The sequence below is a fragment of the Nyctereutes procyonoides genome, unplaced genomic scaffold (assembly GCF_905146905.1).
Source record: "Nyctereutes procyonoides isolate TBG_1078 unplaced genomic scaffold, NYPRO_anot_genome, whole genome shotgun sequence".
In the NCBI taxonomy this organism is placed as follows: Eukaryota; Metazoa; Chordata; class Mammalia; order Carnivora; family Canidae; genus Nyctereutes; species Nyctereutes procyonoides.
The window spans coordinates 6975385-7047473 of record NW_026575130.1 but is presented as its reverse complement, the minus strand read 5'-3'; positions in this window follow the sequence as shown (position 1 = coordinate 7047473).

Sequence of the window (72089 nt, the reverse complement as noted above, 5' to 3'; positions counted from 1 at the left end):
TGTGGAGACCATGCTACTGAAGAGGCACTTGTACCACCTCACCCATGTAAATTGGACCCATGGTTCTGGTCTATCTCCAAAGAATAAGAAAGTTTTTATAACCAGATGGGGCTCTAAACAAAGCAATTGGCCATGGATGCTGGGTTATTGACCTTCATGGTGGTCTGCTATGATATGAAAAGACCCAGGACATGAAGTTAAAGCAACCGAGATTGTTTGAGAAGTGAAATGAAGACGTTTCGATATTATCAGAGATCCAGGCATATTCACCAGATTTTGTGATTCTGTACCTCTTCCAGCTATACCCTAGAGATCTGGTTATAAAACTGAGGTCCTTTCATGCTCTGAGCCAGTTGCTATTCAAAAAGAGAAGTAGCAGCAATTTCAAAGTGCACTGTAATTCTAAAACATCTGTGCCTAAAGGATACATTTCCTGACAATATATATTTTTTAACCATATATATCACCCTATGATTTTGGGCAATGCTCGGAAATTACCAGTCCCTTCAAGGTTCAAACACTACAGGTATTTAAAACTACTATAATTACTTCTATGGTTAAACATGACAGATATGACTTCCTTCATTAAAAATACAAGGGAATATACTAGAGATGTTCTTTTCTACAAAACACTTTGTAGGAAATTTGCACACATTGGCAAAAGGCTTCCATGTAGTTAAATGGCAAGAAGAAGAAATTCAATTGCAGACATTTATTTTATGAGATTAGGGATTACATTGAAGGAAAAAAACTCAATAGAGCCAAGAAAATAATTAAATCTTTTGTTATAACACCCATCTAAACATTTGTATTCTATGTCAGATTGGAAATGTACCTTGGAACCTGACTCTGGTTCATGCACAATGTTCTCAGGGACAATTCGGAGTCATCCAAAGGTACTCAGACTGTTAAGTGTCAAGATCATTTTATCTGGCTGAACAATAGGTTCTGGATGTGCCAGATTAATCAGCAATGTGAGAATATAAATGGGAAATAAGGAGACAATGTAGATGTCAGGTCATTCTGGACCATTAGCTCCCCAGGACATGCTCGGGACTGCTTAACTGTCATTTTAGGACAATACCCTCCCATCTGCATGATGAAGAGTCTGGAAACAGCACTCCTTAGCAGAGTAAAAAAAGTAAGAAAATAGAGGTTGTGGTTTTCAAATGCATATATATCCAAAAATAAAGAAGAGAACACAAGGGAATTATAAGTGAAACTAAATATATCTCATCTATGACATATTCTAGCATGAGTTGAAAGTAATGTTATCTGATGATAACTTTACTCAAGAACATAGAATATGAAAAGTTTTAACATATGTAAAAATAAGTTGAAACTAGCAGGTATCTAATAGTTTGATTTAAAATATTGAAGATGGAGAAGTAAGGCACCTAAAAGAATTTCAGTCATTTGTAGACCTAACCTATTTATCTTTTTAAATGTATATCTGCAGTTAGTAATTTCTGAGATGAGTAACTTGCAAATATCTATATTATTATTAAATAATGTTTGATATATACACAATATTTTTAAAATATAAGCATATTTTTCCTTCATAATATAGCTACACTTGTAGAAAATTATGATATATCTTCATGAGACTTGTCTTTTACCTTTGAATATTATACACATTTATACACATATATGCATATACATAAAATACATATGAACAGAATTATTTAAGTTACTTATCTAATATGAATTGCCATATTAGAGAAAATAATTTTAATTTGAATTACTTATACTTACATAATGAATGAGTTTTATATACAGCATACATCAAAATCTTTATGAAAATAATGTCACATACAAGTTAGGTAGTAAGATATATAACCAATCATAACCATCAATATACGTATACTATCTTGACAAAATAGAACAATGCAAATATTCCTTAGTAATCACGCTAACTTGGTTAAAAACAGCCTCTCCCAAACGTTGTTTTTAGAGAAATTGTAAGATTTTTCTACAAATGACCAAATGTTTTAACAAGATTTAGAAACACTTGTGTTTTCTTCTGCAAGGAGATTCTTTATTCTAGAAAACAAACAGATAATAACATATTTATTAATATGAAGAATTAACATCCTGGTTCATTATTTTGTAACAAAGAAAAACCATACATTATTTTGTAGTGAAGGGAAAATAAAATGTTATGACTACAATCTATTTTTAAAGCAATATTATAGTCATCTCACTGTTAAACATAATAACACAATTTTAAATTCAATTGAGCTCGATTTTCCTGTTAATTAAGAAGACCTTAAGAATCTTTAAAACCAATGAGAAAAAAAGGGAGTCACTGCCTCTCTCAAATGAAAATGAATTATGTAAACATAGATTACATAGTGTGGGGGAATATAGGAAGGCTATTTCTGCCTTTTCTCAGCTTGCCAGGTCTGCATCTTCTCTATCATCAGCTATATGCACAAAGCACCTTACAAATCATAATAAGATAACAGACAAAATGTCATTTATGATTCATAATTATGTGTTTTACTTTCTGTCTGATATCCTTCCTCAGTCAAATGTGTGTGTTTGTGTGTATGTACATATATGTGTAAATATATATGCACATGTACAGGCATATACACTGCAAATACATGTATTATACATATATAGAATGTGACGGAAAGCTAATTGTATCGGTCACTAAACTTATATTAATGTACATTGTCAAAAGTATTAGGAATGTTCATGCATGTGTGTGCGTGCGCACAAGAGCATATGTATGCACCGTTTGGAGAAGTAGTAAGCAAGAGCATAGCTTTTGATTTGATCTGTATGGTGAAAGGATTTTATAGGAAAAATTTTACATGTAAAATTACACCCAACACCTTAGTCTGATGCTAGGTGTCATGAATAACAAAAACAACAAAAGATTTTTGGCTAGCTATTTAAATCCTATATTCATTTATACATGCATGCATGCATACTTATATACATACATACACATTTGCTAATTTAAGGAAGAAAGAAGTTAAAATGAGTCTGAACTAGTTTCACCATCTGCAAGTCACTAGTGAGTAACAGAATGTTTTCATCAGTCATTATGAGTCAGATCCAATGATTAAAAACCCCAGAGCTTCTCAAGGGTATAATTTCCTAGTTCTCCACCTGCACACTTCCCAGTAGACCTCATCACCCTTGACTCTAACTAAATTCTGGAAAAGCAAGTTAATTCTAATTGAGAAGTAGAGTTAAGCAATATATGCAAAAGGAAATTATGTTGATAACCAGATAAAAGTAGCACAGGATTTTGACAAAAATATCAGCAGGGAATGCTTTCTTGGCTTTGTCCTATATCATCTATTATTAGCTGACTGAAAAAAATGTTATAGTAAAAAAGTAAAAATATCTTCTTGAGATTTTACATCAAATATCATCAATAGACCAACAGACATGTTCCAGTGGCCTGAGAAGCTTAATTTTACTTCGGAGTCAATAAACCCCCAAATGATTTGGACCAATCACACATCCCTAGCTATTTAAACCCTTGAGCATTTCAAAGGAAATGTAATCTATATGATCTGATTCATTTACACTTTCCTTATCAAAATGGTATTTGTAGGAGTTATTTGATGTTACAAAAGACTTCTTTATAAAAATACTTGAAGCTGTGCTTTTTAGAAAGAATGCTGTTGAAATGGCAGATTAAGCTACTCCCCTACACCTTTAAATGTTTACAATTAGCTCAAAACTCAGAATATTTCTAGTTTCTAAGGGTACTGAATTTTCATCAAAGCATTCTATCTTTCTCAATCATGGCCAGATCACAGAGCTTTCTTTCTTGGTGCTTGTAATTCCAAGATGCCTCCATAATTACAAACAGTGCACTGTAGTTGTTCTGAGACAAAACAGCCCTCTCTGATTAAGGAACTTATAAAACAATGGGTTGAAACTGTCTTCTTAGACTTTATTTCCTCTTCAATAAGTTGTGCTAGCATCAGAAATAAATGGAATAAAATGTGGACATGCTGGAAATTTTCAAAACAAATATGGAAAAAAAAAAACTAAAATTTTGCTGAAAACCAACCCGGAAACAAATCCCAGCAATTGATTCTATTCAAGATTCTATCATAGGGCTTTATTTCGTTGTTATTGTTTAATTAGAATTTGGTATTATTGTCTACTTTAACTGTATTTATAACATGCAGTGATAACTATAAATCTGTAGTTTCTTTGAAAACCTTAATTTAGAATAGGATCTTATTACCAAATAGTATTTTATTTTATGATCATTTGAGAGTGCCAAGTTTTACATAGTTTGAGGTTATATAACATTGTGGAATAAATGAGTCATTGGAGGAAACATACATCGCATGAACAGAATGGAATTGAGAAATATTCCGAAGTTTTTGATACAATCCAAATCCTGTCTAATTGAGATTTATGGTTAGTCTATGTCCTGATGCAACTAAGGTAACATTAATAAGTGAGAAATTACATAAAATCTCAGTTAACAATCATTGAGCCACAAAAAGTAAAGTGGAGACAGTTGGATAACAAAATGGTGCCAGACTACTTGGGATTGAATCCTAGCTCTTGCCTCTGAATTGGTGGATGACTTTGTGCAAACCATTTAAACTCTCTGTCCATCTGTTTCCATATCTATAAAAATGGAGATAACAATATTTATATCTCAGGATTTGTGAAGACTACTTGAGTCTTTAAAGTACTTAGAACTTCAGCAATATAAAAGTTAGCTCTCCTAATATTTATCCAAAAAAAATCAGTTTGACATTTGAGAATTGTGTTGTTTTTTTTTAACCACAAGCTGAAGCTTTCCCTGTGCCTTCTTTAGTGCCCACTCTCCCTTGCACCCCATGCCTTCTTGTATGTATATCCCAAAATGATAGAGTAATATGGAATGGCTTTTTTAATTTCAAAAAGATGTCCTATTTGCTTACTACTCCTTGTAGAGTTTTATCATCTAAACTTGAATATAAAAAATATAACAAATAAATGAAGCCAGTTTTATGGTATTATCTCTCTGTGTCTTGTTAAGTTGGCTGTGGAATGTCTAATTCTATCACTGGCCACAGATCTGCACTTTACACCAGTGTGTTTTGTTTTGTTTTGTTTTTTCCATTGAGGTGTTCAGCAGTTCCTTCCAGCATTGCATAATCAAATCTAATCTTCATCTTTTCCAGCTTTGATCCACCATATAGGCATCTTAATTATTTTCAATTTGATATGACTTTTTGCCCTTTGGGCTTATTCATTTCTTTTCTTCGTTTCCTCCAAAATATCCTGGTATTTCTCTTCTTCCTCTGTGCTCTAGACCTTCTCTTTACTGGGATTAAATAAATATGCTTTTCATTCTTTCTCTGCCTTCCAATTCTCTCTTCCAAATTAGTCTGCACGCCACTACCAGACTCACCTCCTTCTAACACTGTCTTCCTTCTGTTACCACAACTCTTTCTAGTCTGCAACAACATTAGGCCTCAAGTCTTTAGACTGATTTCACTCTCCATTTGCTGACTCTGGTGGACCCAATCTGTTTATGCCTTTTGCAATGCAGCAGATTTCTTCCGACAATGGAACACATCCTGACCATTCCTACATTTCTGTTTCTGTTTTTTTATCTTCTCCTATCATAAACCCCTCTCCTTTGCTTTCACACATTTGTATATCTTACATATTTGTTAAGGTTATAATATCAAGTTTTACTCTCTCCAGAGATTGTTTTGGTCTATTGGGATAGCACTGATCATTCCCTCATAGGAGTTACTATGGCTCTTTTCTCATAAGTACCTAAGAATTTAACATTTCACTTGTGTTACTTACTTCACTCACAAATCCCAAACTAATCATATAATCATATACTTCTTGCTGTCTGAGACAATCTATGTATTGTCCATCAAAGCTCTAGGCAGGTAACTGACAAGCAGAAAGCATTTATTAGAGAATTACTGATTAGCAATTAAAATGGTACAGAAATTTAGAAATAACTTTATAAATGCTGGCTTTTAAATTTCACCCTGTGAACTAAAAGCAGTCAGTTACCTCCCCCCCCCCCAACATGCCCTTCACCCAGTCTTACTGGGCCCCTCTCACTGGCCATTACTGTCCTTCTTGTTCCAGTTGATTTTCTCTACCGCCAGCTCAGGGTTTCTGAATCGGTGATTCCATGTTAGTTCTCCTACATGAGACCAATGGATTCCTCCCCCTTTCTTTTCTTTGATTATCATAGTAGACACATAAAAATAATACAAGTTACAGTTGTGAGAATTAAACACCAAATTTGTTTATCTACATGGTTATTCTGACATCAAGAAGAGTTCAAACTGTCATCAAGAGGAAACATCAATTAGAATGGCTGATCTCAAGGGAAAATGAATGTTTTGGTGTCCCACTAATATTCAAAATTCTCTACAGTTTTATAGTGTTCTAAGAGTGTAACTTATCGCATAGTTACCTTCGTTGTTAAATATATATTTGGTTTATAGATATAAAAAAGAATCATCAAAATATTTTTCACACCTCAAAGTAAGTTGACTTATGATTGACATGTAATTTTTGATATAATATGTACATTGCTGGAATTCAAAGTTGTCCTGAAACTTCTTTATCCTTCTAAGTTTATCTACCATTTCAGCCTAAACAAAAGTCTTTTATGCAGTCTGGTCTCCCCACTGGCCTTGAACTATTTCCCCATCTGGAATGTCTTTTAACTAAGGAATATTTATCCCGGTTTAGATTTACAGTTCTATTCTATCCCCCTCTAGCCTCTTCCTGTCTATTGATTTTCTGTCTTTAATTTCTAGAAAACCTTTGATATAAGCTAGAATTAAATGGAAGCCTGATTTTTAGTTAATGTTTCAAACATATGCCTGTTTTATCTGCCCCTAGAATGTAGTATTTAGGGCCCATATATTAATTCTTATAAAAATTATCATAAATAAATAATAAATAAATAAAATTATCATTATTATCAACTCACTCCCTGGAATGAGCACAGTATGTAACTGATACTGAAGAGCTCATTTTGAGTAATAAGACAATGAATAATTTTACCTGTTTTAATAACTACCATAAAGGCCATTTAATATTATGTATGATTTATTAAAGACTTATACCTCAATGTTGATAATTAGTCCTAGTATATGTTCACCATATGCTATTTTAAGTCTAATGACAACATAGATAAGAATAATAATGGTCATAAATAAGAAGAGGAACTAACTTTTAATAAAAGTTTAGTGTGTTCCTGGTACTCTTCTTTAACTCTTTTATGGATTAAATCACAAAAATCCTCATAAGACAGGCATTGCTACTGTTTCAGTTTTACAGATGAGAAAACTAAAGCTAAGAGAACCTAATTAATTTGCTACAGATCCTTTGAAACTAGAGATCAACAGTAGAGTCACAATAAACACTAAACATCTGCCATGGATCAAGAATTCTAAGTGACATATTTTATTTTTCTTTCAAACCCACTAGTAAGCATTATCACATTTTATTTATACATGAGAATATATAGTTTCTATGACTTGCAAATACTCTTCTGATTAGTTTATCTATAATACAATTTCTAGTATTGTTTTGTTCATCTGTTTTGTTTGGGAGTCAAGTCATACTTTTGTTTGTCAGTACATTTAACTATATAAAACCAGCTGAAATGAAAATCTTCTAAGGGTAGGATAAGCCAATAGGCAAATTTAGCCCATGCTTAGGCCCACCAGAAAAACAAGGGCTTCTGAGAACATTTTTACATTTGTTATTTCAAAAGAGCTATGGAGTGGGTATAATGGAAAATGTGTATAGAACATTCTTATAATTAGTCTATGTTTTAGTATTTTTATACCCACATGAACTTCCTCAATTCTCTAAGTTATATCCCTACTCTTCGCTCTATGACTTTTCATATTCTCTCATTTAAAGGGCAGAATATATTTTCCTGTTTCTTGGCTTCAGGTTGGGCTTCGAGATTTGCTTTGGTCAATCAAATAAGACAGAGTTGAAGTATCCCAGCTCTGCACCTAGGCCTTAAGAGTTTTTTCATGCTTCATCTCTCTTTCTGAGATCCCTGCCTTCAACTTAAAAAGAACATGCCTGGGCTAGCTTAATGGTTCCTGAAATAGGATAAGAAATAGATGGAACCTAGTCAAACTACTCATAGAAGGCCAGGCTAGATCATCTGAGTTCCAGCTGACCCCCAGAGCAAGGCCAGCTGAGATTAGCAGAACCATCCAGCTGACTGCCAGCTATCTGGATAAGCACCTAAATAAATATTGAGTATTGTAGATAGTTGAGATTTTGCAATATTTGCTGCACAGAATAATTATGGTCAATAATATTGTTTTTACTGGATATTACAAATGAGATATGGATGTAGCACCATACTTTTTTATTGGTTAGGGCTATATGAAATTGTAATCTGATGCCAATCAGATTGGTCTCCAGTGTTAAATGGGAAGGCTTTTTAAAATGTTTGCTCTAGGGATCTCTGGGTGGCGCAGCGGTTTGGCGCCTGCCTTTGGCCCAGGGCGCGATCTTGGAGACCCGGGATCGAATCCCACATCGGGCTCCCGGTGCATGGAGCCTGCTTCTCCCTCTGCCTGTGTCTCTGCCCCTCTCTCTCATTCTGTGTGACTATCATAAATAATAAATAAAAATTTTAAAAAAATTGTTTGCTCTAATGTATGTTTTGTTTATGTTTGTTTCATTTTGAGGAGGAAAAGATAAATATTTTTCTGATACCTCACTGACAAAATTAGACGAGTGAATTGAGATAAAGATTGACATATGTGACAGGTATTGAGAGTCACCTGTCTTTCTATATAGTCTTTAGCTTAGATGTGTTCCTGTGAAGGCTTCCTGTCTCCTCAAATCTGAGTTAATTATTCTCTTTATTTTTTTTAAGATTGTATTTATTCATGAGAAACACACACAGAGAGAGAGGAAGAGTCGTAAGCAGAGGGAGGGACTCCTTCCCCCTGCAGGGAGCCTGATGAGGGACTCAATCCCAAGACCCAGGGATCATGCCCTGAACCAAAGGCAGATGCTCAACCACAGCCACCCAGGCACCCCTAATTGTCCTCTTTAAAAAACGGAAGAAAGAAAAAGATGTATTTATTTCTGAGAGAGACAGAGGGGCTGGGTAGGGGCAGAGGGAGAGGGAGAAAGAGAATCTCAAGCAGATTCCCTGCTGAACATGAAGCCATGGGGTGGGGGGCAGGGTGCTTAATAACACAATCCTGAGATCATAATTTGAACCAAATCAAGAGTCAATAACTTAACCAACTGAGCTACCCAGATGCTCCTGAGTTAATTGTTCTAAGTAATTACAGAGTACTCTTTTTTCCCCAATATAGGCTTTAACTTTTTCACTTGCCTTTACTAGTCTAAGATACTATGTCTATGAGGAGAAGAACACATTTTCATTGTTTACTATTGTATCTCCAACACTACATATAGTTCCGGTCACATAGCTATCTATCAATAAATATCTTTTAATATGAAGACATTGATTTGTATTTTAAAATATCTTTGCTAATAAGTATTAACTGATTTCAGATATTTTAATTTCAGGTTATGACTAAAAATTGTTTTCTTTCTAAAGTTGTTATCTTCTAATAAGAAGATAAGAGTAAATAGACTGAGGGTAACAAAGTTCCAAAATCTAGACATTTAGACAATGAAAAGGTAAAAGCCTCTTTTATATTTTTAGACATTTCCTTAGACAAAACCATGTTTAATCATTTCTATTTTTTTCTTCTTTGATGGTTATTTAATTCAAAAAGTATGCCTCTACTTAATTTCCAAAAATATCCATTTAAATAGTGTCAATTGTTCCACCTTCATTGAAAAATGATTTTAATTGCCTTAACCACCATATCCCTTCTCCTAAAAAATGTAGAAAGATAATCTTTATTTTTTAATTTTTTAAATAATATATTCAAACCTCTACTTCTTGATTTATCACTTCAGATAATATTTATTGACTCTCTAATATGTAAGATGTAAGTGTTAGGCTGCAGCAGGCCTAGAAAGTAAAAGTTTCTTTGGTATTAAAGCAGAAAATCAGAGCCTCTGAGATAAAGGTCCTCAAAATAAAGTGGATTTCAATTAGCAACTGGTGTAATTAAGGAGCTCTCTGTTCACATTGATAAAGTATAGCTAAATGCTGCTTGTTATATGCAGGATAAGAGAAAACCAAATATAAATGAGGGGGGAGAAGAATTTTATAATAACAGTATAGACCAAATGTAAGCCCAACTAAGATCTTATATGACTTAGTAATCAATTAATTACATTTCCTATTCAATGGGCTTAATCAAATAAACTTAGCTCCGACATAAATAACATTTTATACTGTTATATTTTAAACTCTTTTTTAAATCACTAGAACCACAGATTTTTTCAAGTTTTTTTTATTTATGATAGTCACAGAGAGAGAGAGAGAGAGGCAGAGACACAGGCAGAGGGAGAAGCAGGCTCCATGCACCGGAAGCCCAATGTGGGATTTGATCCTGGGTCTCCAGGATCGCGCCCTGGGCCAAAGGCAGGCGCCAAACCGCTGCGCCACCCAGGGATCCTGATTTTTTCAAGTTTTTATTTAAATTCCAGTTAGTTAACAGATAGTGTAATATTAGTTTCAGGTGTACTATATGGTGATTCAATACTTCCACAAATCACATGGTGCTCATCACAAGTGCCCTCCTTAATCCCCATCACCTATTTAACCCATCCCCCCCCCTTTGGTAACCATTGGTTTGTGCTCTATAGTTAAGAGCCTGTTTCTTGCAGAACCACAGATTTTTAAGATAAGAAAAGTGATTCTAGTTATAACAAGAGATGGAATTACACTAAAAGATAATGGTATGACAGAAGGAAGTGAGAAGGAACAAGGAAAGGTAGAAGAGGATCAATGATAGAAATATTTAATAAAGAGAAGCTTTAGAAGAGTCATTAAGTTAAAATAAGATTAATAACTATGTTTTAACACTTCTGAATTAAGAAAATTTCCTTAAAAATCATTTAATTTGATCATTAACAGATCTGACTTTCCTATTTCTAAATTATTTCCATTTGTGAAAATTAGTGATTTTTGCATAGAGAATTTTCATAGTTTTATGCCACATCAAGCAATGAATTTTTGGCGGGAAATTGCATTCCTTATGTTACATTAGGGATTCCAACTTAAAGATACCCTACATGTCATTTCACAATACCAATACTACCAGTATTATTCATATGTTCACTTTGTATGTATTCATATATATGTATACATGAGTATATGTACAAATATTACCATGTAGTCTCAATTCAATGAAATATATAGCATAGAACAACTACAATTTGAAATAAATTGAGGTCCTTCCCCAACCATTATTTTAAAAATAAATTAGGTTAAGATGTCATTTTCAATTTTATAACTATAAAATTTTAATAATTTGCAATTACTAGTATTTGGTAACTGATACTACAAATGAAGTGAAAGTAAATAACCAAAGATTCCATAAAACCATCATTGTGCACTGATGTTCACATTTGTCCTATCATGAGGCTGGATGGCTGGGACCACCCAACTACATATTGTGCACATGCAATTTGTAAGACAGGAACAGGTGCCTGTGGACCTGATACAGTTTCAGTGTATTCAAAACTTTGTAAAACCGTTTTTATAAAAAACTTCCATTTTTGTAAATAGCACGATTTCCAGGAGCATACATTTCTTTTATGAGGATTAATGTTTGGAAATTAATACATGTCATGAGTCATTCCATAAAAATTAGTTCTAAATTTGGATTTTAAACAGCACAGTATACTGAAAAGTATAATAGCTGATGTGAGAGCCCTAGGTTTCTGTACTTTATGATTTCTAGAAGTCAGTGATTTTACTCTAAAACAAGCCATTGATTAGATAGTCTCTAAGGCCTCTAGAAAAATAAAACACCACATTGTTTTTAAAGAATAGGAAGGCAGATGAAGGATATCATCTGGTCTGGTCTTATTTCTCTTTGAAGGTCCAAGGAAGATAATTATTCCTTTTTTAATATTTTCTTTATTCCCTTTGACCTTAAAGGAATTAAAAATTAACTTCTCTCTCAAAAGAAGTCTGAACATGTTAATATTAAATGAATTTCAAACATTGTTTCAAATGATAAGTTATATGATTTGGATTAATAACAATTAGGAACCGTAAGTGTAGAAAGTTATTCCATAAGATACAGATTTTATATATTCCACTTTTCTTTATAGTAGTCATAAAATAATGATATCTTTTTGTTTTTATGGGCACTGTTGACTTTAATATTGGCTTGATCACATTTATGAGTATTTATCATCATTCTTTAGGCAAGTACCTCTCAAACAATGTAAGTTCAAATAGAGAATTGATAAAATCAGATAATATTTTATTTTAAAAATCTTCTATCATAACAGTTTAAATAACTGAATCTCAAAAGATAAAATTATTTTCAGTCACACAGCATGAGAATTGTTTTCTTCTAATTCCAACTTTAGTACATGTAATATTAGAAAGCACATTGAAGTTCCATGATCCCAAGAGAAACAGTTTCCAGGAATTTTTCGATAATCTCTTCCTTTTTATGCTGGAAAACAAAAGCCATACATCTGAAAAAAAAGCTCAAATTTTGAGAGTCCCAGTGCAAATGAAATTTTTGTTGATTTTTTTTTCATTTGTGAATATTTCATCTTATAGAAATTGATTGCCACAAGAATAGATTTGAAACAAGAATAAAGTCCATTGGATTTTTCTATAACAGCTTTGTTGGGAGGTATATAATTCATACAGTATAAAATTCACTGTTTTATTTATTTTTTTAAAGATTTTATTTATTTATTCATGAGAGACACACAGAGAGAGGCAGAGACATAGGCAGAGGGAGAAGCAGTCTCCATACAGGGAGCCTGATGTGGGACTCCATCCCGAGACTCCAGGATCACACCCTGAGCCAAAGGCAGATGCTCAACTGCTGAGCCACTCAGTTATCCCTAAAATTCCCTGTTTTAAAGTACAGAATTCTGTTGTCTGATTGGATTTTAACAGTTCCTGGTAAACTGTGATATTACACCCAGATCATAAAATGTTGCAATATAAACAAAAACAAAAAGGAAAACAGAACACTAGATGATGAATATGTGCAGTATGGAGATTCTTAAATACTGAAAAATGTTGTAGAGGAAATGGGCTGTTTGATATAAAGGGGTTAAATATCTCAAAGCCATAAAGAAAATAAGAAGATGCTTGAGACATAATTATAAGAGACAAACAACTTTGTGTAAAGAAAAAAATCCCAATTTTGTAAATTTATATTTTTAATCTGAGATATATTTTTATTAGCAATATATATCTCTAAGCTTTAAAAATATAAATGGTTTTAGATTTTTTTCTTCTTGTCTATATTAATCTAGTGTTTTTTAGTAATGAAGAAAAAAACACTTAAAGTGTGCAATTTATCTTCACTCTTTCATTAAAAAAAAGCAAAAAATAGTTACTTGACTTTCTTTTTTCTCTCTACTCTTCAAGGCTACACTTTTCAAAAAAAAAATAAAACAGTTATATAGTACATAAAAATTTTGTTTTGCTCAGAAAGGTGACCCGGCTACTGTTGCCTTTAGAAAGAAATTCAGAAGACATATCCTTCATTATCTAATGCCACCTTCTGTTTGCAAATTTATCATCTCCCAATTGTTCTTCTAGTGACTCAGCTCTTGGCTCTAATCAATTCCATGATCACCCTCTGAACAAACCAAATACGATCTTTAATGAAAATGTTTGTTCAGAAGTCCTCCTAACTACTGTCCCCAAACCATTTATTCAGGTTCTATCCTCACTTTTGCCTCAAGAACAAATTTTATCTCCTCCTTCCCTCTCTGAGTACATCCAATAGTATCTTCTCTTTTCTCAGCCTCTGTAGTACTTGTGCCTGGAACTCTTATTTTAGCACTAAATTGTGTATAACCTTTCACTGTTATAGTCTCCAGATTTACTGTGTGTGTTATTTCTTTCACTAGACTATAAACAATTACAAGGTTTGAATTCATCACTAAAAGGTGTGTGTTAACATAGAAATGCCTAGTAAGGACTTGCTGATTTAACTAATGAATATTAAAAGAAAGCATGAATTAATAACTTTTAGATGTATCATAACGGGTACTCCAGGAGAAAAGAGAAAGTTATACTTGGAAAGGAAAGAACCATGTGGCCAGAAGATTTGCTTCAGGAGACGATTAGAGCTTTGGACAACCAAATGTTTCCACCTACTAAATAAACAACAAGAACCAGACAAACAACAAATAACAAATATTGTCACATTTGACAATAAGAACTAGATATAAAACAAAACAAAACAAAACAAAAACAACAGAAAAAAATGAAAAACCCAAACCCAAAAACAACCACATCTGCCAGCAAGAGTCCAAGGACTAAATTTCAAATCATTTTATCCCCCTTGTAATATCTCCCTTATAATAGGTAGGAGTTGGGTGGAATAGAAGACAGGGACCAGGGCGGTTAAGTACTCTTAACCAGAACTGAAGCAGAGCTTAGTTCTCAGTTGTCCTTTAAGCAAATGTAAGACAATCAATTAGTAAAGATCAATTAAATCCTGAATAAAGGTGCTACAAAAAGGCTATGATGGTGAAGGAGGTTGGATAATAAAGGTCAGATCCCTAGTCACCAGGATATGTGGGGCTGAAGCCGCAGACTCTACTATAGAGAACTTATATATGATACAGAAATCCACTTATGGGGGCCAAGGCAGCAAGTTCAAAATACTGAAAAAAGAAATCTAATATTCTCCCAAACTAGAGACTAAATTTATTCTAAAGGTTAGGTGGAAGATCAGCATGCAGTTGGGGAAGAAGCAGAGCTGGTTGCCATGACAGGAGTACGCAAATATGAAACCTATTAGAAGAAGCTTCCATCTGCCAAATTTTAAATGCACAAATCCATCTTGTTTCTGTATTCTGTAGTGAATGTTTTTTTTTCTCTCTCTCTCTCTCTTTTTCTCTCTCTTCTGTCTCACTCCCTGGTATCTGAATCTGAGTAGAATGATGCAGTGACAGAAACAGTTGGAATGGATTCACTCTGAAGGAAGTATAATGAAAGATTTTTCTAGTCTTTCCCTAGATTGTGAGATTTTTCCACATACCCATTTTTCCTAAAGTAGACTATGTGTTACTGCTGATTCTGTAACCTATTCATACCCTTTTTTGTGTATGAGCTGAGAGTATCTTATTTTATTATTTTTTTAATTTTAATGTTTTATTTGATTATAATTGATACACAATGTTACATTAGTTTCAGGTGTACTGCATAGTGTCTCAACAATTCTATGTGTCATGCTATGATCACCACAAGGGTAGCTACTGTCACCACATCATGCTGTGTGTTATTGACTGTATTCTCTACGTTGTAATTTTTATTTCATGACTTATTTGTTCCATAACTGGAAGCCTGTATCTCCCTCTGCCAGTGACCCATTTTCCCTATCCTTTCACCTTGCCTCCCTCTGGAAACCAACAGTTCATTCTCTGTCTGATTCAACTTTTTGTTTATCCATTCGTCATGTTTTATTCTGTTTTAGATTCCACAAATGAGTGAAATCATATGGTATTTGTCTTTCTCAGTCTGACTTACTTCACTTAGCATAATAGCCTCTAGGTCTATCTGCGCTGTCACAAATGGCAAAATTTCACCCTTTTATGGCTGCATATTATTCTGGTGTGTGTGGGGAGGTGGGGGTGTGTGTATGTGACATATTTATCCATTCGTCTATGCATATCCTTTTTTTTAAGATTTTATTTATTTATTCATGAGAGAGAAGCAGAGACACAGGGAGAGGAAGAAGCAGGCTCCCCGCAGGGAACCTGATGCAGGACTCAATCCCAGGAACCTTGGATCACGACCTGAGCCCAAGGCAGGTGCTCAACTGCTGAGCCACCCAGGTGACCCTATGCATATCCTTTTAATACATTCCTTTTTGTGAAGGTAACTAGAACTGGACAGATTTGAACCAATATCAATAACTGTTACCTAGTTTTAACACACAATGTCAAATAATGCCCGTTTGTATCAGAGTTTAGAATTGTGCACACTGAAGCATATATGACGAGAAAATAGCACTAATTCTGCCAAATACAATGTATGATTTTGCATAGAAGGAAATCAGCAAACATCAACTCTATGTATCAGTTATTCTTAAACAGTGCTGTATTTCTTTCATCAATAAGCTTTCTTTTTATGTCTGAATAAAAGGCACTTGCCACCTAGTGAGACTCTGTTAAATGTTCATTGAATGAGTGTGTTTTTTCTAGGAATACTTCACTTGAATCCAACCACAATTTATATTTCTGAGAATGTGCTTTAGCAGGCACCACTTACCCATCAAAGTGTTAAGGATATTATAATCAAAGGAAAATAGTAACCATTTAAAAAAATTCTTCTTTATAGCATACATTTTTATGGAGATATAGCCTTCCAGTATTAGAATGCATAAATCATGGAAATAAAATGTACAGCATAAGGAACGTAGCAAAAGTTAACCATTTTTTCAAAAGGAAATTTATAAATGCTGAAAATATTTTAAAAACTGATTCTTAAAAAGATTGGACTGTCAGAAATTTTGACCCTATGTGTGTGTGTGTACACATTTACATAGAAGTTGTGTATATATGGAGAAGTGTACACCTCAGTGTGTGAGGCATATATATGTGTGTGCTCACCTGAAAAGTGCTACAAAGTATCAGGATACGGGTCTTACACACTGGGGTGCACACCTCCAGTGTACACACTCACTCTCCTGCCTTCAGTTCCTCTGTTTAAGAACAGGGCAGCACTCTGGATGATATTAATTGCCATGCCCAGGGAAAAAGGCAATTTATCAGATAACTGGGTCCCAAGCCATACAGGGCCTTAGAGATTAAAATGATCACCTTGAATTGCACTCAGAAGCTAAAAGGCAATCAGCACAGATGGCGGAGCACAGGTGTAACATGCTTCATGTAGCCAATCTAGTTAAGCAAGCAGACCACAGCATTTCCAGGGTCTGAAGCTTCCGAGTGGTCTCTTAAGTGGTGTTCCACACAAAGCTTGGAGCTTGAATTGAATACAAATTTTTCACGTGTTTGAGGATTTCTCCTGGAAGAAATGATTTTTAGGGAGAAAATAAATGAAAGCCCTATGAAATCGGCCCCAAAGAATTTGCTAAAATCAAAGGGTACTAGTAAAATAAAACATGCTATTAAAATGGTAAGAGAAAGTTTTAAAATGTTATGTCCAACACATCCATAAGTTCTTATAACATTCGCACTCCCTTCCCAAACTGGAAAACCACTGGAGACATTAAGCGCACTGGCTTCGTCCACCTGGAGTTCATCCTCACTTTTTAATGTAGGAAATACTATTTACTATCGCAATTGAAGTCAGAGCTAAACAAACTCATTTAATAATGGAAGCATGTGGAAAAGCTTCCACGGGGCATAGGGTCCTTCTAATATCCAGGGGTCAGTGTAAGAAGCACATTGGATAAACACAAGAGAATGGCTCGTGGTTTAAGTATCAGGTTCGACATTTTGAGACTCCTTTGGACATTTGGTTTAAATCCCCTTGTGGTTACTGCAGTCTTTCAGTAGTAGATAAACTCAATTTGTGCAATGAACTGTGCTTTTCCTTTTATGATCTGCTGTTATCTGCCTCTCTGTTCTACTTTGGTGGTACAAGAGAGTCCCATATGTATCTGTATCTGTAGTTTAAGAACGGCAATGGGAGGAGATGCCAGGGTCCTTACCAATCTACCTTTGATTTGAAACCTGTAAATAGGAGAAAGTGCACCACAGGGCAGTTTTCTATTTCTAGAAAATTGAAGTAAGAAGTTATATTTTAAATATTCAAAACCATCAACACAAGTTCTCTTACGAAATGTGACACATTTCAAAGTACTGATTAATTTTAAAGGCATGTAGATATTAAGCATTTCTAGAAAATCCAAACTGCAATTTATTATACAGTTAACAAAAGCAAGAGCAAAGTACTTACTATTAAATGAAACTTCATACAGTCCTTAACTGATCAAAAGGGTCATCAGAATTTGTAAAACGCAGGAGAAAGATACAAAATTAACAGGTTAACAGAGAAAGTGCTAGAAGCTTGAACACGTAAATCTTTGCCAAGATAAGTGTTTAAAGTAGTTATTAACAGTCCTGAAAGACACTTTCATGAAATGTTAAATATGGAGTCACAAATGTAAGCCAAATTACTGTCACACATGATAATTTCCAAGTTACTTAGAAATTACTAAGGAAGAGTCATTTTGTGAATCACCTTTCTCAGTAACACATTTGCATAGCTCTTCATTGTATTCAAGTTTTACAACTTGATTAATTAAACCTAGTAATTAGAATCCTTTTTTTAAAGATTTTATTTATTATGAGAGAGAGAGAGAGAGAGAGAGAGAGAAAGCATGAGCGAGGATAGGGAAAAAGGGAGAAACAGACTCCCCTGAGAAGGGAGCCAATGGGGTGCTTGATTCCAGGACCCCAGAATTGTGACCTGAGCTGAAGACAGACACTTAACCGACTGAGCCACCCAGGCACCCCTAGCATCGTGAAGTATAGTTTAAATCAAAACAAAGTCTTCTGATGCTTGTTCACTCTCTACCATTGCACTATTAAATTGGTCTTTGATTTCTTACCAGCTTTAGAGCCTAAGTGTACTCTTTCCTTAACTTCTATTTATCTAGAAGATTTATGTATTTGTCTAGAAGACTTGAACTATTTCATAATGCTATCTCAACAAATGCTTGAAGTTAGAAAAAAAATCCACGTAGGCTTTGTCTCATTGACTAATAAAAGCCGGCAGAAATAAATGAAAATATTATAGTCTCTGACTTCTTCAATAATCTTTAGTAAGGAAAAAACTATGAACATTGCAAAACTACATTTATAGTGGGATACATAGTTTTATAGTGTTTGTAGCTACTCAGTCACTAGATGTCAACTTTTACTAATATAATGCTATATAGGTTACTACAGTAAAGTTAATAAGAGTAGACATATTCTAATACACTGATTCTCAGTATATGAAATTTTTAAAACTTCCTGGTCACATTTTTAACATTTATTTTGAGAGTTTCAGGAAGATCAAGCCCATTCACCTCTTCTTTATCTTCCTATGTCTAGGATCAATAATCAGGTGCTATAAAAAAAAGTCTAGAGCAGTGCTGTCCAATAGCACTTGCTGCAATGCCAAAAATGTTCTATAATTTGTACCATTCAAAATGGCATTTGTAAGTGATGTGTGGCTATTGAGCACTTGAAATATGGCTAGTGGGACTGAGCAACTGAGCTTTTATTTTGTCTAATTTCACTTTGCTTAAATTTTTAAAGTCTTGTCAGACTCATAGCTTGCCTATGTAAAAAACTTTTTATTAAAACACATTTCACGGCCATTTATATACTGTCTATAGCTGCATTTTTGCTGTACGTTTAGCTTGTGCTAAACAGTAGATTTAAATAATTTCTACAGAAATTGTATGACCCACAATGTAATAGATATTTATTACCTGGACCTGTACAGAAAAAGTTTTCACATATTTCTCTAGAAGAGTCTCTGATTTTGGACTGGACAGAAGCTTCTTGATAACTGTCTGAGTTTTATGATCTTTCCAAAATGGCAGGGAATCTCTAGCACAATCTTCCCTAACTTCAGAGTTTATAGAAATATGTCTATAGAAATATGTTCCAGGCTTATTTTGTCTTATAACCTATGATGTACAACCACCCTGAGGTTTTCCAGGGAGAAAGGGAAAGGCTTGGGTAATTAGAGAGCACTGACATACTGAGAAAATAAAAGACATCTTTTACCCTACTGTGCATCTCTATTGAGCACATAGGAAGTGCCACATAATTTACTTTTTGAATGAATGTGAATACATGATGTACATGGATGAATCAAAGAAATGAATCTCATTATACTAAAAAATATTACTAAGTCTTGGGGCACCTGAGTGTCTCAGTAGATTGAGTATCAGCCTCTGGGTTTTCACTCAGGTCATAATCTCATGAGTTGTGAGATGGAGCCCCATCTGGGCTCCAGGCTCACAGTAGAGTCTACTTGAAGATTCTCTCTCTCTCTGTCCTTCCCCTTACTTGTGCTCAGACTCTATCTCTCAAACAATAAATAAATCTTTAAAAAATATATTAATAGGGATCCCTGGGTGGCGCAGCGGTTTGGCGCCTGCCTTTGGCCCAGGGCGCGATCCTGGAGACCCGGGATCGAGTCCCACGTCGGGCTCCCGGTGCATGGAGCCTGCTTCTTCCTCTGCCTGTGTCTCTGCCTCTCTCTCTCTCTCATTCTGTGTGACTATCATAAATAAATAAAAATTTAAAAAAAATATATATTAATAGGTCTATAGTTGTGCTTTATCCTACTACTGAAAATAAATCTAGTAATCATATTTACTATGGAGAGGAAAGAAATCATGAGAAGTTTTATGTGTAACCACTGCATTATCAAAACTAAATTCAGTTTATTTTCTTTTTTAAAAAGATTATATTTATTCACCTGAGAGAAAGAGAAAGAAAGAAGGAAAGCATGAGCAGGGAGAGGAGCAGGAGGAGAAATAGGCTCCCCACTTAGCAGGGAGCCCACTGCGGGTCTCCATCCCAGGACCCCAGGATCATGACCTGAGCTGAAGGCAGATGCTTAACCAGCTGAGCCACCCAGTGCCCCAGATTATTTTCTTCTTTAAAATAATTTGTAGGGCAGCCTGGGTGGCTCAGTGGTTTAGCGCCGCCTTCAGCCCAGGACCTGATCCTGGGGACCTGGGTTCGAGTCCCACGTCAGGCTCCCTGCATGAAGCCTGCTTCTCCCTCTGCCTGTGTCTCTGCCTCTCTCTCTCTCTGTGTGTGTGACTATCATAAATTAAAAAAAAATAAGGAAAAATAAATAAATAAAATAAAATAATTTGTAATCAAAAAGTATAAAACTCTTGAAAAAAAAGCTTATATTGCTAACATTTATAATCAAATGTTCTACATGAAATTATCTTCCTGGTTAAACAAATTTGAGCAACAGGTGCCATTAAAATGCCTTAAAAAATCTTGGGGGCACCTGGGTGGCTCAGTGGTTGAGCATCTGCCTTTGGCTCAGGTCATGAACCCAGGGGTCCTGGGATCAAGTCCCACATCAGACTCTCAGCAGGAAGCCTGCTTCTCCTTCTGCCCATGTCTCTGCCTCTCTCTCCATGTCTCTCATGAGTAAATAAATAAATAATCTTTTTAAAAAATCTTTTCTTTTTCTTTGCTGAATTTTGATTGGTTTATCCTCCCTGATCCACACATAACCATTTCATATAGTTTATTATTTTCATTTCTTCTAGAAGTTAGTAAATGGTATACCTGAAATATGGTTCTAATCATATACAGGATTTTTTTTTTTAAGTAACGCAATTGAAAAAAAGAGGCCTTGGCAGCTTTAGCAATAATCAATCAGTTTGCTTCTTATAGATGCATACTCAAATCCAACAATATACTTCATTGGTAAAAAAATGCAAATCAAATGTTCTGCTTGATGAAAAGTTCTCAGTTAAGCTTTGGTCATCATCATCTGATAATGGGACAATATATTTTAGGTGGACTTTTAAGTCTTACTTCCCTCCACAACATAATGCTCTGCGCTTTTGAGACTTGACTTATTCTCTCTAACATATTGGGAAAACTCCCCCTTTCTTCACCTGGCATGGTTTTCTTTAAGCCATCTGAAACCTGACTGCAGCTTCCAGGTTCTCCCACAGCATTCAGCAGTACATCTGTCACTGAACTTCTTTACCACATTGAAATTATCTCTTCATGTGTCTCTCTCCAACCAGATTTCAAGCTTCTTGAAGGCAAAGATTTAATTCTAATGGATACTTATTAAATATTAAATAGAATCTGTTCAACATGTAGACAAAAGTTTGTTAAAAATTACTGATGATGAAAAAAAATTACTGATGATGAAAATCCATTTTCAGTAGGCAGGTGTTCAAATTTTTCTCTATGATAACTGGAATTCATGTGAATGATAATAGAGAGGCAGAAGTGATATATTTCCAAAACTGAAATTTTTAATGAATTTTTTAAGAGGCCCTAAAGTCATGATCTAGTGTTTTAAAGTACATGTATTCTGCCTCACTGTACTTCTTAAAATATATTTACTTAAAAAACTTTAGAAACTGAGTTTGTTCGCTTGATAAATTAGACTATAAACTTACTTGATAACATATTTGGGGTCTATTTTAGTTTTTTTATTTTTTTTATTTTTTTAAATTTATTTATTTATGATAGTCACAGAGAGAGAGAGAGAGAGAGAGGCAGAGACACAGGCAGAGGGAGAAGCAGGCTCCACGCACCAGGAGCCGGACGTGGGATTCAATCCCGGGTCTCCAGGATCGGGCCCTGGGCCAAAGGCAGGCGCCAAACCGCTGCACCACCCAGGGATCCCCTATTTTAGTTTTATTCCCCATTTACGAACTTTATGCAACATTTAAGTCTAATGCCTACTTCCTCTTTTAAAATTTCCTTTCTCTTTATTTTTGTCACCATTTTTTTATTATTATTTTTTAAGATTTTATTTATTTATCCATGAGATACACAGAGAGGAGAGAGACAGAGAGGGACAGAGAGAGAGAGAGAGAAAGGCAGAGGGAGAAGCAGGCTCTGTGCAGGGAGCCTGACGTGGGACTTGATCCCAGGTCTCCAGGATCAGGCCCTGGGCTGAAGACGGCGCTAAACCGCTGAGCCACCAGTGCTGCCCTTTGTCACCATTTTAAAATATTTCTTTGTTTAATTTTTTTCTTCTTTTTCAATAAATTCTTACTTTAGACATGTTTTCTGATCACTCTGTCAGTTTCGTAAAAAAGCCACACTCTATGTGTGTCACACTCTGTTCTCAAATTCAGTCCCAATCTCATTTACAATTATCTGCAAAGCATCTCTGCTAGGCTGTCCTGCCAATATTGAAATGTAGCAAGGCCTAAATCACACTTTTCATCTGCAAATCCACCTCCCTCTCCAGCCATACTACTCTAAAGTTCCTCTGTTCCTAAATTCCATTTTTTGGTGAATTGTACAACTTAAGTTTGAGCTTTGAAATATTTATTGGTTTGCTTTTTCCTTCTCTCTGTATCTCTCAGAACACACACAGGACTAAATTTATCCAGCATTTAATATGCCTGAGGCAATTTGTTAATAGCTTTACATATACGGTTTTAAGTTTCTCTCACAACAACCCCATATAATCAGTGTTCATGTTATCTTTGTCTTACACATAAGATAATTGTGGCTTCCAAAAGTCACACAGCAGAGTTAATATCTGGTATTTTGTATTTCCAACATTATAGGTCACATCACTGACTATTCAGAGGTGGTGAGAGAGGCCCCCTACCTCTCTTACATTCACAAACTCAAGATGGGCTGGAGAGGGGGTGAGCAGTAACAAGCTGTTGAAGGAAGGAATAATGTATTTATAAGCTATGGGGTGCTAACTTTTTAATGAGAGGAGAAGGCGGAAGCCTGAAAAAGGCTGTGTTCAGGATGCTGACTGGCTACTTTTCACTGGTGGGAGCCTTGGAGAGAAACTGAGAAAGCCAGGGTGCTAGGCCAGCTGTATCCTTACTGCCTCCTTTAGGGAATGAGGCCTTTCTGGTTCATTCTAAGGTAGAGAAAACCAGAGACATCCCTCAGCCCTCTCTGCCTGCCAGAGTTCCACATCACTGCCAGAGGTGTGCTCTGGTGGCTCTTACTTTATGTCTGTGGAGATGCCAGGAGGGCTATTCCAAGTTGCCCAGTCTTCATCACTGGGGGGGGGGAGGGGGGGCGGTTATAGAACGGTCACCTTTCCAATCACCCCACACACACACACCCAAGTACCTGCTCTTCATTCAGCTGGCTAAAGTTCCACCCTTTCAGGGGGAAGGTAGATGCTGGATTTCACTTTCTTTTTCCTTGCATATGCATACACCTATTGTAAGGGAAAAGGGACCCAAGTGGTGTGTCCATCTGATAATTTTTTCCTGAGATGTAAGCAAAAGGAAGAAAGGCTACGACAGAGGCTCTTGAAAGATAGCTCTGCAAAGCATACATAGCACTTCAATTTAACACGTTTCCAGTTACTAATCATCAAATATGCCCAAGTGTGAATCTATCTCCGACATCATCTCATTATTTCCCACGTGTACGTCCCACATGCCTTCCCGCATATGCAGAGACAAATTTTATGTATTTCTTGAGATTCATCTCAAAAATCACCTCTTCTTATGAACCTTACTCTACTCTTCATCAACGATATTTGTGTAACTGTTGCACAACCCGATATTTTCTGCCTTTATTTGTGGATTTTTTTATCCATGTCTAATCTCCCCTAATAAATCACATGTCCCCTGAGGAAATGGTGCAAGGGTTCTAAGAAAAGCCACCAGTTAAATTCCATGAAATCACAGCTTTGAAGCAATGTACAACTGCTACCTTCTAAAATAGAATAGAATAGTGCCCTCGTTTGCATTCGATTAAAGTAGCGCTTTGGACGTTCTGTAGAAGGATTTTTCCCATTCTGGAGAAACTGAGGCAATATTTTTCTCTGCTTTAGCCCCGCTTTCCAGCATGGGTGGGTGGAAGGTCAGAGGGAGAGGGAGAAGCAAACTCCCCAGTGAGCAAGAAGCCCAACGCAGCCCAATTGGATCTCAGGATCGCGGCTTCACAACCTGAGCCAAAGGCAGATGCTTAACTGACTTGGCCACTTAGGTGCCCTGTACAACTTAAAGCTTAAAGATAAATTGCAATACAGTTTTAGAGGCACACACTACAGAACCAGAAAGATAAACTTATTAACCAGTCCATCACCCAACCATGAAAATGAAATGCTTCTGATTTAATCTGAACTTTCAGCCATCACGAATATTGTTACTTTATAAAAAGAGTGAAGGACAAAATTCATCCCATACTTTCAGAATTCTTATAGATTCCCTTTGGAAATATGTATTGAGTGCCTCAAATGTATCTTAGATGAATTTAGCGGTAGAGCAGGCTTGTACAGTCTGAGAAGGATATCAAGTTCTATTGAATGTATTGCTAGACAGCTGTTCTATATAATATAAGAGGACACATCACAAATGTCAAGAAAGTTTGAAATTTGCCCCTTATTTGGTGTTATCTATAAGTAATAGGCAGCCTTGGGAATTAATTTTTAAAAATAATTCTAATAAAAAATTCATTGAAGCTTTCTAACAGAAAAATTCTAGGAGGTTAGGAATCCTGGCACATTGGCAGTACAAATAAACCACAGTGGTAACACAAGAAAAATTTCTTTATGCAGATTATATACAATAATTGGATTCAGACAGGCATGACTCAGCCAATTCTTTGCCAGATAATATTAGACAGTTTGCTCAAATTCCTTATCTTTAGTTTCCTTCTGTGTAAATAGCCAATATTAAGATGGAATATGATAATATGTGTAAAATGCTTAGTACAGTATTTGGTGCTAACCATTCCCTCATGAATGGAGATATTAATCACCTTTCCCCTCTTTTCCAATTTTTTTGACACTGCAGATCATTTATTTGCAAATTCTCTTGGGATATTTGTAGTGTATATTTACAGTTGTGAACTAATTTGTAATCTTTTAAAGTAAAATTTACCACACAATTTCAAAGGGCTATTATTCCACTGCTTTGCAAAATATTAAACCCAGTTTAGATATATTATAGTCAAATCTATGATTGCCTAGTGAATATAGGGATTGTTATGATAGTATGGTAAGATAATTTTATTGAAACCTAAATAAAATAATCTTGGCTTAAATAAGATATCTGTTAGAAAAGACAAGAGCTTGTATCTCTATGTAGAGCACATTAATTATGACACTGGTCTGTGTTCTTAGGAAGCAGCTTTTCTTGTGGTCTCAATCCCTTTAAAATTTGGTTAGAAAGTTAAAATATAGAATATACACAAAAAGCAAACAACACCAAATCGACCTGGCATGGCATATATGGACAGGCAAACAGGAGAAATTTAAGTAAACCTTTCAGTTAGAGATCAGTTTTGTGTGTGAAATTTTGATAATTAATTGGGAAAAGACAGAGGAGAGAGTGGAAATGAGTTAAAAAAGACCATCTGGGAGATCTCTTCAAGATTTTTTCTAGAAAAGAATGTCAACATTTGTGGATTGTGGAGGTTCTGCAGCCTGAGCTAAGAGCAAACGTTCCCCTCCTGGTATGTACTTTTCTTTTTGGAATTTGTGTTAAATAATGTGGTTTGTATCAGAATTCAAGAATTTCAAAGAGAAAATGCTTCTGATAGTCACATTTTTTGAGTTTTTCATGGTAGTATGCTTCTGTTTCTACAAAGGTGTGATGAAAACAGACCAAAGAGGTAAATGCATTAATTAGATATTCATAAATTTTAGGAAGTAGCTTGGTATGACAAAAATACTTAAAGGACTTAATGCTTTTAGCAAAAAAAATGTAAGTGAATTCAAGAGAGAGGGGGAGAGAAAGAAAGGAGGGAGAGGAGGAGGAGAAGAGAGACTAGCTGATAAATGACTAGGTGGGAAATGTTTGCTATCATTCACAAATTAAATACCTAAATTTTATACAAGCATTTTACTTGTGTTCCTGAAAGAAATAAGTTGATGTAAGACTGATATGACAAATACCCACCATTTGTTTCAACATGGATGGAACTGGAGGGTATTATGCTGAGTGAAGTAAGTCAATTGGAGAAGGACAAACATTTTATGGTCTCATTCATTTGGGGAATATAAGTAATAGTGAAAGGGAATAGAAGGGAAGGGAAAAGAAATGGGTGGGAAATGTCAGAAAGGGAGACAGAACATGAAGACTCCTAACTCTGGGAAGCGAACTGGGGAAGGTGGAACGTGAGGAGGGCAGGGGGTGGGGGTGAATGGGCGACGGGCACTGAGGTGGGTACTTGACGGGATGAGCACTGAGTGTCATTCTGTATGTTGGCAAATTGAACACCAATAAAAAATAAATTTATTTTAAAAAAGACTGATTTGAAAAACTGTTGATTGCTTTTATCAATTTACATCACTAAATTTAGATTATTTACATTAAAATATATATTTTACATTATTTACATTAATATAGATTATTTACATTAAAATATATATCGCTAAGTCAAGTAAGAAATATCAAACATTTTCATATGAAATGTTAAGGAAGACACTATGTATTTCAAAGTGAAACAAGTTTTGTTAACTTCTAAGTGTTGGACCAAGAAATAAGCAAACAAAAAGTATTGGGGCTAAGAATATTAAAAGGAAATATTTTCCTTTCCTTTTTCATTATGAAAAAAAGCTAAAATAATTTGTGTAAAAGTGGACAGATAATTCATTCAGTGAAAATCTGGGAATAAAGGCAACATGTATGTAAACTAACCAGATGTTTATGATTAGTTCCTAGTTAACATCACCCAGCTGGCTAAGGATGATTTTTATGGAGGAGGAGCATTGTAGAATGCCACATGTTTATATAAATCATGAGTACAGCAGTCACGATCCTAGGGCAAAAGAGCTACACATCCCATTTTGGGTAACCTCTTCAAATCACACCATATAACATAAGAACAGCCATTACTCCCCGACACAGTATCTGTTTCCAGTTTCCTCCAACATTTTGATGGGTGTCATTATATGTCAGCCTGCATTCTGTTTTCTTATGTTGTAACATATCCTATGGGTTTTGTACCAGGTGAAGTCCATTACAATATTTTGCGTTCATACCACTGGGTTGGGAAAACATATATGACCTTTTTTTTTTACATTATATATTTTCTTTGGAAATAGGTGGTTGACTTATTATTTAGTTATTTGTATTAATGTCTATATTTCAATTTCAATAAAAAACCCAAACTTAACTAAATGTGATTCAATTAGAGCTTTGTTTTTATCCCATTCAAAAGATGAATATGTATATTCGTACACCAAATATATAAATATATATTCATGAAAGAGAAAGAGAAAGAAAGAAAGAAAGAAAGAAAGAAAGAAAGAAAGAAAGAAAGAAAGAAAGAAAAGGAAGGGAGGGAGGGAGTAAAGGAAGGGAGGAAGTAAAGGGATAAAGGGATGAAGGAAAGGAAAGGAGGGAGGAGGAAGTAGAGAAGGGAATAGGAAAACAAAGGAAAAAATGGCCATTTTTATTGAAAAATAATAAGCTCCATTAAACTTATGCTTTACTAATGGTAATCACTAAGTTTTTCTTCAAGATTTTCTCACACGCATTTTACTACATTGTTCAAAACTCTCTAAAATCACTGTAATGGCTGTAGAGTATCTCATTTCATGAACTGGATAAAAACTAAAAAAATCTGAGTAAAGTATACATTTTAGTTTATCATTCCATTAGTTGTGACAAACGTACCATGATAATGTAAGTTACTATCACAAAGGAAAACAGTGCAGGTTATACCAGAACGCTGTACTATTTTTGCAGCTTTTCAAAGATGAATTTCCACTAAAACAATTCTAAAATAAAAAAGTTTATCAAAAAATTACTCAGCAATTCTCAAAATTAAATAAACAAATAACAATTATTTAACTGTTATTTTTTTAATTTTAATTCCAATATAGTTAACATACAGTTTATATTAGTTTCAGTTGTACAATATAGCGATTTAACAGTTCTATATATTACTCACTGCTTATCAAGATAAGTGTACTTCGCAATTCTTAAAATTAGACATTTAATATTTTTTCCAAAGCATTATTATGAACATGATTTTTTAAGTATTTTTTATCATTTCCTATTGAACTCTTTCTTGATATGTGGTTATTTATAAAGATTTGAACATTAAGAATATATGCAGACTTTGGCAGAAAAGTTGTATGCATTTACATCCTAACCAATAGTGTGTAAGAGTTTCCTTCATACTATATTTTCCCCCAGCCATTTATTATGAAGATTTTCGAACATACAATAAAGCTAAAAGAATTCTAAAGTGAACACTATATATTCACCACCTAGATTCTCCCATTTTTCTGTATGTGTAACAGCCATCCCTCTATCCTATTAAGCCATCTAATTTGAATGCATTTCAAATAAATCACAGACCTTTATTCACGTGCCAAAAAATACTTTAGCATGCATATCTTTACTCAGGGTTTAATGTTGTTTAAAATATTTTCATATGAAATTTACAGTGAAATGCACAAATCTTAATTATATACACTTGACAAGTGTATATACTTGGGCAACTAAATACCTCTCAAGGTACAGAGAATTGTCATCACTCTCAAAATTTTCCTTGGGCCTTTTGCTGGTCACTCCTTACCCCCATTTCTACCTTCACCCTGAGACAACTACTATTTTAATTTTTCCACCACAGATTAGTTTTGCTTGTTCTAGATCTTAATATAAATGAATTTGTACAATATGTACTCTGTGTAAGACTTCTTTCATTCTGCATAATAATTTTTTGGAGCTTAATCTATTCTGTTACATCAGTTTGTTCCTTTTTGTTGATGAATACTCTTCTATTACATGAATATACCACAGTGTATTCATCCATTTTCCCACTGATGGACAAGTAACCTATTTCCAGTTTGGACTATTATAAATGAAGCCATTATTTACATTATTTATAATCATTTTGTAAATATAAATTTATAGTTATAAATTAAGCCATTACTTACATTATTTATAATCATTTTGTAAATATAAATTTATAGTTATTTTGTGAATATAAGGGTTTATCTCTCTTGGGGTAGAGCTTCTGGGTCATAAAGCACATGTAAATTTAGCTTTATAACTGATAGCCAGAGCTTTGTCCAATATGGTTGTTATCATTTCACATTCATATCAACAGCGTTTATAACTCTTAGTTTTCTGCATCCTCACAAATATTCCATACTATCAGATTTTGAAATATAGCCATTCTGAGTGGGCATGCAATGGTATCTCATTGTGGTACTAATTTGCATTTTCCTGATGACTAACAATGTCAGACATATTTTCATTTCGTTTGTAACTACCGACACATCTATTTTGTAAATGTCTATTCAGATATTTTGCCCACGTTTAATTGGGTTATTTGACATTTTAATTTTTGAATATTAGGAGCTTGTTATGTCTTGGATACCAGTCTTTTGTCAGATATAAATATATTAAGAATATAGGCTTTCAATATTTTTATTTCTTATATCTTTTTTATCTTTATTGAGATGACAAAAATTTCAAGTAAAAATAGTATTATCAGGCATATTTGTTTAGGGTTTTTTTTCTTGTTTCAGTTACCTATTACTGCATAACAAATTATCCCAAGATGTGTTGGCTTGAAATAACAACATATAAATGCTCATAATTCTTGGATTCAACTGGGCATCTCTGTTTCACATGTAGTCTACTGGGAGTCTGGATAGCCACAATCTCAAAAATTGTCTCATTCGCATGGCTGACTGATGTTTGAGAGACCAGCTAGAGCTGTTGGCTGAGGATCTTAGTTGTTGATTTTACCTCCTTCGCATGACTTCTTGGTCTTTCTCATAACATGGTAGCTCAATTCCAAGAAGCAGCATTTCAAGGGGCAGAAAATGAAAACTAACATCCTCTTAAGGGATCAGCAGTCCCAGATCATCGCTGGCTGCATCCAAAGCCAGCCACAAAAGTAACTGAGCTTTGAGGGAAGAATTAAACTTTGACTCCCATTGAAGACTAACTTGTATGTCAGGAATTGGGAAGAAATAATTGAGAGACATAATTGGAGACTAACTACCACATCCTCTTCAGTCTTATGTTACTAATCATGATGTTGATATAGAATAGTCTTTTATTCCCAGTACTTTAAAGAAGTACTATATGAATTTTATTGTATGTTTTTAAAAATATTTTATTTATTTATTTGTTTGTTTATCTATTTATTTATTTAACAGAAAGTGAGCACAAGGAAGGGGAGTAGCAGACAGAGGGAGAGGGAGAAGCAGGCCCCCTGAGCAGAGATCCTGGTATGGGACTGGATCCCAGGACCATGGGATCATGACCTGAGCTGAAGTCTGATGCCCAACTGACTGAGCCACCCAGGCACCTCTATTATGTGTTATAAGATCAATTTGATATTACCCATCCTGATTAATACTATTTTCATAGTATTAAAATAGCTTTGGATTGCTTAAAGGTGAGTTTTAACAAATATTCAAGGGGCCATTTATTACCATGATATATATATATTTACATACATATAAGTTGTTACAAAAAATATAAACAGGACAAATGTTATCTATTATTTGTAAAATCATAGTGTTAATTTAGGATATCTTGTTTTATATAGTTGAAATACCATCTATTAAAATAAAAACAAAACAAAAAAATAAAATAATAAAATAAAATAAAATAAACGAACACACAAAAAAAACTTAAGGCAAAAGATTTGAGGAATTTTATTAGAACCAATTAAGATTTCTTCTCAAAAAGACATGACAAAATTAATATACAAATAACAAATTGGAGGAGAAAAATTTGCAACATTTAAAACTAACAAGAAGCACTTACCTAGAATTCACAAACTAATAGAAATAATGTAATAGCCCTATTTGTAAAATAGAAATAAAATAAATGATTAATTTCCAGAGAAAATAAAGACTAAAAGCCCTGAAGGAAATGCAAGTGTAAATGTAGATTGGTGCAACCATTCTGAAGTGCAGTTTAGATGCTAGAGGTTAGTCAAGTAAATAATTTAAAGATACATAATCTGAATCCTGCTCCTGGGATAATAACCTAAAGAAATGTTCACACAAGTTGGTAATGAAGACATTTTTAAAGGTGTTTCTTATAGCAAGATTGCTCTTGGAAGGAGATAGACGCAAATTAGATGCCCATGAGTGGAGGTATGGACGAGCAAAATTTGGTGAATCACTGTGTTTTGCAGCAATTAGATGCAATGGATGAATTATTATTAAGCAATATCAAAAGATCTATACTGTATATAATTTATGTTCTTTAATGTATATGAAACATAATAATAGCATGTTGTTAAACACTCTGCAAATGTAATAGAATGTTGCTGACAGAAGAGTGAAGAATAAGGATAAAAGGGAATAAAAAATAAAAGGAAAAGAAACCTTCACAAAAATGAAACTATTATGTGCCAGATACAGTAGAGCATAACTTTTTTCTTACCTTGTTTTTTCATTCTATGGATAAAAAAAAACACACATTAAGATATAGCCAGCAATTTACATATATTAATTTCCAAAAAGAAAAAAAGTAAAAAATAGTACATATGTTTGACAAATTAGTACCTGTTCATTGCATAAATAATATCAATTATTTAAGTCTTGCTCTTTTGTAATTATTTTTATTTCAATTAGATGATAGAATGATGGCTACTGAAGCGATAAGTAGTGACAATTTCTTTTCCTCATAGAACACATTTCATATAGTACTAAAATAATTTTATTGTATCAGTACCAAAATGTGGAGTCATATTATTATACTGTTTAGATCATACATCATAATGCAGATATCTAGCAAACTAAAGTGAATTCAGCCATAATTACTTAATCATTATCATTATCTTCTTTATTGCAAAGTACTTTTTTTATAAAATTTTATTTATTTATTCATGAGAGACACACAGAGAGAGGCAGAGACACAGGCAGAGGGAGAAGCAGGCTTCCAGCAGGTAACTCAATGTGGGACTCGGATCTCAGGATCCCAGGATCATGACCTGAGCAAAGGCAGATGCTCAACCACTGAGCCACCCAGGCATCCCTATTGCAAAGTACATTGAGGACAAATTTGGAGATATTATGTTCCAAATATGCTCTTCTTTTCTAGTCAAGAATGTTAAAGCTCTAAAAGGAAGGATTATATAAAATGTTTTTAAATTACTTGGAAGAATATTGTATGAAAGAGCAAAAGAGAGTGTTAGTATATTATTTATCTATCTGAATCTCAGTCATTTTGGATTGTTCTTGCTTTAACATAATTTACTGGGAGTTTACACTTATAACACTACTGAGTAGGGCATCTCCAATCAACATATGTAAATTTCAAAGATATTTGCACAGCTTAGCATTTCTTGTCTTTCAGTAGTATAAGAACACTGCTCTGAAATTAGTAGTCTGTTGTAATTGTGACTCTGAGATACATAGTCTATTTGAATCTCTAACAATGTCTGTTTCTGGGACGCCTGGGTGGCTCAGCGGTTGAGCATCTGCTTTTGGCGTAGGACGTGATCCTGTGGTACCAGGATCGAGTCCCACATCGTGCTCCCTGCCTGGAGCCTGCTTCTCCCTCTGCCTGTGTCTCTGCCTCCTTTCCTCTCTGTGTCTCTCATGAATAAATAAATAAAATAAAATAAAATAAAAAACGATGTCTGTTCCCTTTGTGTGAGAATACTCATTTTCCCAAAAGTTACAGCAAAAGAGGAATTACCAAGCATATTCATATTCTGAGAACTAACTTTTTTGTATTTCTCAGGCCTTAAAGAGAGGAAAAACTACCATGAACACTAAACTTAAAGAAAAATATTTTAGGGGTACCTGTGTGGCTTAGTTGATTAAGCATTTGGCTCAGGTCATATCCCAGGTTAGAGCCCCACATTGCATTGGTCTCCTTGCTGAACCAGGAGTCTGCTTCTCCCTCTCCTTCTCCCCTCTCCCCACTCATGCCGTCTCTCTCTCTCAAATAGATAAAATCTTAACAAAAAAGAAAAATATTTTGCATCATAAAATATTCAATTTTACTTGTTCAAAAAAATCATTATCTTTCATTAGATTTCTAATCTTTCATAGTTGGTGTAGGATCCTCATGGTGCATGTTAGTTGTTTGTCTTGACTGTTGACAAATAGAGTATATTTATAAAACTATGCCAGCAAATATTTCCTTCTAGCTTTTCAATTTGAAATATATAAGCTTTCTCTCAGAATATAAGCAACACTTGTATTTAGTGAGTGGCAGAGGGTGATCTTCTGGAGGGAATTTAAAAATATGTTTTTTTTTTTCAGTCTCAAGGTTAGATATCTGTTCTGGAAGAGTATAACTTAGAGGCTTTGAGTATTAAATGGCAAAATGTTATCCCATTATCTGCCTCATATAAGGAATGGATTTGGTAATGGTGACAGCATTAGATAGAAAAACCAAATAGAAGATTGATTGGTTTGGATTTATTTTTTGACAATAACCCTAAACTTCTGATGCAAATAAAGTATCTGAATTCTCAGTACTGCCCTAAGAAAATTGATTGATTGATATATGGCATTTCCCGAAAGGCAGGTCTAAATAGTAATCTCATGAATATACCAACATGTATGTAATGTATACAAATACTCTCTTTGGAGAACTGTGTTGAGGGGAAGGGGTGGAAAACCTAAATACATGTGATGATTTGGGGCGATGAGATAGAGAAAGCACAAAATGGCTTCTTGAAATTCATAGTAAAGTGAATAGCGTAGCAAGAATATTCAGAAAAGTATAATATGAGAACAGCATGGAAAAGAAAACAGGAGAGAACACCTCATCCCTGGCACAGTTTAAATGTTGCTAAATGCAAAGGAGCCTAATTCTTAATTGAAGCTGTTTCACATATTTTCCCAGGCAGGAAATCTAGCATCCCTATATGGAGAACTAAGATTTGTAATGTCTCATTTTGTTTCTTTTTAGCTGTCTCCAGCATCTGAAAGAAAGGAACTTGCAAAATCAGAGATGTGGTTCTCCTACTAAAAATGAGCTCTTGGAAAGTATCAGTAACTCACGAACCTAGTGCCAGTGTGCTAGTTTAGATTAATCTCTGCCAGCACTCCCTGCCACTACAATTGGCTCCCTTCCTCTCCTAAGGCATCAGCCCTATTCTCATCCCACTGCCTAACCTCAGACTCATCCTTCAAACCTAATTATATAGCATAATCCAAACCAGACCCCCATGAATCAATAAAGGCCACTTGTCACTCTTTCTAATGAAAGAACTAAAGGGCTAATTTTACATTAAGTAACTGCCTTCCCCCCCCACCCCGAATTTTAGAAGGGAGAATTCTCTCCAGTGGGAGAATAGTAAAATTAGAGACACAGCATTGACTTAAAATTGAAACTTTTTCTATCAAACTCAAATTTTCTAAATGTGGGTAATTTTCTATATTGTGATAAATTAAAAAGGATGATACAGTAAAAAAAATAGGCTTTGACACTTACCGGATTTTAATATGAGTGGCCAAAATCTATTTACCTTGCAAACAATTTCTCACATTAATACAAAATATTAACCTTGTGAGTTATCAACTTGTTCCTGATTATCATCCAAATAGCAAATTACATAAAAGATTTACTGGAAAAAGCCCTATCCTTCTATCAAAAAGTGGCAAGGTAAATAAAATATAGCCCTCACTTTGTACGGTGCCAACACGCATGAATTTCATTTGCCACTAATTCTTCTACAACACAGTTCAAATTTCAGTCCCCACAGCCTATTAACTATGAGTAACTGTAAAATGTGCTAACTTCACTGTTAGCTATTCAGTTCACATATCACCATGTAGTAACAGATGCCCAGCATGATCAGTGACCAAGCATGTGACTTCTTCCAATGTCTGCAGGGTTTGGCCACTGTATCGATTAATTAGCTCGTACTCAGACAGCAAAGTATGTGGCTATGTTGCCTCCTCGTCTCCTACTGACAAGCCTATATGCCATTTTATTTTTAAATAAGGATAAGTAAAAGAAAGAATTGGTTAGTAAAGATGGAAATACAGCAAAGAAACAAAAAAAATGACGATGCTGGCAGTGAAATTTGAAATAAAGAGAAATGGAATTATAGAAGAAATAGCTGACTGTGAACGTTAGCAATGCTGCCATTAAGGAGACTCTAGATGTGCAGCCAGAGGAACTTAGTGAAGGCAAATGTATTAACACAAATCAGAAAAGTGGTGGTGGCAATATAAACTGGTACAGCCATTGTGGAAAACAGTATGGAATTTCCTTAAAAAATTAAAAATGGAATTGCATAATATCCAGTAATTCCACTACAAGGTATTCACCCAAAGAATATAAGAACACTAATTTGAAAAGATATATGCGCCCCTATGTTTATTGCAGCATCATTTACAATAGCCAAGATATGGAAGAAACCCAAGTGTTCTGCAATACATGATAAAGATATGATATATATACATATAAATCTGTGTGTCTATATGATGGAACATAGCTCAGTTATAAAACAGAGGGAAATCTTGCCATTTGCAACAACATGGATGGATCTAGAGGATATAATGCAAAGTGAAATACGCCAGTGAGAGGAGGACAGACACAATTTAATTTCACTAATAATGTGTAATTTAAGAAACAAAACAAATAAATAGAGACAAACAAAATAAACTCTTAACTCAGGTTAAGAAAACGGTGGTTACCAGAGGGGGTGGGTGGGTGGGTGGGGAGATGGATGAAGCAGGTTAAAGGGATTAAGAGCACACTCATGATGAGCACTGAGCAAAGTATAGAATTGTTGGACCACCAAATTGTACATCTGAAACTAATAAAACACTGTATGCTAATTATACTGGAATTAAAAAGGGAGAGGAAGGGGAGGGGAGGGGAGGAGAGGGGAGAGAAGGGGAAGGGTGGGGTTGTGATGAAAAACATGACAACCTCCGGGAGGAAGTGCTGCTGGCAAAAAAATCTTCACATTAACGAGCTCTCAGAGATATTCCACGGCATTAAAAGTATGAAGGATAAAATGTTGTAAGCTGATCCAAACTTAGAAATAGGACAGTTCACCAAGGTACAGAAAAAAATGCTCACTCCATATCTTAAGTTATATGGTTTAAAAAGCAAGCAGTGTTCTATGTATTCTTGACAAGTTTTTTTGGAAAGACATAAAATATTTTAAATATCATGAATTCTAATGTTTTGAATTACAGCATACTAAATAAATATTAGTTTTACTTTTTTATTTCCCTATTTTTTATAAATGACAGTAAGAGCGTTTTTAATGTTTTCACACACAAAAAAAAATATGGGGCAATTTTAATTTTTTCTCACTGATTATTAAAAATCAAGGTTTTGGCATGCACAGACATTTTCAGTCTGAACTACCATACCAAGGAAGGGCTACTTGTATTTTACATATGCCATTTTAGAGTTTCAAAATAAGTGTAAAATAAGTATACTTTATCTTAAAATAAGTATAAGTATTTATATATAAAATAAGTATATATACATAATAGTGATACCAATTTAGTTTATGTTCTTGAACTATGATTATCTCTATATCACAGTTACTGCAGTTAGGGCCCTTGAACTCTAGTTATATGCCCAATATAAACACTGGTAAGAACAGAAAAAGACATCATTTCAAGCACCTACAACCATAAAATTGTTTATTTGTATAACTACTCACATTTATTTGAATATAGACTGTATACTAGGAGCAGTGCTAGCCACATAGGACAACAGTGTACATGGCAAATCAAGTTTTCTTTTCCTCATAAACTTTATTGTCATGTGTACATTTCTGTTTCTTATTTTCCTCTGGAAAAAAATTAAATTCCATAGGAAAAAAAAATATGGCAAGAAAATAGCAAATTACACTGTCATTTTGTTTAACATATTCTACTTATATTTTCTCAATATAAGCTTAGGGTCAGGTTTCTTTTAGGTCAAAAGCTGATAACTCATTTGAGAATAATATATGCTCGGGATGCCTGGGTGGCTCCGCCGTTGAGCATCTGCCTTTGGCTTAAGGCGAGATCCTGGGGTCCGAGATCAAGTCCCACATCTGGCAAAAGAGAATAATTATGCTTAACTGGGAGTACATAACTTTAAGGAAAAAAAACAAGGATTGAATTTATTTATTTATTTATTTATTTATTTATTTATTTATTTATTTATGAGAGTAAGAGCACAAGCAGAGGGGAGTAGCTGAGGGAGAGGGACAAGTAGACTCCGTCCCGTCTGAGCGCCAAGGCTGATACAGGACTTGCTCTCACAAACCTGAGGTCATGACCTGAGCAGAAATCAAGAGTCAGATGCTTAACCAACTGAGCCACCCAGGTGCCCCAGGAGCATATAACTTTTATCTTGCTGCTTGGATGTTTCTAAAATGAAATGTGTCATACACTTTCATTAGTACTAAAGATAATTATATTCTGTGTTTGATCTGTAAGTGTAAGGCTCAAGCATGTTCAGAAATGAATGATAAATCTTTGTAAACCTAAAATATCTAGTGCTATATATAATATTTCAATTTAAGGTTTGTTTTTTTTTTTTTTTAAGAGTTATTTACTTGAGGGAGGGAGGGGCAGAGGGAGAGAGACTCCCAGACTCCTTGTTAAGGGTGGAGGACTCAGGGCTGGATATAAGGACCCTGAGATTTATGACCTGAGCTGAAACTTAGAGTCCAATGCTTAACTGTGCCACCCAGAAGCCCCTCGGTTCAAGTTTTTGATGTTACTAATTAAATGACCTACAACTGCCAATTCTTTTATATAAGAAACAAGATATTTACCCTAAATTTCAGCAGTGAAGATTACGCAGATTTTAACAGATTATAAAATGTTAAATTACCATTGGGCTCTATAATAATGATGAATAATTTAGAATAAAAATATACAATGTCGCAATAATTTCCCAGTGTCTATTTTCAGCTCAGAGGCACTATTAAAAGCTGACACCACTCAATGGACTCAAAGTCATAACACTCTTTAGATAAATACTAGATATGTATACATTTATATATAAAAATATACCATACACATGTGAAAACAATCTGAAAATAAGATATTTAAATACACATAGCTATGTGTATCTGTAATAGCTAAGTGAATAATATTACAATAAGAAATTATTTAATTTATTATCATTTTAAAATTTGCCTTATAATGAATTTCTTTGCCATTTATAATAAACCTGGCCAGGTAATGATTTTACTCATATTTTCTTTCCAGTAATTATAATTCCAAGCTATTTTTACATTCCCTACTTCATAATAGTTGACAAAGTAATACTAAGGTCTACATTTACTTACTGTTTTTATGAATTCTGTGTTTATTCTTATACTCAGTAACTGATCCCCAAATCTCCATTAATTAACCAGATGATAGTAATGAGAGAGTTAATTATTGCTCTTCTATGTAATATTTCAGATTTAGAGAGTACCCCTATGCTTTGTTCCTCAATATCAGGAGCATTATGTAGGATAGACATTATACCTGGCTAAAGAATGAGTTTAAAGCAAAGAAAACATTTTAACTTACTATGCAGTAAAAATTATCAAGATCAGAATCTTTTATTCTTATATGTGATCCTGTAATTTTTTATTTAACTATGTAAATCAGATTCATACTTATACTTTTGATGTAAAAGAAGCCTTTAATATCTAACATTTGTCTAAAAATAGTTCATTTTATTTGTCACACATTTCTTTACAGACTCCTGTTAATCTTCAGTCACTCTAACAGATTCTGAAAATACAAAAGTGAATAAGGTTCCTGCCAAATGAATATAATCTATAAGATGAATATCATAATAGAAATTTGTACAAATTCCCTTGAAAGTACACAGGAGGAAAGTTCTCACCGAGTTAAGAGAGTTCTGAAATTTCCTTTTGCAATTATGTAAATTTTGTTTAGTTTAGATAAGCAAAGCAAACCTACCCATGATGTATCTGAGATCATTCTGTAAGGGCACTGTTGTGATTTTCCTTCTTAAAATGTAGAAGCGGGCGTCTGCGTGGCTCAGTCTGTTAAATGAACAACGTTTGATTTCAGCTCAGGTCATGATCTCAAGGTTGTGAGATGAGCCCCGGGTCAAGCCCTGTGTTAGGCTCTGAGCTCACTGGGAAGTCTGCTCAAGATTCTCTCTCTCCCTCTCCCTCTGTTCCTCCCCCCACCATCTCTCTCTCAAATAAATTTTAAAAAAAAGGAAGAAAGAAAGAGAAGAAAAAAGAAAAGAAAAAAGAAAGAAAAGAAAAAAAGAAAGAAAAAAGAAAAGAAAGAAAAGAAAGAAAAGAAAAGAAAAAGAAGTGGAAGCACGGAAAGTTTATGTAGTGGGAGAGTTTTGACAGAAAATGAGTAGGGGGGATTCCTAGGTGGCTCAGCTGTTTAGTGCCTGCCTTTGGCCCAGGGCACGATCCTGGAGTTCTGGGATCGAGTCCCGCGTCGGGCTCCCTGTGTGGAGCCTGCATCTCCCTCTGCCTGTGTCTCTGCCTCTCTCTCTCCTTCTATGTCTATCATGAATAAATAAATAAAATCTTAAAAAAAAAGAAAAGAAAATGAGTAGGGAATGAAGATACTGCAGATCATAACTTGCTTTGAGAACAACTTCCCCCAAAAAATAAACCCCAAAAACAAAAACAGGGAATCAGACTTCCCATTGGTGCCCAGAATTTCCATAGTTGCTGAAGACTGCACCAAGTCTGTTCTAGGGCCATTGGAGGATGGCTATTGGATTAGGCATTTATATTTGCCATCTTGTAGTAGTGTGTGCATGTCCATGTGTGTACCATTAATTTTAGACAGGATTAACTGACTCATAATGATAATTAAGCTTTTAAAAGTTTTACTCCATCATCACCTCTTCTTTCACTTTTTTTTTCTATTTTGTCAATATCCTTATTTCATAATTTTGGTTTAAATTTTTGAAATATTACTACTGTCTACTTCTAACAAGTAACATGCCATGAATTACATTTTCTTTCTCTCACAATTATTTTTCTGTTTATTTTTTTACTCAATTCTCTGGTATAGATACCCACTTTTTCCATATATGTCAATAACTCATCATATTCCTTGCAATAATTTCTTCAATACACAGTTGCATCAGACAATGTGCCAATTTACATGTGTTTTAACCTACAAATCCCCACCCCAACCTCTCTTCCTGCTCCAGTCTAGGTGATTTTTTTTCTCCAGGTCCACTGCTCTGTGCTTCCGTGAATGATCCTTCAACCATTCTTCTGATTTCAGGATTTTTTGGCCTCCTTTCTCTTCACTCTATTCTTCTCCAGAGCTCCTATTAGTCAGATGTGGGACCATATGGATTGATCTTCGGAATTTCCTTTTTATTTTTATTTTATTTTATTTTTTTAAGATTTTATTTATTTGACAGAGAGAGAGAGAGAGAGAGAGAACAGGAGCATGGAGGCACAGAGGGAGAGGAGAAACAGGCTCCCTGCAGAGCGTAGAGCCTGGCACAGGACTCGATCTTAGGACTCCAGTATCATGACCTGAGTGGAATGCTTAATGGACCAAACCACCCAGGTACCCTTGATCTTTGGAATTTTCTTTAACAGCTTATTTCCTAATTTTTATCTGTGTGTAACTTTGTTCTACTTTCCTGGCCATTTCCTCTACCATATCTTCTGGACGCTCAATTTCTTCTGTATTTCAAATCTCATATTTTTAATTTCTAAGACTTCTCTTTTTGGAGGGAGGTGAGCTTTATTCTTTTTTCTTTTAGCTTCCCAGGTTGTTTTTTTTTTTTTTTCCTCCAAAACTAGGAGTACAGCTTCCTTTCTTATCTGGTTGATTATTTTAACAATTTAATTTCTTTTATATTATCCTCAATCTAATGTCTCTGCTTATTTCAGTCTCTCTCCTTCTTTCTTTCTGTTTGTTTGGTCTCTGTTTTGGAGGTTTATCTTAAATAACTCAAGATTTTCTCTGTTTATTATCGAGTGAATGCCACTGAACCTGTCTGTAGGGGATCCACGCCCTTCTCTGTATGATGCTGGTGGTAACGCTGGAGTTTAGCCGGATGTCTCTGGGGGACTTCATTGCTTTAGAGGAAATTCTAATTTCCTGCCTCATGAAATGATATGCCTGAATGCTGTCCTGGGAACAAGGCAGGTAGTGAGCAGAACAGAGATTCTGATCAGTCAGCATTCAGGTTTTCATCTAATCCCCTGGTGGCAGCTCTGTGCCTCGCCCTTGCTTCAGCTATACCTGTGTCCCCAATTTTCAGAGGACGAATGTCTGGCTTGTGTGTGGGTGTGTGTGAGCAGGTCAGTATGGGGGTGTAGCAGCTTGCCTGAGCAGGGTGGGGAAGGGGAATGGAAGGTCAATTGTGCTGTCTGTGGACTTGAACCTGATTGCCTACTTGTCACAAACATCAGGAATCTGCCAAAACTTAGATCGGAACTGCCTTTGTTCTCCTGAATCAATTGTAACACCTGAGCCATCTTTGCATATTCCTAAAACTTCTTCAAATTTATGCTATATTCTATTATTCTGTTATTCTTGAAGGCTAATCCTTTTTTTTTTCTAATTGGCTGGGTTTTGATGGTGTTTCAGAAAGAAGGCAAACACATATGTTCAATCCACTATGGTTTTTATATCTATATATAGATAGTTGTTTTCAAAATTATGATAACTGAAATATTTTGCTCTCCAGATTTTAGAACACAGATGAATCTTTGTAAGTTTCAAGAGTTTATAAATCTTAATTTTTAGAATTAATAAAAGTCAGTTTTCATATGCTTTGATACCTCCGAATGAAAGAAGTAATTTGCCATTTATATCAAACAGTAAGTCGAATATATTGGTCAGATTCATAGGAATCATACAGAGACATAAAGAGTTCATCTGGCATACAGAGCAGATTTCTTTCTATTGAAGTAAAATAGTATTTTACACCCATTTTACGACTGAGGTAACTGACACTCATGCTATAGTTTCTGCCATTACCAATGCAAGAAACTTGTCTCCTGCTCCCCTAAACCAGTGCTCTTAAGTTTCCACAGGTAACCCTAGTATGCTCGAACTAGAGGAAGTACTCCCAACTGATATGAGTACAGGTAACACAGGATTTTTAGAGTCCCTTGGAACAATAGAGTCTGGACTACTGATTGCCCAGTGACTGAACCAGCCTTTGGACATGCCCTGCCTTGGTTAAAACTTCCAGTTAATTACTCCTTCCAAACATCTCTGCACACGCCTCCCAAGAGCCTAGCCAGAGAGAGAACTATCTTCCCTTTCCTTTCTAATGTGTAACTCATACAGCCGTAGCCAACGTGTGATATTTCAATTGCTAGTTTTTGAAGAAGTGGGCAAATATCAACTGGTTTGGAATTGAGATACCATGATCATTTCATCTTTGATTTAAAGCACACTTTAACCTCAGGAGCTGTGAGGCAAAAGGTTAATGCATCGACCTGCTGTTGCATGTAACCCCCTTGCCATAACGGTCTTGTTTTTTGCCCCAGCTTGGTACCTATTTCAATATACTTTACAGCTAGCAGGTAAATATGACATTCAGATCTTATTCCCAAGAGCACTGAAAGCTACTGAGATAATACTATCTTAAATAATAGCTGTTAGGGATACTTTCCTGTTTGAGGGTTATCTTTTAAAAATTCTTTTTTTTTTCCTTCTGTAGTAAAATCAGAGTGTTAACTTTTGGTATATCTAGGTATGTAGAAACAAATTATGTATCATCTATGTTTAAGCTTTCCTTTTATAAAGTTACTTAAATATTTACATCTCCTGGAAAACAATATTTATATAACAAATATATAAAAATATAATATAATAAATTATAATTTTATAATGATAAGCAGGTATGTGTTTGGGGATGATGGGGAAGTAACAGAAATAAAATAACGTCAGGAATGGGAATTATACACTTCACTGTTATGCAATTTTAGTGTACAATTGTGTAATACGCTGTCACATGTCCATTTAACATAATTACAAATTGTTCATCTTAATTGTCTTGTGCTTTTGTTCTTATACATTATATTCATTGTATTTTTCTTATTCATCTGCCTATCCTTAACATATTAACTCAGAAATACAAGTGTTGTTATAACCAGGAATATTCCCATACTTGGAGGCCCAAAATAGGAAGAAAATACTAATTAGTACAAGACCAGTGGAATTTCTGGTGAAATGACATGGAACTAAAGCAAATAGTGTGACTTCATTTGCTAATTGACTACTTAAATCCACACTCCTGGGAGGGGTTTACCAAAATGTGTATTTAACTGGCAGGTGATGTTTCTACCACAATAATGCCATCAGCATAATTCTTTCAGGTTGATGGGAAAACTAGAGGCTACTTTTCCCTCCCAGGGTGTGGCAAGCTGTGAAGCTTTAGATGATTAAAAAAACAAAGGCATCTCTTTTAAACCTAGAGACCTTGTCTTCAACAAGTATGAAGCTAATGTTTCTCCACAATGAGATAAACTCGGAAGGCAATTTTTAACACTGTTATTGCCTCTCTACTTTCTGTCTGTTATAAATTGTTGCTCTTTATTGTTAAACTTTAAACGTTCAATTTCTTCTTAGTTTTCCTTTTTTATTCTTTTTAAAATCTGTACATGGGTAGTGAATGACCCAAATCTTACATACATTTTTTTTTCCTTTTAGTTTCAACATTGTGAGGAAATTTAAAGCCCAGAACATCTTATGTTGCATCCTTTCCTTACGCAGGATACAGGATCATCCTTCAGTATTCTGAGAAAGAACGAGGCTAGCTCTCTGCAAAAATACTCACTGTGGCACCTAATGGTTTAAGTTATGAATTGCTCACTTAAGTTTTTGTTTTATAAACTTTTAAAAATATTGAAAGATCATCATGCTAGGTGTCAAAAACAAAGGAAAAATAAAAGAACAATTCAAAAGGAAAAAGAAAATGACTGTCATCATGTGGTATGAATTTTGATGGCATAAACAGATGAAGGGTTTGAAAGACATGTAAGTAAACTTTTTCTGCAGTTGAGAGAGAGAGAACTACAATTATGCAAGATGAAAATATTTATTCATTTCACCATTTATGTATTCCCTGCCTTATTTCACAAATCATTACAGATAGACATTCTCAAATCTGGATGAAAAACTATATCCTAAAACATAGGTTTTTGTTTTATTTTTCCTTATCAGTGTATAGAATCCTCTATAAATCATCAACCATTATGTTCAATATCAGTGGTAGGACATGTTTCACAAATGTCCTAAATCTCGCACCAAGCACCATTACTGAACAGGAAATGAGTGCTTTGGCTGAACAAGTCCAGAGGAAAATAATATAAATTATACACTTGCACATCAATTAAGAGCAGTTAGAGGTCATTTGTGTAAATGATTTCCATACCACTAGGTTCTAATGATGGGGGTTGTTTGGATTTATCAATGATTTTCAATCACCTGCCCCTTAATTACAGACTGCTCTTCAAACCTATAGTTAAGAGTATTAAAGTGAATGTTCCTGTCATTTGAATCATGGTATTGTATGGGTCACCAAGTTAAAAGAGAATACATTATGTCGATTTCAGGGACTAATGTCAGTGATCACTTTCTCTATTTACTACTGTTGTATTAAGTAAGTTACAATATACCTGCACGTATTGAATGGCTGAAGTTAAAGTAAGTACTCCTATATATGCATAGAATCCGCTATATAATGGTAAAAAGTGAAACTGACCTGATTACTCTTGACGTTTCCTGAATCACTTTACTGGGTTAGTATTTTTGTCATATATAATCATTTGGGCCTCAAATCTGGACTAAGCGTACTCTATCATAACTTTTGAAAGATTGAATTAATCCAAGGACATAGCACATAAAACCGTTCTTTTCAGGAGTTAGAAACATAAAATGCATCACATTGCTGAGAAAAATTTTGCCTAGGATTTCCAAGACTTATCAGAGCTATAAGAAGAGAAAATATGTGATAGTGAGTTGATACAGGAATGTGAAATGATTTGAAAAACTTGTCTCGATTTGCAGGAAAATCCAGATACTGTACAGAATGCAAAGCAAAACATTCTGGTCTTCTCCATCCTATGCCTAACCCACCCAAGAGACACTGAACACCGAGGCTCCCACTTTTGAAAATAACCGAAAATAAGCCAAAGTATGGCTCCGTGTGTGTGTGCGTGCGCAGACACACACACACACACACACACACACACATATACACTTAGTTATGTCGCATTTTTAACTTGAACATATTTCTTTTAATTCCTGTGATTCGATTCCTTATGCTAATGAAATCAATGTGTGCTGTAAATAAACCACTCATTAACAAAATTTAAAAACAGAGTGAATGTATTTATTCAGTCTCCTGTCTTACTCTGTCTTGCCACTACCACAAATGCTTTAGATTTCTATTCGCAAACACAAGAAGATTAAAATCACAGTATGTCATACATATATTTTATAAAAATAGCAAAATCGATAATATTCAACAGTTATGTAATTTCAACCGTTATGTAATTCTACAGATATATTGTGTGATAATCATTGTTTTAAAACCTGTTTCAAATTACCAAGAAGTGTCGTAGAATTTGTGCTCCAGAGGACACACCAGGAGCATGTTGCCGGACAGTATCAAGATGATGATTTCATAATGAAAACCAAATAAAATTCTTTGCGGAAAAGCAGATTTTTTTCCCCTGGAAGGAGTAGAAAAACAAGAGAACATTGCGACTGCATTCAGTAGTAAACTCATCTTGAGGAAATCTTTTAGGGAATTATTATACCTTATTTTCAAATTCTAATTCTGAACATTTAGAACCACTAACTACAATGGGATAGCTAGTTTGGCCCCCAAGTTTTGCCTCTTCCTTTTTTCCCATAGTTTATTTGGAAAAAAAAAGAGAAATGCAGATTAGATCCAGGCTTTCTAAAAATACCAAGCAAAACAATTATTCAAGTAAAATATACCATTAAGCAGGATAAGATTAAAAATGGAAGTTCCTGGATATTTCAGAAAGTTTTTTTCTCACATTTAACAGCACACCAGATGAAAAAGAATATATTTATAAAATATTGAAAATAAGAGAAAATATATCATGAAACCTTAATAAATATTTTACATAATATTTTTTCTTTTCAATATTGAAAATCTGCTAGATTTCCTCTCTTAAATATTTTCACCCACCTGAATATTTACATGTTAAATACATCCAATTCAACAGCATATTTTTGAGGATAGGGGAAATTACCTACTGGAAATTCTGATGATAGAAAAGTGAATGGTTTTCAAAAAGATTATATCTTAACTGTCCCAATTCTTAGTGAAATAGCTTCTTGAACTTCTTTTATAGTTACACGGTTTTTAAGCAATAACCATCTTGAAACACATTTCAAAATATATAACAACTTCAGCATCAGAATGGAATAATATACAGTTTTCATATTTCATTATTTCCTTTTTTTAAGAGATGTGCCTGTGGTGAGTACAGTTAGTGTCTATTAATATCTCATTCATAGATTCTATAGGTCAGCTACAAAACTTTTGGATTTTTCCTCAGTTAAAAAAAAAATATTTTCATATGGTACAAACTTTTTGCCCAAATTGATTTACCATATTGTAATTAAATACTGGTTTTCTCAGACATGAAAATTTTATGTATAGAAAGCCATAAATCTTTTTACAAATATGGCAAATAGTCACAATGTAGAATTACAAATTTACTACGCAAAAAAAAAAAACAGGTATATACAATCTTTTTATGTTAATTTGGATCTGTACTCCAAAAATTAAGCTTTAAATTTTTAATTCTAGGACACCTGGGTGGCTCAGTGGTTGAGCATCTGCCTTTGGCTCAGGGTGTGAACACGGAGTCCTGAGATCAAGTCCCAGATTGGGCTCCCTGGAGGAGCCTGCTTCTCCCTCTGCCTATGTCTCTACCTCTCTCTGTGTGTCTCTAATGAATAAATAATTAAAATCTTTTAAAAAGTAAATAAATAAATTTTAATTCTATATTGTAAACGTTTCAATTTTAAGTTATTAACTCTTACAGAAAATATTCAATATTGCTAGATTTCAAACAAAACTATAAACTCTTATGAGTAAGAAACTATCCATTTCAAATCAGCTACTGAACTATAAGTTTACATCAGGGAAAATATAAGCAAAAATATTTCTGCCCCTTTTGGTTATAGCAAAATGTCTTCAAAATGCCATGGTCTTGAGTTAAAAAATTACACCAAGTCACTGTATGATTTTTAATTTAAATTTAATTCTTAAGACTAAAGAAACTGGGAATCTTTGGGAAGAGGCACTTAATATTTTGTAAGCACATTTTTTAAAATAAAATAAAATAGAATAAAGGTAGATCCTCTAAAAGCTTATAACTGTTATAATAATTCTATTCGATTGAGGGTGGATTTCTACTTTGACTCTACATTGGCACCACCTGTAAAATGTTGGATCCAATTTTCAAACCATAATTCTACTGTTTTCTCTTTTATTGTTGATCTTGGCACCCCAGCAACTCCACCACACTACTCTTAACATCCATCCTTTCTTCCACCGTCATAAATACTCATAGATATTTTTCCCTATGATGGAGATCAAAATAATAGGATTGAATTTAATGTCCTATGGCATTAAGATATTTTCAATATTTATCCTGGAAAGTAGCACTGTATATCCCCTCTTGAATTAGAAAAAAATGGATCCAGCATAGAGTGTGGTATTAAGAGAGAGAGACAGAGAGAGGGGACTGAGACATATTGATATGATAATGAGTATTAACAATAGTCTGTGGCATCCTGACTTATCTGGAGTCTTGTAAGTATGTCTCTGTGGTTGCCAAGGAGAGTTCAGGTGAAAACAAAGACAGCTTGAGCCCACAATCCATTTTAAGGATTATAGGACTTATTAGTACATTTAATAAAGGAGAGAAGTATTAGGCATGTATGAACACATAAAAATTGATTAAAGTATCTCCAATCACTGGTTTAAACAAACAAAAAAAAGGTAGAAGAAAATGAAGAACTTTACAAAGATTGTGCTGAGAAACTCTGGATTCAATGTTCAACATATTTTTTTTTGTCTCTGTATTAAGTGAATAGAACTAAATAAAAAAAAAGACTACATTTGAAATTTCTATTTTATAATCATGTATGCCAAACCTGCTAGAAGAAAAATAGGTTTTACAGAGCCTTAAGATTAAAGAGAAATTACCTCAAAGTTTTTTTTATTCCAGAATTTCAAAATTTCTCCAAATGATCAACATAAAAATAGGGCAAAATTTAAAAAGCCCATTTCTTTACAGTATAGTGCATTAATGTTATTAGTTAGCAGTTGTCTTATCTCAATTAATGATGTGCTGTGTTAAAAAAAAAGACAAAAACACACTTCTTATTCTTAGGAATTTAATATTTGGGTAAATAACATGTGTCTATGAAGAAAATTAAGAATCAATTAAAGAAATATAAATATGTAGAAATTAGCTTTTTCCTATCAAGTGAAGAACAAATATGTAAATTACCTAAGATTTATATACTACTTATGAGCCTTACTTTTTTCAATAGGTATATTTTTAAAATACCTGTATGAATTTATCTAAACTGAATAACATTTTAAAGCAGGAGATGAATCAGCATTTAAAAATACTCAAATCATCTTCTAAAATGTGAAAATTCCTTTACAAAGGAAATAATTATCCTGAATTACATGATTTTAAATTTGTATTTTTAATCAGTGTATTAGTGTACATTTAATTAAAAGTAAAGAGCTGATATGTTTAATCTACATGTGCTTGAAAAATTAAACAATTTTATCACTATACTTTTAAACTATGACTCATTTTTCATTTGATCTATCAAAAATATGTAATAAATTGTTGAAAAGGAAATCATCAAATCAATAACATGATTTTCACTTTAAATACTTCAAAGGCTTTATAATGCTTTGTTTAATCTGTATCTTTAGTTTTATTGTCATGAAACACAGGGCAATCAATTTTCATTGGTAAATATAATTGCCACCACTGCATGCTCATAAATAATGGTAAATAATTATTATAATATTTATTGTGATATGTAATTATTGTGGATTGTCAGTTATTAATTAAATAATAAAGTACTTACCAACTGTTCTAATGTCTACTCGGGTTATTGGCCATAAAATTGATTACACTTGAAATTTACCAAGGATTCAAAGTTTTCTCCCAAAGAGGACAAGTGGAAGCATGAAGCCTGATCAAGACCCAATAGACTAACTCTAGAATATGTTTTTACTGTTACCAAGTTTTAATCAAAAGGAACATATAATATTTCCTTCTCCTACATAGATTATGTCAGCTCTGCTACATACATTCCAACTGATTTCCAAAATTGATTTGTTAATTGTACCAACCGTTCTCCATCCTCTATGACTGACATGCATGTGTCTGGGACACAGATGGGTCAAAAATACAAACCTAGGCTTCCCATGGGGAAGGGTGTGACCCAGCTCTGTAAGTACAGAGTTTGGGAGGTGAGAGATAATCTAAAACAACAATTCTCAAAATTTAACATGCATACTAATTATCTGGAGAACTTACAGGAATGTGAATTCTGATTTTAGTAGCTCTAAAGTGGGGCTTGAGACTTTGCACTCTTAATAAGCTCACAGGTAACACAGCTGTTAAATAGTCCATTGACTGGACTTTGCATATAATCATTTTATTTTCTAAGTGAGAAAAACTGAGAAACTTGAGTCCTGGATGGGCCGCTTTAGAGATGGGCTTGGTATTTGGCTAAATATAAGTCCAACATAACCAAAAACTTGTACCCTGTAGTTAATCTTATTGGAAGATCTTAAAGAACAGTAATCATGTGTTGAACATAATTTCATCACCCATAGCACCTACCCCAGGGTTTTATCTCTAGTGAGGTTTATCTAACAAATATTCCCTGAAGGAATTAAACATCAGAAACTTTGCCTTTGTTTTCATCTCACTAAGTAGCTACGATCCAGCCTTAATCCTTGCCCAAGCAGCTTCTCTTCCAGTGTTCTCCGTATCAGTAACAACACCTTATCCACACAGCTGCACATGACAGAAACTTGGAAACCATCCATGACAGGGCCCTGCCCCAGACATCTAATAAGTGGAAAATACTTATTGATTCCAGAAGAAAGAGATATCTTAAATTTGTTCTCATCTGTCCATTGTCACTGCCACCTTCCTGATCCAGACTTTGCCATCTCTCTACTAAATAATCAGAGCTTCTTCATTGCTCTTCAAACTATCAGAGTTTCTTTCATTTCTTCCCCAAACTGAAAACCACTGAGCTGTTTGTTCAATTCTGGTTTTGATCCCCCTCCCCATCAATTCTCATTATAGCATTTAACAGATACTCTTAAAATACTTATTAGATCTTGTCACATCCTTGCTTAAAATTTTTCAAAACTGCTCCATTGGACCTAAGCTAAAGTCCAAAACACTAATATGGCCCAGAATCTTGTCTCTTATCTAGCATCCACACACCTCCCAAGTCTCATGCTAAGCTACTCTCCCCTAACTCAACACTTTGAGGCCTTTTTTGGTACCCCAGTGTTACATGTCTTTCTCTGTATCTAGGAAACGCTTTCATCTATTTTTTACAATGCAACTTGTACCGCCCTTCAGCTGAAATGGTACACGCTCAACAAGGCTTTCTCTGATATCCCATCCTGCAGAGGTCATCCCATTCTCATGATACCACATACTTTTTATGACTTGTTATAGTCAATGTATAGTATATGTACTTGTGTGATTAGTTGCTTACTTTATTTATCTCCTGCTAAACTTCAATATCCATAAGGACAGGAAATGTGTTTCAGCCACCCCTTATTCTTAGTCGCCTATTCTAGCTCATGAGAAATGCTTAATAAATATACAAAATAAGTGAAATGATCTGTCAAAGTCAGGCAGTTGTGAGCTTTCCAGAGCTATTATAGAAGGTGTCCCACTTTCTAATATTTTAGTGATTGTATGAAAGGCTAATTAGAAGATGATGAAAGGCAAAGGTGAAGAAGAGGAAGGAAAGAAGTTTATTACCTCAATATATGCAGGCGGGCACACACAGACTCACACACCACCACTATAACCAACAGCAGCAACCTTAACTATAGCCATAACTCTGGGTGCTCTATCTAAAGAAAATCATCTCTCTGGGATTCATTTTCCTCATACTTCAAATAAGAATTGCATCATATTACACTCTAATATTTGAAGATTTCTAAGGCTATAGGCTGACCAAGTACATGGCTCTTTTCCATCCAACACTGATTTTACCTCTATGACAGCCTTTTGTCTTAAATCTTAAAACATTTCCACTCTTCAGAACCACACTTTCAAGTGGAGATAACTATGAAGTACCATAACCATCAGCAGCAAACATTTCATGAATTTTTTAAGTGACATCAGAGATTTAAAAAGTATCATACGCAAGCACGGGCCTGGGGAGAAATGATGCACCTCCCCTGTGATTTGTGTGCTACTTGGCAGTTTGAGCCATGCCTTCCTCCTTGGAACTCTCCTCCCTTGGCCACCAAGTCTCTGCTGGTTCTTCTACTTATGCAACCACTACTCCTTACAATTACTTTACTCCAATGAATAAAGGCATAATGTTGCTTTTAGAAGTCATGAGTAGTATGTGGTGTGCATTATATCCATAAATAACTATTAAGAAATTAGCTTCCTCAGAAACTAAGAATTTGTCTCATTCTTAAAATGCAGAAAGGTCACTGAAATTTTTGTGTAAATGTCGTGTCACCTAATTTGAATCCTTAAATGGTGTATTATTTTTTGCAGACATGTGAAAAGTGAGTAGTCACATAATACTATGTCCATGCCTAGAGATTTGGTATCTTTACAAACCTAACTATGCCATCACTAGGCCTATGAGTCAATTTTAGAGAGGGGTAAGAATCATTAAATTCAAATGTGAGAGAGGCAAGATGCGGAGTTTTGCATAGAATTAAAAGTGGTCTAGTGAGATGCATGGGTGGCTCAGTTGGTTGAGCATCTGATTTTTTATTTCTGCTGGGGTAGTAATCTCAGAGTTGTGAGATCAAACCCCATGTTGGGATCCATATTCAATGTGGAATCTGCTTAAGTTTCTCCCCCTCTCCTTCTGCCCCTCTACCCTGTGCTCACTCACACATGTGCGCTTTCTCTCAAATTATTTTTTTTAAGTGGTCCAGTGAGGGAAAAAATACAAGGTATAATATCATCTTCTGAGTTTCAATTTTTGTCAATCTCAGAAGACCTTGACTATCTAAAAAGAAATGTGCTCTTGTCTGAACATTGAAAGTATTCTAAGGTATTGAGATTATGACATCTCAATTAAAAATAGCCTCCTTTTCAAGGTTAGTTAAAGCTATCCTATTAATCTCCTTGGAATATGCCTCATGAAACCAGTTGATGGCATTTTCACTATCTTGTCCTAACATTTCGTAGCTGTGTGACTCTATTTCCTGAATATACATTAATAGAACATAGCATCATTGTTTCATGTGGAAATTTTTGTGACTCACAGATCAGTTTTCTTCCAAATGTCACTACGTGACTAGAATTTTGGAGGTTAGCTGGCTACATACTCTGAAGCTAGACTACCAAAATTCAAATTTGGGATTTATTTATTATTGACCAAATAAACTCAGGCAAGTTTTTTAACCTTTCTAAGTATCCACATAGAGTTGCTATAGCTATTTAAAAACTGAATAAAGTACATCAGTTGAAAATATGGTTAACTGTGTACTCAATAAAAGCTTTTATTATTATTCCCTTTTGAAAATATGTATATATTATATATTTATAATATATACAATATCTCTTTATATACAATATATCTTTATAATATATACTATATCTGTATCTCTTACAATTTTCGGAAACTTTAGTAAAATATACTATGGCATGACCCTCCCACTCTATAATTTTGGAAGTTCACATGTATAAGGATTGAAGTTGAAATTAGCTTGATGTTTCAGATGGACACACTGAAATTTCTTGAACTAAAAAACTAGTACATCAGCACTGGCACTTAACATTTCAGGAACATATCCTTTTAAAATCTCTTTTACTTATTAGGTATTTTCATTATTTAGTTTTGGTAATAGAAGTTAGATAATACCATCATAATGAATTAGAAGTAAATATTGGCTATTCTTTTTTCCTATCTCATTATAAGGCTAGATATTATATCATACCCTCTTGATTTATGCTGCAGGAATCCAAGAGATCTCTGCCATTTAAGAAAACATTTGAGCAACTTCTAAATAGAAGCAATTATCTTCACAAATATAGGACACTTGAATCGCAAGCTAAAGTCGTTGCTCTTAGTACTTGAGAGGTAAATATTGTTAGTTCATTCCATAACATATATTTTGCATCCAAAGAAGGTATAATGATGATAGTAATAGGGAATAATTTGTCAGGCATTCAGTATATATTAGGCACTGTTTTCATATAATGCTCTCGTCAGCACTGTGAGGAAATACAATTATCCCCATTATTCACTGACAGGTAATTAGCCCAATATGGCCAGCTAGGGAATGAAGGAGCAAAATTAAACCCAGATTGTAACACCCTTATGCATTAAAAGTTAATTTACATATGTCAAAGAGTAAGTAATTATTGCATCTGTGATAGTCCACTATTCTATAGCCTCGTGATTAGTAGGTCACATACTACTGGGGTTGGAGATGAAAAAGAAGCCCCAAAGCAGAACCAGCCCTAAGTGAGCCATATAAAACTGAATAGTAACTCCTGAATCATCATGGTTTTCTCTTTTACTTCTTGTATTCTTTTTTGAATAATCTCCTCTCTTAATACTGCCCTGTGACTAAAAGGAATCTGTGCTGCCTTCCCCTTGAAAAGGGTCCATTCCACATTTCTCTCTCCCTCAACCTCCACCACTGCTCTGTTTTCATAGAATTTGGAAGCTTAGGTAAACTTTACCCCAGAATTTAGTTTAGTTTTCTTTCCTTCACTTGTTGCTTTTTCTCCCTCAGATTCATTTTATCTCGTCCTTCTTGAACCCAATCAAAACTAATGGCACTAATCCCTTTAATTAGAGAGCTTGGGGTAATGTGACAAGCCTGCATTTTGTCTAGATTTTGAGCTAAAGTTACAAGAGGGATCTTGTGACTCACAGGTGGTCTAGTAAATTTCACCTGGAAAGTTGGTATCAAAACCCAGTCAGAAGTTAAGAAATCTTTGATTTGCTCTGCACTCACATCCCCTGGAGATCATTTTGGAAGTGGTTGAACAGGACAGAATGTGGGCAGGCTTGGGCTATTTGCTCTCTGCCTCTCCTTTTCACCATGTAGTCATCATAAATGGCAATCATGCCTATATGAAATATTTTGTGGAATAGCTTAATATATGATCCAGTTTTGATATTTTCTCACCACAGTTATAGATTGAAGTAGCAGAACGACACAATTTGTTTAATTGCTTAAAAGTTTTAAGACAAATATTTTTAATTACTCTATGTCCCTGTATGCCATAGTTATTTTCAGGTTTGTTTGTGTTTTTTTCTGCTCTAGAATACAAAGTCTACAAAGACAACTTTTACACTCAATCATATTCTGATAGAGAGCAATTGGGTGTTTGAAAATGTACATATTTTTCATTAAGTTTATAATGTGACAGTAAAGCAAAGATATATACATTACTTAAAATGTTAAATGGCACAATTATTAGCTATTAATACAAAAAAATGTTTATATTAGTACAATGAGCAATCGAACTCATGCTGAGAACTTAGTCTGCCACAGAAGACACTGCTCTGAAGACTTATAGATGTGACTTGGTCTTGGCTGGGGATGAACAGGAAGATTTAATGGCAGTCAGTGAGAAATAAAAGCATGCTAATTAGGAACATAGGCATAATCATCCGTTGTTAATACCAGACTAATTAAAGTCAATTGTTCATAATTTGGTTTACTATATAAACATTCAAATTCTAACATGCCTCAGGACCTTTGTAGTTATTCTCTCTGACACCAGTTCTCTTACTTCATATTTTCCCAGGTTGGTTCCTTCTCAGTCTTCATGTCCCAGGTTATTATCATTTTATTCCTTCCAGCTGTCACTCCGTTATCACATGAATGTATTTTTTCACGGCATACATGAATGTCTAAAATGACATTTGTTTTCCTTTTTTGTCTTTTACTCCTACTGGGAGTTTTCATTTCCTGCTGTATCCCCAGTGACTTAACCATTTAGTAAATACAGATGATCTCCAACTTACAATTGTTTGACTTATTTTTTTTTGACTTCACGATAGTGTAAAAGCAATATGCATTCTGTAGAAACTGTACTTCAAATTTTGAAATTTGATCTTTTCCCAGGCTAGGGACACAAGTTTTAATATGCTCCTGTGATGCTGGGCAGTGACAGTGAGCCACAGCTTCCAGTCAGCCACAGAATCACAAGAGTAAACAATTGATACACTCAACCATTCTGCACCCATACAACCATTCAGTTTTCCCCTTTCAGTAGAACGTTCAAAAAATTACATGAGACATTAAACATTTTATTATGGACCAGGCTTTATGTTAGATGATTTTGCCCAAGTGTAGGTTAATGTAGGTGTTCTGAGCGATTTAACGTAGGCTAGGCTAAACCCTGATGTTCTACAGGTTAGACGCAATGAGTGCATTTTTGACTTACAGTACTTTCAATCTATGATGGGCTTATCAAAATGAGTCATAATGACTGTTACAGTATAGCCTGTGTTGAGAAGGAAGAAGCGTTCAAAAGGTAGAGGGGGTAGGAAGTGAGGAACGCTTGCAGAACTAGCACACTGTTTGACTCACAGAAAACATTCACAGACTCAATCTAACTGATAAATATTTATTGAATTGAGATGAATTAAAGAAGTTTCAGATGATTCTGGATAGAACAGAGAGCTCTAGTAAAGGAATAATGCAGGAATCAATTCACAGGGATCTTAAATGTTAAAGAAGTTTGTGATAAACTAATGATAATGGGGAATAATGGAAGTCTTTTGATCACTAGAGATGAAGGCAAAAGTAGTTTTAGGAGTAAAAGAATGTTGGAAATTTGAGTCACATAGTATGGTCCACCTTAGACTAAGAAAAGAAGAGAAAGAACAATCACAGCAGGAAGGGACCTATTGCAATAACCAAACATATCATGATAGTTTCCTGCTCTAGAATGCTATGAAGGAATCAGTATCTGAGGAAGAATGGGCAGGACTTTTTATCTAGTTCACTATGGGAAATAGAGAAGACCAAGAAATGGCAGGGAGTTGGAGCTTAATGAAAGGGAAACTGAACTTGTAGAAATACAGAATATAAAATAAACAAGGTTTTGAGAGAAAATAATAATAGGAAGGTAGAACTATCAGGCAAGTAGAAATGCATAACTGGATCAATGAGGTTTGAAGTTAGAGTGGGAGACATAGACTAGTATTTTCCAAAGTATGTTCCAGGGGATGTTATTAGGTATTGAATAAGATATACAAAGAAAAGAAAAAATAGTCATAGTAAAATATGTATTAATTTGGGAAGCGTTGAGTCAAAAATTTCCTCACTGCAGAATATCTGTGTCTTTAATATCCCATGTGCCTTACAAATCTCAATACGGTGGCTTTACATCTATAAAGTTTTCCAAATTTGTTCAAGCACCATTTATTTATTATGAAATATCTACCAGGACTCCTAATCCACAGAAAAATAAAAATGAGGAGGACATAAATCATTGTTTAGTTTGCTGAGGCTGCCATAACAAAATACCACAGACTGGGTGGCTTACACAGAAATTTATATTCTCACAGTTCTTAAGGCTGAAAGTTCAAGAACAATGCATCTATGCGATGTGTTTGGTCTCTTCTGAGGCCTCTTTCTTTGGCTTGCTAATAAGGCTTGCAGACAGACCTTTTCTCTTTGCCCTCAGGTGGTCTCTTCTCTATGCCTGTGTATCCCCTGTGTCATTCCGTGGGTCCAAATTTCCTCCTTTTTATGGACACCAGTCAGATCAGATTAGGGCTACCCTAAAGACCACAGGTTAACTTCATCGCCTCTTTGAAGGCCCTATCTCCAAATTCAGTCACATTCTGAGGAACCAGAGCTTAGGGCTTCAAATGGTGAATTTGGGAGGACACAAAGTACCCAATAACATTCACCAATACAATAAGCATAAGTGGAAATCTCCAAAATAGAAAGATTAAAGCCATAAGAAATGGAGTTTACAGACTGACATGGGGAAAGATCATGGAAGAGCTAAAGAAAGGACAGAAGGGTAGGACAGCCAGGATATTAAGTATCAGAGTGATGAAGTTTCCCTAGAAATGCCAATGTATCCAAAAGTTATAGAGAGCAAAGAGAAAGAGAATTTAGAAGATGTAACTTAATTAGACAATTCAGGAGCATCTGTGATCTTGGGGATCCAGGTGAAGTAGTTTGAGATACAAGAGATTAAGAACTGATAATACGGGATGCCTGGGTGGCTCAGGGGTTGAGAGCCTGCCTTAGGCTTAGGACATGATCATAGGGTCTCGGGATCGAGTCCCGCATTGGGCTCCCTGCAAGGAGCCTGCTTATGTCTCTGCCTCATTCTCTCTGTGTCTCTCATGAATAAATTTTAAAAATCTTTTTTTCAAAAACCTGATAATATGTTTACTTGTGAGAAACTAAATGCAATATTTGAGAAATGTGGCATTAAAAGAAAGGAAATAACCTGTAGAATGAAGTTATCAATTTTAGATCAAATCATATGAAATTGCCATTTTTGTAGGTCAAAAGAAAGTCAATTATCAGCAATTTCATATGATCCATGCTAAAAATGATACCTTTATTTTTAAGGAAGATCTGACATGGATAAGACAAGAATAAGAAATATTGCAAAAAGTAATACTGAAGAAGCTAAGAGTAAATAAGTGAAAAGTTTGAGAATAAACTGGGAAAATATTGCAGAAAACAAATACTAAAGAAGGACCTATTAGAAAGAGAATATTTTTTAAATAAGAAGAAAGTTTGAGGAGCACCTGGGTGGCTCAGTTGGTTAAACATCTGCCTTGGCCCAGGTCATGATCCTGGGGTCCTGAAGTCGAGCCCAGGGTCCAGCTCCCTACTCAGCAGGGAGTCTGCTTCTCCTTTTCCCTTTGCCCTGCCACTGCCAATGCTCTCGTGCTCTCCCTCTCTCTCTCTCAAATAGATAAATAAAATCTTTAAAAAAAGAAGAAGAAAGTTTGAAAACTGTAATGGAGAAAGTATGAGTAGATGGGCTCAATTTTTGAACTGCCAATAGAAAATTTAAAATTGGAGTCCTGATGGGATCCCTGGGTGGCTCAGCGGTTTGGCGCCTGCCTTTGGCCTAGGGCACGATCCTGGAGACCCGGGATCAAATCCCACGTCAGGCTCCCGGTGCATGGAGCCTGCTTCTCCCTTTGCCTGTGTCTCTGCCTCTATCTCTTACTGTGTGACTATCATAAGTAAATAAAAATTAAAAAAAAATTGGAGTCCTGACATCTACACATTTCATAAGTGTCTGACAAATTTCTGTTAATGTTTCTTTATTTAGATTTTAATTATTATCTACTATTTTATTATTTTGAGAGGTATTTTTATCTCATTATTTAGTAGAATGACTCATAGCTTAAAAAAATTAAAAGGTATAAGATTTCAAGTCTAACACTTTTTCTTACAAAGACAGTTATGTTACACTAATAGAAATACAAGGCTCTGTTCAACATCTCACATAAGGCAGAGCTTATGCAATTAGCCTTTTTCCAATCTGCATTTCTCCACAGGATTCCACAAGTTCTTACAGTAACTGTGAACTCAACTGGTATAGAGAAAAAGATCTGAAAAAATTCTGCTCCACAAGATATAATAGAGAGACAATAATTGGATTGCTATCTAAACTCTCTGTTATCAGTCACTAAATATGTATGAAATTCTAGGGGCACAGCAAGTAAATAGTAGCTGCACAAAATTTGAAGTGAAAAGTCATATTTTCTTACCATGTTCTCCCCAAGATGTCAAGGGAACACTCATATTTGTAATGCATTTTCACTACTTTCTTTTTTCCCAACCTGGCTGAGAAATACAAAGCATGGTCATTGGAATAAAAATAGTATGTTGTTAAGCATAAATTTAATTGAACAGTTTTGGAAGGAGAATAATATTTTAAGTTAAAAGAAACAAAATAAATTATTGACTATAATTTATATAATAGTATATAAACTTTAATGATAAAAACTGAAATATTTATATGCAGCTAACCACATCTGGTTCTGCCTCCAGAACCCACCTTTATAGAGAATAGGACAAATTTTTCACATATTTGTTCTCCTCAGTCACTGGGCTTGCTTTCTTGGAACAATTTGAGGACTGACAAGTGAAAAAAAAAGAAAAGGGTTATAGCCTATCTAAACACTCAACATACTGTCAAGGAGTGATGTTAGCACTAAATGAAAGACTGTTCTTCATGTACAAGACAAGTATGTCATTTAAAAAGTTGTTCATATGAACAGATTACTAACTTTGATTTACCTTACACAAAACTTCTATAGCCAGACATGCATGGACATGGGTTTTACAGAATGAATAGTTTGCAGAATGAACTTCTCAACCAGATACACAGTTAATCAAATCCAGTTATCCAGAAAAAGAATTTTAAATTATAGTACTTGAGGGGTGCCTGGGTGGCTCAGTCAGCTAAGCAGCAGCCTTCAGCTCAGGTCATGATCCTGGGGTCCTGGGATCAAGCCCCACATCAAATGTTCCCTGCTGGGAGGGAGTCTGCTTCTCCCTCTTCATCTGCGCCTTCGCCTTGCTCGTGTTCCCTCTCTATTTCTCAAATAAATAAATAAAATCTTCAAAAAATTATAGTACTTAAGATTAGAAAGTTATACTCAGTTAAAAGTAGAGAAAAGGCAAAGTAATCATCTGGATAACCCAGTCTAAAGTTTATGTAGTAGAACCAATACTTTAAACTTGTCAGTAAAAAATAACAAAGTTTTTGTTCTCTAATCTCCCCTCTTAAGAAATGTTTTGTCCTTTTACATTTCCATGGTGACTTTCCTCCAAGATAATAATATCCTAAATGGAAATTTTTTTTAATATTTTTCAAAAAGATCCTGCAAGTAGAAAGTTACCAAGAACCACCTCTATTTTATAGATGGGGAAATTATACTCATGTGATTAAAATTAAAATTAGATTCCTCTTTCCCAATCAAATTAAGGAAATATTTATTAAGCTTTACATCAAGTTTTCACCAACATGTTGGTTATCATAAATTAAAGTTTACATGTATATTCTAAATGATAAGTTACATGCAGAAATTAGAAATTGAACTATGTTCTCCTGATGAATATATTTTGAAAAGAATATATATTAGAGACTTCTGATTAAATGGGAGATAGAATATATGTGTCCAGCAGTGATGAGTTAGATGCTCAACAAACTCATTTTCCTTTCTTCACAGGGACTCGGCCAGACTACATTTCTGGTCCTCTTTTAAATTTGGTCATAGCCATGTGTATGCACATGTTACATGTAACTCCTTAGTTTGCAGTCACCTTTACCCTAGATATAAGAAAGAACTGGGGTTCTTTTTCCCTGATATTCAGAGGACCCAGTAGGCTGCCAAGACCTTGGTGGGTGGTGAAGCAATAAATTGAAAGAAGGCTGGATCCCCAAATGACCATGTAGTGAAAAGTACCCCAATGCATTCGACCACCACCCCAATTAGACTGTGATGAATTTACTAGGTGAGAAAGGTAGGAATGAATTGTGTTCTACGCCTATGAAAGAGTTTGTTTATTATTATATTCAGACCACTCCACAGAGCCAGATATTTACCTGCCACTGCCTCCCTAAAATATATTGAGGTCATAGTAAATGAAAAAGAAAAGACACAAACCAAAAAGACAAAGAAAACAAGAAAGGCAGATAAATGCTCAATTCATTATTTTGAAGCTAGAAAGTGGAGCAAGGAGAGGTAACTTACATGACAGAGGAGACAGAGCTGAAACTTAAATGGATGAGAATAATAAAGAGAAGTTGAGTCAATCTGCCCCAAACTCATAAAGGGCTTAGTTCTTGCTGGAACTAGATAACATAAAATGACAGGGTTAGACTGGGGTTCAGAAGATGCAGTTGGTTGAAAGTCTTAATTAGGAAGGGTTAGATCACTGATCTTTGTCTCCCATCATTTTAATGTTTCTTCCAAATCTTGTGAAATACCATAACTTTGCTTGATTAAAAAAAAAAAAGAACTAGAGACAGGGACAGCGGAAGAGGGAAGTTAGATGCTAGAATAAAAACAATAGGACTGAATAAAATCTGCACATAAGTAATGAGGCCTCCCAGCCACTTTACTCCATGCTGTTTCCAGAACATTGAGGCTTAGGTGTATACTTCTAATACAAAAGAGTGGTGTTTTCTTCATTAGAGAAACTGAATGAGAAAAGGCCTACATAGATATTAATATTTGTCATCTTCCTGCAAAAATGCTAGAAACTTCCTCTAGAATGCCTCTAGAATTAACTATTCCACTACTGCTACCATCACCACATACCTGCACAAATTATTTTCATGATCTTTTTAGATCACCTTCTTGAAGGTAAAGGATTACCGGGGTTCTGAGGAAATTCTTCAGTCAGAGAGTCAGAGAGATCCAAATAAATGAAAAAGAAAGTAATTTAGATGAAATAGATAATTCAGGTAGCATACAAAAACTAATCATCACTATTGAGACCATCAGATAAAAAAGAAAAGATACTGAATCTATGATCCAGAAATAGAATGCTATGAACAAAATTAATCAGAGAAAAAAAAATCAGCTCCTATATATTAAAAATAGAATTTTAAAAATTATAAGATAAAGCTGAGAAAATCTAGAAAGTTAAACAAAATAACAAAAAGATGGATAACTAAAGGGAAAACGTATAATTAGACCAAGATTAAAAAGCATTATATAACCCATATAAGTTTCAGGAATTAAAGAAAATCAAAATGCAAAAATTACAAAAGAAAATGAAAAGAAAGAAAGAAAAGAAAAAGAAAAAGAAAAACTGAAAATCATTGGTTTCCAGATTAGACATTCCCATTGAATGGCTTCAAATTCCAAAGAGACAAAAAAAAAGGATTTTTAAACCTAGAATTCTATAATGTTGTGTTGGTTAGCATATCAGTCCATAATCTCAGTTGAACCCAGGCTAATGCCAGCTCTGAGTGAGAAAACTCCAAATGATTCCAACTCAGCCATTTGACTGTTTCCCAGCCCTTTAACCCTTTCCAGCTGAAGTCCTAGACACTGTAGATCAAAGACAGGCCATCCTCACTGTGCTTGTCTAAATTCCTGACCCATACAATTTGTGAACATAATAAAATAGTTGTTACATTATGCCACTAAAGTTCAGGATAATATGTTACAGAGGAATACATAACTAGAATATCAGCTAGACCATCAACTGAATGCTGACATTTTCAGACATGCAAAGATTCAGAATACCTACCTCCCAAAAATCATTTCTTAGGAAAGTCCTAGAGAGTATACTTTAGCAACATGATGGGTCAACCAAAAAAAGAGAGAACTTATGGAGAATTTGAGCACTTTGATTAATTGTTACTAGGCAGATATTTGACAGATCCATTGGAGCCTCTGGAAAGAACTGGTGGTAAGCATCTATGAAACTAAATAAGTTAAATAAACAAGATAATTCTTAGCCTCAAGGGTAATAAAAATGTTAGAGAAAGGTGGAAAATATAAAAAGGGCTAAGTCCTCAACTATTAAAATGTAAAATAAATAGTTAATGTCTAAAATTGATTCAACAGCTAATGGATAATATTATATAGACAATTGGATATAAAAGCAAGAAGAAACAGATTTGAGAATTAAAATATTTGGTTACAGGAGAAGAAGAGTATAGAAGGTGTGGAGCAAGAGATTGTTCTATTTGTAATAAAATCTTCTAGCACTCTTTTTAGTTCTATTTGGATAAGGATAACAGTCATATTCCAAAAGTATAGAATATGCATAGAAACCCTCATCAAGCCAAATGAGTAAGTAAATTTGGTGTGGTAAACAAGAGTTATTACATGATCCAAGTTATTGCATTCTGTCTTGTCCACTTACTGCGTTGGGTAAATCACTTACCTAGCCTTCTTTAGCCTCAGATTCCATGAGGTAAAAATGAGAATGATACGTTCCTTATAGTGTTGTTGTCAGAAATGTTTATATATATATATATATATATATATATATATTAGTGGAGTAAAATCTAAGGATCTAATTGGCTTGACTTAATGATTCATGAGTCAAGCAGCATCTCATCTGGCAGATAGAAAGAAACTCCAAGGAGCTAAATAAAATGAAAGACTTTAATATGTAGAAGGGAACAGAAACAAGGAAGTTATACTAGGCAAACAGTAGGTTGTTTGCAGCAAGGTCACGCCCCTATGGGTAATGACAGGAGTCCGTCAGAGCATATCGCTAGGGCTGACCAGATTCCTGATTGACTGGTTTAAGATTCCATTTCTGGGAGAGGCCAAAACTGTAATTAAGTTCAGTCTCAGTTTAGTGACATGGGGCATAACATAAGTGACTCCATTTTGAGCCTGTCATCTTGTTTTTTAATGGAAATAAATGATACAACTGTATTGTAACAAAAATATATCAGAATTTTAGTATGTGTGAACTCATTTTCTTCCTTTGTTGTTTGCAGTTATCTGAGTAAATACATAAATATCTTATCCTCTTTAAGAATGTTCATCAAAATCAACTGATAAGTACAATATAAGTACCTGAAATCCGCAGGCCAAAGCTAAAATGGATGTAACTCAGCAATCTGGTATTACATTCATCCAGTTAAGGTGAAAGTCCATAGAACTTTATAGTACTAAATATAAATGTATTGCATGGAATGGTGGGAATGAAATGATTTTGGTTTTTGGTCCCAAAACTTCCACTGAACAAGTGGTCCAATTTACCTAATTTTCTCAGGATTCAGATGTTCTCTCCATATTGAATGAGAGAGGAAAAAATGGTTCTGGTTACCTGGTTGGAGATGCAAAAATGAATTATTATTTCCGTAAAATGCATTGGCTTCTTGGAAGAGATTGTTGCAACACAAACAATTTTTTTTTAATTTAATGGAAGACTCTGTTAAATGCACTATATACAAAGTCCAACCCAGCACTTCCTTTCCAGAGGAGCCTTTCACCTTTCCTTTTGCTAGCATTAATGCTATCTTGGATTAAAGAAGCACTAAAGAAATGACTTTTTCTTCTTGGCCAAATATACTAGTTTTATTGTTGATTGGAGTGCACAACAGTTTAGTTTATTACAGTCTGTCCTTCTCTAAGAAACTGTACCTGGATAGCTACTGTGCAACAACACAACAATTAGATCCAAGGCATCCCTCAATTTCTTAAAATTAAAAGTACACAGGAATAACCTGGGGATCTTGTCGCCAGCAGATTCTGGTTACATAGACCTGAGATGTAGCCCCAGAGTCTGCACATTTCACCAGCTTCTAGGATATATCAGCTTGGTTGGGCCTCAAACCACATTTTGAGAAGCAAGGATTAAAACAATTCCACAATGTGAATGTGATGTGGGCCATGTAAATAAATATAACTCATTATGCTAAACTTTCACCACTTTTAAACGTCTATGCTAAGAATCACAACCATGGTCCCCGTCATTTGAAGAAAACTAGTGCCTTCTGGACTGAAACAACAAGTGGAGACTGAATTGAGATTGAAAATGCATCATCTGCTCAGGTTATTCAATGCCTTGCTGAGGTCATTCAAGCATTTTTCATCCTCCATTACCTTCATCAGTCCTGTTGGGTTAGTGCTCAGTGTTGATCTGTATCTTAGTCAAGACAATTGTTGCTGATTAACTATAATTACTGGTAAGGGGGCCAGCTTTCTTTCAGAGACTAATGCCCTCAGCTCATCCCTTCATTGTTCTGCCATGAAAGGTCCCAATCTGCTAGTCATTTACTTACTTATTCTTTAAAACAACAACAAGTTGCTTCATGTGTGGGCCTTTAAATACTGTCCACTAGTCCCAAATACCTTGAATATACCTTTTACTTTACCTTGTCTTTTTCTTCCTCCCCCTCCTCTCTCTCTCTCTCTCTTTAATTTTAGAGCAGGAGAATGACGAGTCATAACAAAAAAAAGTAGGTACTGTTTACATACAATTCTAGAAGCAACAAAAACAAAAATCCAAATGTATATTAAAACATTTAATATTTGGAAAGATTGCAAATTTTTGCACATTAATGATGGCAAACATAATTAAATTAAAACAATTTGCTAATTTCACTAACTCAGTGACCTATAGATATGCTTTACTTTTTAATTTTTAAGTTTGCTTAAATAATAAATGTAGTGTACAAACCCCTATACATACAATGTATTTTGTTGTTTTTGTAAGAAATTTTAAATAATAAGCCAACAACATTGTATCTAAAATGCTCTAGCTTTAATCATTTTCGAACCTTATCTTTTATTGAAACACTAGGCATGGATATTTGTCATTTGCAGTAGAAATCCAGTTAATGTTTATTTTTTTGACAGTGGTCCTTTTTGGGAAAGTAGTGTGGCAACTCTTTTCATGAAAATATCACATTTCTAGCAATTGTAGTGGAATCCAGTATAAAACAGAGTAATCTTGGAAGAAATCCAATAAGATCTATCTATAATATAGTAAAAAGTGCATCTCATCTGGCACTTTTTACTATAACTAGGTATTTTCATAGTTCCTAAAACAAGAGAAATACAGATATGATTATACAATACTAGCAACATAAGAACCAGAGACTGTCATTTGAGATGACTGCACCACTAAACAGTCATCATATTTTCATTTATGAAATAAATTAATTAATAAAAATCCCTATCTGGGACACCTGGGTGGCTTAGTGGTTGAGCTCCTACCTTTGGCTCAGGGAGTGATCCTGGAGTCCCAAGATGGAATCCCGCATCAGGCTCCCTGCATGGAGCCTGCTTTTCTCTCTGCCTATGTCTCTGCCTCTCTCTCTTTGTGTCTCTTATGAATAAGTAAATAAAATTTTAAAAAATAAAATAAAATAAAGAAATAAATAATAAAATAAAATAAATAAAATAAAATAAAAGCCTTATCTACCTCAAACAGTTGTAAGGATTAAGTAAAAATATATGTGATAACATTTGGCAGTTTGATGGTATATTGTATGAGTCAGGCAATTGAAGTTAGTTCAGGTTAAATCATCTCCTAAAAAATTCTGGTTTGGTTAAAACTGGGATAAAATGCTTTGGTTTTCATAGGTCCTCAAAACTCTATGTTACTTCCATGTTGAGAGTAAGACTATTTTCTTAGCATAAGAAAATTTATGCTATTTAATAGCTGACACTAGCAAACCCATCTAATCTTATTCTCAGTACACATAGTGTTCATCTGGTTCCATACAAATGGATGATGAACAAGTTGGGTGAAAATCAATTGTCTGAAGTCACAAACTTAGTGAAATGAAATGAACTTTACAAATGAATATTTAAACTTACAGTTATTTATTATTTGTAACATTTTGTTCTGTGGTATAATCTAAGAATGTTTTTTTTTTTGTTTGTTTGTTTGTCTGTTTGTATTGTTTTGCTTGCTGTCTCAGGCTTTAATACTTTTGATCCACAAGTTTCACTATATACGTTTTAACCCATTATTTAAAAATCCTTCTCTACCCCTCAGGTTTTAGAAACCAAAGTTTTAGCATTTGGTTTCATTTTTTTCTGAGGCTTAATTATTTAATTCATATAAGCATACATTATTTTTCCTAAAACTACCAGGGATTATTACATATAAAGAACTGAATTCTCACCATTTCCTTCCATGGCATACTTATTACATTTCTAAACTACCAATATATCACCTTTTCTTACTGGCATGCCTCCTTTCTCTTCCACCATCCATGTAACATAACATATGAGCAAATATTGTTTCTATTAGTATGTGTGTTAGCAAATATTGTAAGTAACTCACATAAAGGTTTGTACAAAGTATTTACCAATATAAGGCATTAGGAACCAGTCAAATTACATAATTTTGTCATTTGTATTTATTATGCTCTGAAGTCTCCTTGGTAAAATAGAAATAATTCTGGCTTAGGAGTTAGATGACCTGATTTGAAGTCTAAATGCTACAGCTAAGTAAGTGTGAGGACCTTGTCCTCTCTGGGCTCAGTTTACTAATCTATAAAACTATCTTTCCTAACATTACTAAGAATTTACATGGGCTAGGGTCATGTGTTTTAAATCTCTTTACATCATGCCTAGAATCTAGCAGAACCCCAAGGAACGTTTACTGAAAGTATAAATGAAAAATTCTTGAGAACTAGTGATGTATGTCTATTTCCAGTAGTGTTGGGGAGAGATTGCAAGAGGTTGAGCTGGTAGAAGAGATAGACATCCGTAACAATAATAGCAGATAATTCAAATAATAGAATATATACAAAGCCACATGAAATATGGCATGATGTGCCTTAAATAATGTGGTTAGTTGAAATGTCTGATCTGAAAGAGGTAAGCTGTCTTCAGATTTTGAAAGACTTTGAATAACACTCTATAGTGATTGGGATTCATCCTATGCATTTGTGGGAAGTCAGTATTAGAATTCAGTCAGGAGAACAACATGAACAAATATAAGCTTTGCGGGGATTTCTGCATTGGAGAGAATATAGGAGAAAACAGACTCTAAAAGAGGGAAAGAAAGAAAAATTTTTAGAGGTTTACTCTAGGAGAGTATTATTTCATTTAATAATTACTGAATTATATTTAATTATTATAATTATATAAGGAAATAATTATATTTTTTTATTTGAAAAGGCATCATAACCATTAAGAAGCAGAACTGGGCATTGAACAGTCAGTTATCTCAAAGGTCAGCATTCTCCCACACAGCTTATCACCCCCCTCAGGCCAGGGAGACCATCTAGGAGGTATTTGCATTAATCTCTAGATCAAATAAAAATAAAGTAGTTGAACTGAAGCAGTGGCCATGGAAATACATAGTGAAAAGAGATTCAGAAAGCATATAGGAAGTAAGTTGACTGAATTTAGTGACTGGTTCAATATAGGGGCTAGAGAAAGGAGAAATTGAGGGTGTTTTTTTCTCAAATTTGGGATTAGTTGAAAATGCCCCCCAAAAGGATATAGTTTAAATTCTGAATAATAATACTAATTAGAGAAAGAAAAAAACCTTTTTTCCCCATACATGCATATATAAAACACTATAATAGTTGTTTTTTTTTTCTAAATTGCTATTAACTCAATAAAGTAATAAGATTGGTTCTTCCATAATTGATTTGTGGCATACATGAGAGCAAGTTCAAATATTCATTGTATGTTTTTAATGATTATATAATAATTGCTATGGACTGACTGTGTTTCCCCAACATTTGTATGTTGAAGTCCTAATCCTTAATGTGACTGTATTTGGAGATGGGGCCTGAGGAAGTGATTAAGGTTAAGTGAGACCAGAGGCTGGAGCACTGATCCAGTAGATCTAGTGCCCTTGTAAAACGAGGAAGGGAGGGACACCTGGATGGTTCAGTGGTTGAGCTTCTACTTTTGGCTAAGGTCATGATCCTGGAGTCCTGGGATCAAGTCCTGCATCAGGCTCCCCACTGGAAGAATGCTTCTCCCTCTGCCTATGTCTCTGCCTCTCTCTGTGTCTCTCATGAATAAATAAATAAAAATCTTAAAAAAAAAAAGAAAAGAAAAGAGAGAGAGAGAGGAAGGGATACCAGAGCTCTTGCTCTCTCTCCTGTCATGTGAGGACACAATGAGAAGGCAGCTGTTTGCAAGCTAGGAAGAGAGCCCTCACTTGAAACCAACCATTCTGGCACCTTGATCTCAGACTTCCAGCCTCCAGAACTGTGACAAAATAAATTTCTGTTGTTTTATTAATTAATTTGACTGATATTTATTGAGTACCTTCTATGTGGAGAGGCAATATAATAGATGTTTGGAGTAGAATGGGATATTGTCTCTGCCTTCAAGAAATTTATGAAGCAGCAGAGGAAATTAGAAACATGGAAAAACCCACAGCCCCCAAATCTATAATACCGACATCATAAACAAATGTCAGTGATGTCATTAACTGGTCAAATGATCTGGGAGCAATTCTGGACCTTGTGCAAATTTTTCATCATCAAGCAATTACTGTATCACAATCCTACATTTCAGCACTTGATCCAAATTTAAGGAATTTAAAAGCTAGACAAAAAACTCAATTTTTGCCTTTGAAGGTCAAAAGAAACGGTTATGACAAATGTATACATAGGTCATAATACATCAATAGATTATACAAATGACATTTACACAAAGGTGAACTTGTAGAATTAAGAAGTTACTTTGGATAACAAAGAGGTAGTTCTAAAGCAGTCATCTTTTGAGTTGGGTCTTGAATGAATAATTTAGCTGTAGGTTATCCAGGATGGTAGCCTCATATGAAAGGTCATTTAAAAGTATATACATATACCAAGACACTAAATATAAAATAGGAGATCATCCTAAGCCATTTTCAGCATTAGTGGAAATGGATATGATGCAGAAAAGAAAAGAATTTAGGAGATCACATTTCTGAGACTGGCTAAAAGTATGTATCAGTTAACAACTAAGTTAAAACTTGAAATATTTTTCCACTGGAATTTAGCCAACTAACAATACAGAAAAGCCAACAATTTGTTTTAGTATTGATTTCATACTACAGGAAAATATTAATAATAATAATCATATCATCCTATCAAGCATGTGGCAGATTTCATTCTAATTGCTTGAGTGATTGTCTATGGACTTTTTAGACCTCACTGATAAGTTCTGGGCATAAGAGCTCTGTTTTCCTTGTGTGCCAATGCATAATATACAAGAAGGAATGAATATATATTAGTGGAACAAGTAAATGAATAAATTAATTATTTAATTCTAAAATGCAAGGCCAGAATTCAATAATATAAATTAATTGGCCTTGCCACTTTGTCTAATATAATAATATTTCAACATGAATCAAGTATTTCAACATAAATAAAAATTATATAATATTATTAACCATTAAAAACTATTCACATGTACTCAAAATGATTTATTATGATGTAAGTGTACTTGCAATTACTTAAATTCTTTTTGTAAAGTTGCAAATGATGCAGAGAATCATTAAGGGCCAGAAATCACATTTCATGGCATGGTAATAGAGGACTAGTCAATGTTGCAATCATGGGAAGGGCATTTAGTAGTAGTTCAAAAGTAATTAAATCATGAGATAGGCAGTGAATGTAATTTTATTCAATAAATTTTACAAGAGTATTTAGAATAGTGTAATATATAGGTATTGAAGTAACAATAGTTTGGTCTCTTCTCAAAGACGTACAAATTATTGAAGTAATATTTAAATATTATTGACATCTGATTAAGGATATGGAAGTCACTCTATTAGACACAAAGCATTTTTATATCATTTTTTAATGAACAGGACAAGAAGACATATTATGTCAATTAGCTTGATTTTGAGATCTGGAAATAAACTGGAACAAGCTGATCAAATTAAAAACTATGCATACAAGATGATAGATGTATATGATAAAGTGATAGCACATAAAACAAGCAATGTTAACTTATGTCTATGTAGGAGTACTTAGTATAAAAGTATAGAGAAACAATATTTGTAATACCATTCAATTCAGTATCAGATTTCTAACATTATCCTAAATGTCTCTTGTTATTTACTTTAAAACAAACCGATTAAATTTGCCATAATATCATTTTCAGACAATGGTCATCAGTGATTAGCTGCCAATATAAGAGAACACAAAATGGGGTGCCTGGGTGACTCAGTTTGTTAAGTATCTGCCTTCGGCTCAGGTCATGATCTCAGGGTCCTGGGATTGAGCCCCACATCAGGCTACCTACTGAGCAGAGAGCCTACCTCTCCCTATCCTTCTACCCTCTACTACCACTACTGCTTGTGCATGTGCATGCACTCTATCTCACTCTTTCTTTCAAATAAATAAATAAAATCTTTTAAAAAGAGAGAGAACACAAAAGAACAACACAGGAAAATTACATACAGTTGATATCATATCTAGAAGTAGTCTCTCAGTATTTTAGTATGGAATATAAATATGAATATATTTGCTCATGGTACAATAATGAAGTGTGACTAGTTTTATAGAAAATAAGAAATTTAAGCAATTCTTATCTATATTTTACCTGGTCAGAGGGGGGAGAAAATATTCTGGTTACCAGAAATAAATACAAAGAAAGCTGCTGAGCAAATTATCTACATGTATAGTTATGACTAAAAGTACCTGAGATATATGGAAACACTGGCAGAGGAGGAGGCACTCTTCATGCTTGTTAAATTTCCTAAAGAAAAATAAAAGTAACATAGTCTGTT